Source organism: Sciurus vulgaris (genome assembly GCF_902686455.1).
Source record: "Sciurus vulgaris genome assembly, chromosome: 12".
In the NCBI taxonomy this organism is placed as follows: domain Eukaryota; kingdom Metazoa; phylum Chordata; class Mammalia; order Rodentia; family Sciuridae; genus Sciurus; species Sciurus vulgaris.
This window is the reverse complement of record NC_136473.1, coordinates 3,927,612-3,994,220: the sequence shown is the minus strand read 5'-3', so window position 1 is coordinate 3,994,220 and position 66,609 is coordinate 3,927,612. Positions and strand designations below refer to the sequence as shown.

The window sequence follows — 66,609 nt, the reverse complement described above, 5'->3', positions numbered from 1 at the left end:
ATCTTCAGAACATAGAGTTAAACCATAAGGCTTAACAAGACACCAGTTTTAGTGTTTTGGCCAGAATGTGATGTATACTTTCAATTGTAGTGTGCATTACCAGTAGGCTCGAGTGTTTGATTCCTTCTCTCCCCACCTCTCTCTCTGAATCGGAGATTTTTGGATGTCATTAGACTGATCCAGCTATTACAATGTTCCCATCGGTTTTTGCTCATCAAGTTTTGATGGTCATTGCCTAGTTCATTATTTCATTAGAAACTGAAAGATAGTGGTAACTCCATTCTAGCATTCCTCCTAAACTTACTGATAGTAACTTCTATAAGGAAATACTGTTACTTTCATCCATTTTTGGGTGATCCCAATGTGAAGTTTACTCCAGAACAGCAGGGTGAGTGCTTAATTCTTTTCCTGTACATAACAGTTTTCAGAAGGATTTGGTTCTCCCAGCCTCTGCCAAAGGAGTTACTTGTGTTAGTCAGCTTTCTGTTACTGTAACAAGAACCTGAGGTAAATCAACTTAAAGAGCCCTCAATTTTGGAGGTTTCAGACCCCGGTTGACCCTTTTGCTTTTAAGCCTGTGGCAAAGCAACACATCGTAGCAGGAGCACATAGTGGAGAACTGCTGGCCTTTTGGCCTGGAATGGAAAGGGAGGACTGCGTATGAATCCAAGCTCATTTAAATCCTCTCCCTGCTCTACTTAGGGGGAGGCCCAGGGTACTGTGGTGGCAGTGAGGCCCAAGAGACTGGAGGGAAAACTCACAGGAGATGACCAAACGCATGAGCATGGTCAGAAAGCTAAAGTCAAGGAGGACCCAGGAAGGAAACCTGGGGAAATTTGAATAGGGGCCAGGAGAAGATATGGACTCTTCTGTCCAAAAGCAGAAATGGGATAACTGGATCCCATGGCACTGAGGCTGGAGGATCGCAAGTTTGAGGCCAGCCTCAGCAACTTAGGCCCTAAGCAGCTTAATGAGACTCTGTCTCAAAAAATAAGGACTGTGGATGTAGGTCAGTGGCAATATATCCCTGGGTTCAATCCCTGGTACTGAAAGAGAGCAAGCGAGTGAGAGAGAAGAATGAATGGGACAATAATGCTAAGAGTAGGTTTGAGGTGAGTTGGGAGGAGTAGAGGTAATTACCCAGAGCAGCAGCTGCTCTTCCACATTTTTTCGTGGCTGGCTGGAACGTAAGGCAAAGCCCCAGGGTCGTTGCCTGTGTTTATATCATGCACGGGGGCAGCAGCCAGCTGAAGGAGGATGTGGGAGCTGACCCAAGTCTGTGCTTCATGTGGCATTGGGGCTGGTAATACTTCCCCTCCAGACCAAAAACTACATTTTTCTAATTTGCAGAAAAGTGCATTTTGCCTGTGACTGTGCAGAAGGGGCAAGAACTGCCCCAAACCTCTCATTTCAGTGATAATACATTTTTTCTTCTGCAATTTGGCTATAATTTTAGCCATTTTCACTTGGTTGAAACATGTTTGTTTCTCTTACACTCAACCTATCTTTTTTTTAGATATTTTTTCCTGTGGGTGACTGACTTTTTCCCCAGTGATAAACAGAATCTATACAAGAGAAAAAATTGTACTTTGGTCTCCATCTCATGGTGCTTTAGCTGATTGGATAGATCATGAGGAATGTCCGTGTGATCTGTCAGAGGGTGGAGGGACAGTTTTCAGCATTGGGTAAGTACTTCCTGGTAGCAGAAATGAACTTTTGAGTGCTCATGACAAAGCAAGAAATCATCTCGGTTTCACAATCACAAACACTGAGGAGCCCTGTGTCCCACATGTGATCTGTATATCATCACCCTCTTCATCTATGGAATAAATTTGTCAGAAAACTATTAATATAGTATGGAAAGCTGTTGGTGGCCCAGGTCAGATTGTGATCCAGCTGTTGGGGGGGGGGAGCGACACCCAGATGATTTAGTGTAAGGGCATGAAATTTGAGACCAGCAGCTCTCTTCCTGTTCTTCCTTATCTATCATTGAACGTTTATCAGGCACACATTTTATAGGCATTCAGGACAGAGGTGTACTAAGATAGCACATGTAGAATTGGAGCCACTCAACCTGTGAATATTGTCAAAACTGCCTGCCAAGGCTTTGTTCTGAGAGCGACCTTTCAAGTGGAGATTTTCAAGTAGACACTAACACTGGACCTTCCAGAAGAGGCCCTGGCCATAGGTGATCAGGAAGCCAGGCTGTTTCTAAAAACATGGCCATGTTTTGTGTAGGATCTTGGGTGAATTTTTAAGTCCAATTTGACCTTTGGTACTTCAGGTAGTCAGTGTATTAGTTGAATTCCTCTTAACAGTCTTGGAATGTGCCCCCTGGAGATGAGGGGGACTACTGTACTCTGTCATAGAAGACCCAAACTCCAGCCATTCGGCTAGGGAGGCTGTCAAGTCCAACGCTTCAGGTTATTTCTGGCTGCTTAGCTCAGAATTCCTGACTTGCCAGCTGGACACCCTGCCAGGAACTCCTTCCCTCCTTCCTTGATTCCTTCCTAGGTTTTACTAATTCACTCAAGGGAAATAGAGCTTTTGAAAAATAATGAGAGGTGAAATTATAAGCATCCCTGAAATATTTTTTTAATATATGTATATTCTTACATGTTGATGGACCTTTATTTTATTAATTTATTTTTATGTGGTGCTGATAATCAAACCCAGTGTGTCACACATACTAGACAAGTGCTCTACCACTGAACCACAACCCAGCCCCTATCCCTGAAATCTTACCACATCCTCCTGGTGTCGTTTCTGGGCGAAGCACACACATTCACCAGACTCCTGGGTTGGATTCTTTGTTCCACACCTACTAGTACTTTGACCTTAGGCAAGTGACTTAACTTTTCTGAGCCTCAGTTGTCCCATCTGTAAAGTGGGGATAAGCAGAGTGCTCACCTGGTAGGGTGTGAGGACTAACTGAGCTAACATACAGAACCTACATAAACATGTGCTAAATGCCAGGGAAGAACACGAGCACTTGTTATGGTTTGAAGAGAATTCCTTTGGTTTGCAGATAACTTTTACTCCTGGGGGACTAGGTAGAGCCACAGGAATTATGTAAGGCCGCAGTGCTTTGATCTTGACGGTACTGCTGAATACCTCCCACAGTCACAGAACATGGAATTACGCTTCACCCTGGCTTGACACTTCTCATATTTTATGTGGGTCTTTCTTTGCAAAGTAAAATAACTTCAGAAAGCATCACAGTGGGGTGTGAGCAGTGGAAATATGGCTTCTGACCCAAATCATGCTGCAGAGGAGGCCAGGGCAGCTCTGGGAGGGGGTACTGGGTTCCCCAAGTCCGAGGAGGTCTTACGCTTAACTCTTGGCATTACCACTTCTAGAAGTTCTGTGAAAGTGTTTCTTCATCCTTGTGCCAGTCATTCTATTTTGTAATATGAAGAATGAAAAAAAAACACCTTACCAGCGAGTCTCAGAATTGGTTTATTATCTAACAGTGTTATCAGCAGTGTACTCTAAACAGCATAGCTGACCATCAGCTACATAGAGCTACCATTTGGGTTTCCCAGGTTGAGTGGAGCTAAGAATAGTATCTGTGCTTTTGTTCAACTCAATGAAGTCCTTTTTTTTTTTTTCCTGATTAAAACATCTCGATTGTAGGTACTTGAAGTACAGCTTTGAAAGTTTCCTTTGAGGATCCTCTGACTGGAGGACTTCATGACTTTAAAAATATATCACAGAGCTGGTACTTCCTTAAAGACTTTTAGGTGCAGTCAAGCCTGTTGGCAAGCATTTTGAAGAGGCCTTTGCCAGCCGTGATGGGGAAATCTGGCCTGGCAGTTTGGAAGTTGTTTGGTATAACGCTTCCAGGGAGCGTCGACTTGGAGGGCAGGCAGCATAGGCCTGGGCCTCCCTTCACCGGGGCTATGCTGTGCTCCTAAGTGGACTCTAGGTAGAGAGCAGGTCACTCGGGATTGGTTCTTTGGGGGCTGGCACAGAGCTTGCGCTATAGCCTCAATTGTTACATGAATTGAGCTTTTGGAGACTTTCCAGTGAATCTGCTCCTTCTTATCTGAAATCTTTCTCATTAAATATTCAGGTGTCAACTTGGAGCAAAACATCATCTCCATGGCTACTCAGCTTGCTCTCAAATAAGTAGTTGCTGCCAAGAACAGGTAAAACAACGTCCATTATGTGTTTTCTGTCAAGTGGTGTGTAAAAGTAAAAGGACTTTTTGTTTTCGTGAATGAAAGTAAAATAAATCCATCAGGGCCCAGAGCAGAATTTTACTGCTGGCTACCAGGAGTGGGTTTGACTTGGACTGGATTTTTAAACTATTTTTACATAGAATTTTGCTTGAGTTTTTAACTGTAATTAGACTACACTGACAATGAGGCCTCATGGTTATGGCTTGAACAAAGCTGAGATATGTCTTCAGGACAAACATGTATCATGTCCCTGTGAAGTCTCCCTCACAAACAGGGACAGTTATTTTATTTGGCTGGTAGTGGGAGGGTGGGAAGATTAACCAGGGAATTTAAGCAGGTAATGACTTGATTTGTTTTTGATTTTGGATCACTCTAGCATATGCGTGATGCTGGGGGGCAGGGAAAGGGGAGCTGGGGGCAGGGACCAGTTTCCATCGTGGCAGGAGTCCAGGAAAGCAGAGATGAGGCTGTGGACTGCTTGGGGTAGAAGGGGCCGGAATGGGTCCACAGGATTGGCCAGTGGGCAGTGGTCCTGGAGAGGAGTGCAATGCCAGCTTGAATTCCCAGTTTCTTACTGGAATGGACGCTCAGCACAGAGGTAGGGAAAGAGGGAAAAAGCAGATATTCAGAAGAAACAACGCCTGTCATTTTAGACATTTGAAGCACCTGAGACTTCTGTTCAAGGGCAAGTCAGCACGTGGGTGGGCGTGGGGCTAGAGAGACTGGGTGGCAACGGAAGGGCAAGGAAGAAACATGCCACATCCAAGGCCACCATTACTTAGTGAAGCAGAGGGAGCTAGGAAGGAGGTGAGAAAGAAAAATCAGACAACTAGAAAAGAACCAGGATGTGGAGCCTGACAGGCCAAGGAAGGATGAATTTTAATGTTGAATCACTTCCACCTGCAGACACAAGGCCCCAGTGCCTGCTGAGTCCCCTCCAACCAGAAGTGGTTTTCTGGGAGTCTTTGCAGCATTGCCCTAGTGTCTCTCCCACAGGATCCTCAGGCTTCTCTGGATGAGGCACCTCTCCCATGGGCATGGTGGACTATTCTCCAGCCACGTAGCCATGGTTCCTCCCCACTCTGCCATTCCTAGTCCCAGTCTGCTGGCGCCAGAATTTCACATGGTCTGTGACAGAGTGAGGGTGTGGTTCCTTCCCTTTAAGTCACAGTGTGCTAGACAGAGGTGTGTTGTTTGTTGGAGGGATTCTCAAAGCTTGGGGCATTCATTGGGGGAAGTTTCTGGAAGCATCTGCTACACTGTTTAAAATCCTTACCTCTTTCTGGTGAGTTTGTCCTGTTTCCTGAGTAGTCTGTTTTGGTTTCTTTGCTCAGAATGTGTTCCTCCGCATGCTCTGTCAAAGTGACTTCTGAGGGAAGACGCTTCACATTGCCTCAACATGCCCAGAGCCACTGAGCAGTGGCCCCGGGTGGTCATTACCTGTCCTTCCTCCTGGCTCAGTACTTCTGGGTTTTCTTTGCCCCTTCCTGGACCACGTTTGCCCTGGTCTTTCCAGTCCTGTCTCTCCATGTCCACAGCTCCCTCATCTGTGACTCTTTGAGAGTAGGCTCGTGCTGCTTACCTCTGCATCCCTAGCCTCAGGCACAGTTTAGAAACCCACCAGGTATTCAGATGATGGATGACTGGCTGACAGGCACGTGAGTCAACGACTGGGCTGGAATCTACACGTTAGAAATAGTGGTTCACATCAATCTTTAATTTTGTAGCCTCCATTATTAGAGTTAAAACAATTGTTTAGAAGAAAGACAGAGTCATACAGGAGATCAAAATGTAGGTGGCTTTAGAAGTATAGAACAAAGGTCTATAAACAAAGCATCACAGGGTTCAGGAGTTCAGAATCATCAACTTCATTGCTGCAAATATCCTCCTTGAAGCTTTGGAGGACATGCTTCAGAGGACTGTGGTCACCTAAGAGAAGAGCACAGCTTGGCTCAGGAAGTATCAAGAAGCCATCCTCTTACATTTCCAACATGCTTACCAACTTAACCATTTAATTTCACATTGCATGGTTGATGGCTTTGACCTATTCAGTTCAACTGTGAAACAGGCTCCTGCGAGGCACCCCATCTATAGACACAGCCCCCAGATCCATGGTCCTCCATGCCACGGGGAGGAGGAGAACAGAACAGGTTTGCTTTACCATGGTCCCTCCTGACCAGCCATCCTGACCAACTGTCCCCACTTGCAGCCCAGCATCTTGACCACGATGCTCTCTAAACCCCAGGGAGACCAGACCCACCTCGCCATGTGCAACCAAATGCACAGCGTTCAGGAGGGTGCTGCCAAGTTCCCAAGGAGGAAATGGGGGAACAAATGGGGCATTTCTTTGTTACTGCTTCCAGAACATGTGGATGTGTGCTTTCAGTTACAAGAGCTGAAAATAATTTCAACATGATTAGGTCCAAAGCAGCATCTAAAAAGGAAAGGCAAAGGAGAGGAAATCTGCATGTGTTTTTGTTGCATGTATCATAGAGGAAGGGGCAAGGCTCCTGCTCCTTTGGACCCTTTGCCACCTGGCGTCACAGCCCCTTCCCCGGGTGCTAACGTGAAGAGAGACCCAACATCCACAAACAACTGACCTTCAATCTGCAAGGAGTAAAGGCCCATCTGAGCACTCACAAGTCATTCCCAGAAGCACAGGATCGCACTGAGCTGAACGAAGCCCTGAATGATAGGTCATGCCTTGCTGGGCACATCCAGGGGACAGAAACCCATCTCAGTTATGCCACCCTCGTTGCCTGTCTGCCAAGCTAAAAAGCAACTGCAGTCTCTTCTTCTTCCACAGGGCTGCCTGTAAGGCGCCTAACAGGGCCCATTCCCAGGCCCAAGGTTGGTGGGAGCTGGCATCTGAAAGAGGTGGGTGTAGATTTTGTCTCCAGCAGAGGGCAGTGCCACATCAGTTTACTGCGAAGGACCAGTAGGGGAGCAGTGTCTTTTGTCTATTGCCATGCATTCTCTGTATTATTGAATAATTATCATTTAGTGTCACAAAAATAGGTGACTCTTTCTGACACTTTATCTTTTGGCTATTGGTGGGAGGTCCTAGTGAAGTGTAAACCCCAACAAATTAAAACCTTACTATTTTATTTTTAAAATTTATTTATTTTGATTCATTGTACACGAATGGGGTACAATTGTTGTTTCTCTGGTTGTACATGAAGTAGAGAAAACCTTACTATTTTAAATACTATGTGCCTCATTTTGTCTCTTTCTTCCAGTGTGGGCCTCCCTGTGTGTAGATATGTCCCTGGCATGTGATATCCAATGTGGCCATTTCTCCTCTTCGCTGTGATACTTTGCTACTGCAATCAAACAAAGCTCATATTGCATAGATCCTTGTCATGAATGTTACAGAAGGGAGTTTTAAGAGAGTAAGTCCTGAAACAGATGGAGTCCATTAATCTAACAGCAAAAGGACTTCATTCCAAGCAGCTTAGTTTATGTGTGATCAACTTAACATAGACCCCCTAGGACAGAATGAAGAGCAAAGCTGTGACAAGTTAGTGGACTAACATTTCATGATAGGTCAATTGGTTGTCATAAAGGAACCTCCCTCCTTTCCACTCTGTGCAGTGTTGGGGGTTATGTGACCACAGTTCCTGCTTTCACGAGCTAACTTAAGTACAGTTGTTTGGGATTCCTGCACAGCTGACTTGTACCTGCATCTCAATTAAGACTTCCTGTCTGGCACTTCCCCACATGATGCAGAGCAAAGTCACCCTGCATTTTCTCAGAGTCTGAAAGAACTTTAGAAAATCTTAGGTTACATTTCTCTCTGCTGATACCACACTACTTATAATTAAAAATCCTCCTAAGGTAAATGTTAATCAAATCAGATGTCCATATGTATAAATAATAGGATAGGTAAATTATTATTAATTCTCCTATTTTAAAAATCCCTTCCACCTGGGCACTTCCCCATGGAATTGTAATAGGAATTTTAAAAAATGAAGATAGTCTTAAAAACTATCTAGCCCCCTGGCAGTGAAGTGCCGATAGATCCAGGCGTGGAGGTTATTATCTACCAGGACTCTGGACATACTGGTGCCAAGTAGAGATGGGAGGCTGCTGTGCTCCTGAGAGAGGAAGTTTTCTGCTCCTGAATTGAACATGAAGGTGCAGCCTCCACTGTCACGTCTGTCTGGCCCGAGTGCTGTGTCTTGCTTGACTTTTTTGATCCAACTCAAGGAGGGCAAGTTCAGCTGACACAGACACTAGCTGCGTTTGAGATGTTAGATGACAAGTTCAGTTTAAAGGCAGTGTGGGGACAGGGCTGGAGCAGCTGAATGTTGGAAATATGTCCCATAGAAGAGGTGGTCCTAGGGACCCATTTTCCTAGGCCAGCTGCAGAGAACTTGCCCTTCAGAACTTTGTGACTATAGAACTTGAGTTCGATAGACTCTAATCACCATGCAGCATGGGGGTCTGTAAGGAAGCTTTCACCTGATTTCCCAGATTTTACGTCTTAAGTATTAGGAACATCTTAGTTTTTAATCACGTTTGCTGCCAAGGCCCGTGGGAGGGGTGGGAAGTCCACCTCTTTAGTTGCTGTTCCAAGCCATCACATGTGGCCCTGAGGCTTTGAGTGGGGGGTGGGGGGCTTCAGAGGAGCTGGGGATTAGGGAGAGCCCAGGGAAAAGGCAGCAGAGGAGGAGGCGGGGTGGGGTGGCACTGCTTTGTCCCTCCCTTCTGCTGCATTCTGCCCTTGTTGATCTCTGGAGTAAGAGCAACCTTCCTGGTCTCCCGCCACCCTGCTGCCCTGTGTACATGATGGCTGGGTGAGGCGGGTCCCACCTGCTCTTCCCCAGGGAGGAGGAGGAAAGGGAACAGAGCGAGGTTCTCCCTCCAGCCTCCTCTCCTGCCCTCACCACAGCTTCTGTGGTGGCCAGACTGTGCTGGCTGTGGTTGGGCTGAGGGGACAAGTCGGCTGGGAGACGGGATGAGGAAGGAGCTTCCTGGAGGCATCGGCCAGGCAGTGCAGGCAGGCACTTCCGAGTCGGGGAGCACCCCTACATCAGTGTGGCAGGACACAAGGAGGGTGACCATCCACTGGAACGCAGGGAGTTGGTACCTCACGATGTGAAATAATCCCAACCTCTTTAGTTAAATTTTCCTCTGATGCGAAAAACAAACGACATGTTTTCCCACAGTCAATCCTGGGCCAAGAAGTAAGAGCTTGTCATAGGTAGCTCAACGAACATACTAACATATCAAATCAAATTCCTGGAAGACTGGAACTCTCCTAACTAATTCTGTACAGAGCCAGAATCCTGGTCAACACAGCACCCATTTAATAAGCACCTGTGGACCACCAATTTATCAGAGAATCTATTTTTAAAATCTCTACATTTTATTACTGACCATTACATTAACTACATTGGACGATAAGTGAAATTTATCTGCTGAATCCGACCAGGGAAAATGAGCCTGGTGTGTTCAGCACTGAATCAGAAGGGATGAATCAGTCTCTGTAGCAGATTTCACTACTTAAGAGTTTATATCTGGGGGAAGCTGACTGTGTATTAGCAACCTTAGTTGCTTAGAAACCATCATAGTTGTTAGGGGGGAAAGTGGTGGTTCAGAAAATAACTTTCTGCTGAGCTAATCCCAATCTTTCTGTGGTACTTTATCAGTGTTATTCACCATTTTCACTTTTTTTTTTAGTTGTCAGTGGACCTTTATTTATTTTATGTGGTGCTGAGGATTGAACCCAGTGCCTCACACATGCCAGGCAAGTGCTCCACCACTGAGCTACAGCCTCAGCCCCCATTTTCACTTATCTTAATCAGGGACTAACCTGAACAGAGTGCTTAACTTGCTAAGTTAAGAACCAAACGGCACTTCCATGGGCCTGCCAACCAAATCAAGTCTTTGCCTTTGGTCTCTCCTTCCCCCCCAAACCTAGAAAATCTGGCCTCTCCTATTACAACCCCTTCTGTCCCCACACTTGCTCTTTCCCCAGATTATCAAATCAGATCGCTGGGTATCCTTTGAGCCAAATTTTCATTTGGTTTAAGGTTCTTTAAAGGTGGATTTTCAAGCATGCCTCCTCTCCTGGCAGCCCTCAGCCCCCTCTTGGTCATCCTGTGAGGAGTCGGTGGTGCTCAGCTGTGACAGTAGGTGCTGGAGGTGGTCACACTGCCAGTGGGCCAGGGGCTTTTTATTTATTGATGAATTAAGTTCCATCTCAGGGATGAAGTACTCAGCCTTATGTAAAAGATGAAGTCAGTATTCCGTTTTTCAAGGTCATAGGTAACAAAAGGGCCCTTTGAGTACTTATTCACTTTCAAATACCATTCCCAGGGTGCACATGAACCCACCAGTTCCTCACTCTGCCCTCCCAATAACACTCAGTTTGTGTGCTTCTTTTAAAAACACCAAAGCAAACAACGTTATCGATAGTCCACATATCATAAAAATGCTTGGATAAAAATGATAGTAGCACAGGCTCACATAATACCGCATCTGTTCATAACCTAAGCACATCATAACAACACCGGCGACGAATGGCCAACAGTGGGAACGGCCCGTTGCCATTTCCTCTGAGCTTCGCATGCTGCTGCTCTGAGCCATCTGGAGCGACGACCTGTGCACGTCTAGCCCCTGGGTCTGGGGTTGGAATCTTCGGCAGCATCCACGGAGAAGAACGCTTTATTTTCATCAGGGCATGAAGCCATTCTGGCTGGAGGCTTTGACCCCTATGTGAGCCTACAAAATATTCTTTCCCAAGTCCATATTCAAATATTAAATTAAAACAGATGTGCAAAAAGAAAGAAAGATCTGCCACCAAAACAGAGCCTACCCCTCCACAAAACCACCAGCTTTTGGGAAAAAACAATGTCCACTGTTCCATGTCCTCATCCAAACTCTTAAAAAAGAACAGACACATTTCTCATGACCCACAGCTGTTCCAGCGTGCAGAGCAGCGCTAGAAGTGCGCAGGGCAGTCTGCGCGCCCCCGCCTGGGCCACTCCTCGTCCACCCACCTGCGCAGCACCTTCTCCACGTCGGCCCTGTGATAGAGCCTGCACAGCTCCACCAGCTGGCCCACTGTCCTCTGGCTGTTGCGGAACAGAAACTCCAGGGTGGGGCTCTGGGGCCTCTGCTCCAGGAAGCACAGTTCGTCATAGGACATGCCCCATTTGCTTGCAAAATTCCTCCAGTTTTTCACCGTCGGGTGACAGGGATCCAGCTTTATCCTGATCACATCTAGTAAGTCCTGATCATTGAGCAAGTCACTGATGGTGGGGGCCCGGAGCGAGCAGGAGGAGCAAGTACAGGCTTCTCTACAGGCCTGGTCCTCAGTGACACCTGCAGGAAGAAACAGAGTCACACGGAGGCCGAACCTGCACACTCATTCTCTCATCGCCTTCGCTTTCCTGCCGACCTGTCAAGAGCATCAGTCAGTCTGAGCACACGGCCTTTTCTTAGAGAGGAATAGTTCAGTGTACACATTTCTCAGTTTTCACACAGCAGTGCTCGTCACAGCCAAAGACAGGGGTACTGGAAGCAGCTGTAACATTTTATGAAGTCAGTCTCCCTTTTGGTCCCAATGCCCAACTGTGGGACCACTGGCCAGAACAAGGGCTCGGAGAAACAGGGCTCTCAGGGGCAGAGCACCAGTCCAGTCCCCACTAGAACCTGTCCACGCCTGTGAGCACCTCAACCCCTGCCCCTCGAAAGCTTCTTCACAGCAAGCCAGAGTGTCAGGGTATGACGGATTGCACATCTTTAAAAATGAAAACTGGAATATCCACTCCATATGCATATTTGAAAACAAGTGATAGCTGATAGTGCCAGAAGATTTGCTTTTTAAATTTAAGGCCACCTTATCATCCCTCCCTTTATCTATCTTTTCTTCACCATGGGGCTTCCTTTGAAGGGGAGCCAACCGCCTGGGGGCATGTGCAGTGAGTTGGATGGGCAGAGGACAGCTGGGACTCCCCATGAGAACAGGCGCCCACCAGAGGGAGGGAGGGCAGCCTCTCACACCCAGTCCTCCACCTCCACTTGAGAGCAGGAGGAAGTTGGTGGGTAAGAGGTGCTGGCAAGTCTTCTATGACAAAGCACTAAGCAGTGTCTTGCAACATGGCAAACCAAGCAGCTTAAATTCTGCCGCAGTGACTCATGAGTCCTTTGAATTTGTGTTTTAACAGCTGAGGGCTACTTAGAGATCGCTGGCTTGAAAGATTCTGGGGAAGTAATGATGTCCTTGCGTTACTCAGTGTTTTGTTGCTGTGACCAACATATCTGGTAAGAACAACTTAGAGGAGGAGAGAGTTACTTTGACTCATGGCTCAGAGATTTCAGCCCAGGGACCATTGGCTTCATTGCTCTGGGCCTGAGGTGAGGCAGAACATCATGGCGGAAGGGATGATGGAGGGAAGCTACTCAACTTGTGGAAGCTGAGAAGCAGATAGAAAAGAGGAAAGAGCAAGAGAGAAGATAACCCCCAGCAGAGCACACCCCCAGTGACCTACTCCCTCCAGGGAGTCCATTCGATCATCAACAAATTAATTCGCCGATGAAGTCAGAGCCTTCATGAACCAATCACTTCCCGAAGCTCCACCTCTGAACACTGCTGCATTTCAACCTGAGACTTTGGGGAACATTCCAGCTCCTAACCCTAACCTGTAATGCATATGATATCACATCGAACAGAGGCCTTGCCAACTTAGGAAAGTGAAGAATTCGAACAGAGGGTGTCACTTTGGTCATTAAGGTGAGAGTCAGCAATTCTAAGGCAAGTACAAATTCAAAGGCAAAAAAAAAACAAGAGCCATGACAATTATGCTCAGACCAAGGGATGTGACCTCTGGGAGTTGAGTTCAAAGAGCCTGCCCAGAACATGGACACACATGAACATTTCCACGACAGTGTTAGTTATATTATCACTTCCTTCCTTCCTTCCTTCCTTCCTTCCTTCCTTCCTTCCTTCCTTCCTTCCTTCCTTCCTTCCTTCCTTCCTTCCTTCCTTCCTCCCTCCCTCCCTCCCTCCCTCCTTCCTTCCTCCCTCCCTCCCTCCCTCCCTTCCATGTGTGGGGGCAACCAGGGATTGAACCCAGGAGTGCTTAACCACTGAGCAACATCCCCAGCCCTTTTTATTTTGAGATAGGATCTTGCTAAGTTGCTTAGGGCCTTGCTAAGTTGCTGAGGCTGGCTTTGAACTTGTGATCCTCCTGCCTCAGCCTCCCCAGCTGCTGTGATTATAGGTGGCTCAATTTTTAAAAACAAATGTATAAGGTCAGGGGACTGCTGATACATGAGTGCACTCCTGGATGGAATATCACTTAATAAAGACTACATGGCAACCTGGAAAATGCTTGTGATGTTAAGCGAGAAATGCGAGATGTTTAAAAAGCATGTACTCCATGATTAGCGTTAATTAACTTGTGGAGACATAAGTTAATATCACTATGGAAGGAGCTGGGGTTGTAGCTCAGTGGCAGAGCGCTTGCCTAGCATGTATGAGGCACTGGTTCAATTCTCAGCACCTCATATTAATAATAAGGTCCATCAACATCTAAAAAATATTTTTAAAAACCACTATGGAAGGAAATGTGCAGAAATTCAGCATGGAGAAGACTTAGCACTTAACCCTCCTCTTGGCCATAGCTCTGAGCCTATACTTCCTACTTGGACCGGAACTCATTTCATCTGGTATTCTCCTTTCTTTCTCCTCATCTGCAGCCACATTCTCTATCCTTCCTCTACAAATATGTAAAGGTGTCCTCTGTCCTAAAAAAATAAGAACCTCAAGCTACCCTCCTCTGGTCTCATAACTTGCTGAAGCCACTTTTTCTTTTTCTTTTTTTATTCCCTGTTAAACTGCTAGCACAAGTATGCAGACCTGTGGCCCCCAGGCTGCTTCATGTTCTTAATGGTCGTCTTCTCTGGCTTTGAGTGCATCTGACCCAGCCTATCTCCCACCAAACCTTGTGAAGACTGGACCCAGTCCCTGCATCCCACTTTCTGTCCAGAGACCAGTTCTGAGCAGGTGGAAAAATCCAGATTCACACTTGACTCTTCAGGTGTCCTGGGCTTCCTGCTGCTACGACCTCTGTGTCGCCAGCTCTCCGTGGAGACCAGCTCTGGAGCCAGGCCTGAGACTCCTCCTCCGTACACCACTCCTCCCTGTGGGTCCCTTCCATAAGACAGTCAAGCCCATTACATCCTCGCCTGTTCCCCTTCTGCCTGACATGCTGAGACCCCAGCCAACTTCAGTGGAGTCTGAGGAGTTTCAGGGAGGTGCTCTAGTTCCATTCTGGCCCTCAGCCGTCCTCTTCCACATTATCTCCACTTGGTGACCTCCCCTCAACAGCTGCCTGCAAGACTCTCCTACCATACAGAAGGCCTTTTCCTTCTGTGAGTCAGCAGGACACACAGCTGCGGCTTATGCCTAACCAGGCTTCACCAAAGGAAGGAGCGGATGCACCTGTGAACTCTCCCGGCTCCAGAACTGGCCACAGAGAGCTCCCCCTGGTGTCCAGATGGCGTCTCCAACTCCAAACACCAAACCAGTACTTAAATATCTCCCCAGAGCACCCAAATGCCCGGGTGCCCTGTTTACACCTCCAGTCCCCTGGAGTCCTGGCGGACTTTCCGCCACATCCTCCACTACCCGGCCCCAGCCTTCCACTCCATGGGCTCTTCCTGTCCCATCCCTGTGGTGGCCTGGAATAGGACCTGTGCTTGGCCAAACCGAATCACTCCATCCCCTATCTTTTGTTTTTTCAAAGCTTAATTTTAAAACATTTAAAGCTAATATAATCACAGTGTAGAAAAATTAGAAAATATGTACAATTATGGATTTTGAGAAACTACTGAACACTTTGGGTTTTCCAGGTTTTCACAACCGTGAGCAATGGCACAAGGCAGACCTTCCACCTAAATGTCTGACCACAGCTCCCTCTCGTCTCATGCGGTTGGCTCCCTTGCACTGTCTGGGTCTTGTGCCCCTTCCTAGCCACAGTAGCAGCGCCCCCGTCACCCTTGTTCACCTTTGGCGAGGCCCCTACCCCCATATGAAATTACCATTGGCTCCATGTATACTCTCTGTCTCAGCTAGAATGTAAGCTCCGATAGGAAAAGAACTTTGATGTCTGACGTCCCTGTTGCTTGCAGAGCACACAGCAGGTGCTCAATAAATAGCTGCTGAATAAATCAAATGAATGAAAAGCGTGACATAAAGGAAAAGTCAAATCAGAAACTTGGGGAAGTTCATAAAGCACTGTCCAGAAATTTTCAAACCCACAGACACCTATTTTTTTAGAGTTAACTGAGCATACACAGGGAGAAAACAGATTTCCGGCAGCTCTGGGGAAGGGACCACTGTGTACCCACAGACTACCAGCTCAAGCCTCCTGGGCACTGGCACACACGGGTGTGCGACTTGGACAGTGCTGAGCGTGCCGAGCCCGTGTCTCACTCTCTGAACAGGGATAACAACACCTATCTCTCACGCACTGGTTGTGAGATTAAAGGAAGTGATCCGTTAGAGCCCTGGCCCAGCACACGGCAAGCACCAATGACGATGGTAGGCGAGGGATAATAGCCCACAGCCTTTTAAAGCTGTTAGTTCTCAACCTTGGATGGGGATGAAACCCACCAACCCCCTCCACCCCCGGGGGAAATTTACAAAATCCTGATGTCTGGTCCCACTCGCCAAGATCCTTAGTTAACTATGTCGCCAGGGTTGAAAACCATTGTCTCAAAGATACTTCCAAAGTAAGTACTTGGCTGGGAGGGCCTGCCAGAATCAGATTCTGGGGTTGCAGCCACTTCTCTTTGGGAGATTCCACGTCTGGTGGAGATCAGGAGTCCTCATAGACATGTAGAGCACGGGGCGAGCACCAGTGGTCCCAGCTACTTTGGGAGGCTGAGGGAGGAGGATCACTTGATCCAGGAGTTTAAGACCAGTCTGACTAGGCTGGGGATGGAGCTCAGTGATGGAGCACTGCCTACCATGCATGATGTGCTGAGTGCAGCCCCTGGGGAGGGAGGCGACCTGAACACCATAGTGAGACCCTGTGTCTCTTGGGAAGAGAGAGAGCCAGAGTCAGTCAGTTACCAGACACCGCAGATTCCCACACCCACCAGCAGATCAACAGACGGATGGCCTTCCCCAGGGGCGTTCCCTCCCCTCCCCGGACTCTGCATCCTTTCTCATACTTACATTTTTACATCATACTTTGAAGAAGAGTTTAAGAGCCAAGCATGCTCACCCACAGGGACCTCAAGGTCATTAGAACAACAGTAAGAAACAGTTAGTGTTCAAAAGTGCCACGTGGAACTCTTTACCTTTGGGCCTGGCAGGTTGTAAATGCCAGTCAATTACCATTTAATTGTGGATTTGAACAAGATTCAAAATTCACAAAGGTCATGATTCGTTGAGCCTAGAAGTGGCTCCAGCCAGGATGCTGGCAGTGGATCACACGAGGACTTAATGCATCCCCCTGCAGGGGGGTGCCCTTTAATCACGCAGACTGGCTTCCCAGGAGCTCTTACCACACTGCTGTTTCCCTCCCGTGCTTAGGACCCCCGTCAACTCTTGGCTCCATCGTAATGATGCTCCCCAGGACAAGTAGGCATTGAATTGGTTCAACAAACAGCAAATATTTTATATGTGCAACTCTAGAGATAGCAAAGTACTGTGGTTCTGAAAGAAAATAACTCTCTCCTAGGTGTCTATAAATTATCAGTGTTGGAGTCTGAAAAATACCAAGAAGGGTCCAAGTAGAGTCTCCCACTTCTGTTGTTATGCTTACTAAGGGTGCAAAGCTAGGCCTTTTCTGAGTATGGTTTCACATGTGGTTAGGAGTAAATATGTTTAGAAAGTCAGTTCTGGCTTTGACAGTCACTGGACTGGGGTGTGCACACACTGCAGTGTTTATCGGGGTAGTGTTACAGTATGAGCTGGAAAGTGATGAGTAATTATTTTTATCTACCAAGAAATGAACCCAAGGGCTTTTGGTGGATGTTTGATCTCTTAACCAAAGGGGAAATCAACATGATTTCATTTTTCTCTCTCTTTAAGGAGACTTCAAGTTGGTGGCAGCATGGGAGAGTCTCACTGACAAATTGGGTGGATACAGGCAAATAAATTACAACTGGGCCTCAATTCCATCATCAAGCTATGTGAAAAAAAATGATCACTTCTATATTAAGGACCCAAGTTAAAATTGAGTGTAGATTTTTTATATGAATTTGAATCATGTGGTTCTGAAGTGATGAGACACAAGTCTATGTACAAGTGTTACTTTGTGGACCTAATTTGAAAAAAATCACAATCCTACTTTGCATTCAGTTCTATGGGGAGGTTAGTTTAGGGTAGGCAAGTGCCAAATTAATTGAGGTCACCAGAAAGCCATCTTTGAAAAACTGGCAACGAGTACCAAAGTGTCAGGGCACATGTCCCATCAAGCCCTCCAAGGGAGTGCACCACCAGGGCTTCTTCAGTCGTCTCTTCAGATTTCAAACCTGAGAACAAGGCTTTCGTTTGCCGGGGCGCTGGGGAAATGAGGCCTTCCGAGCTGGGGAACGTATTACCTATTATGTAACGGGGCCTTCTTCCTTTCACGCCTGAACATCTTCCTTTTGCACATTTGTGTGACAGCACTGTGAGACTCTCAGGACTCCATCGTGGGCCAGCTGAGCGGTCCCTGCCGCTGTCCTCACCAGGCAGCAGTGGGAATGTCTTACTCTGGGGCCCTGCCAGGCGCTGGCAGCTGTCTTCACTTGCTTTTCCAGTGGCAGCTGGTTCTGAACTGAATCTTCTGTCTCTCCTTGATGACCAGCTGTTGCTGTCATTTGTCACTCCTGTCTTCTCCCTCGTCCCACCTGAGTGCCCTACACCCTGCCATGTCACTTATTTTAACCCCTGTAAACTGCACTGCAGACAGTTAAGGTTTTCAGAGGGCAAGAAGACCCAAGTTAAGGCCAGGGGCCTTGTCCATGGAAAGTGGCTAGCTTTTGTGAAAACTGGCTCAGACACTGACTTTTGTGGGGCTGGGGTAGTCTTAGGCTCTGTTCAAGCTGAAAACTCTGGGAGAGCAGAAGTCTTAACCTCACCCTCTTGCAGGATGCTCAGCATTCAATGGCTGCACTACACAGGGATGCATTTTGCAGGCCCCAGAGGCAGCCTGCGCCCCATCCTTGAATCCCATTCACTCCCGGCTGACCCTGTGATGCTCCCAAACCACATCCATACAGTAAGAAAATAACGGGGTCTGTGTGCAGGGCTCTCATGCTCGTTAGTGCTGTTACATGAAAGGTGCCCAATTAATGCTGATAAGAACTACAGAATAAAATAAATCTCTCTTATGGTGCTACCCTCATTCAAACACAAAATTTGCAGATCTGCTTTTGCCAGCTTGCAGGGAAGAGCAAAGCCACTAAATCCACGTCTCCCACTTACTTGTTTTTGGAAAACAAGATTAACAAGACAGCAAGACGCTGGGTGCTCCGAAGGCCAGGCACCATGGGGAGGGCTGAGACCCCGACTTGAACTACACAATTCCTGCTCCCAAGAGCAGCACAGAGGAGTCCACGCCCTCACGTTACGCACTGTAGTGGTGAGAAGTTCAGCCTCCCCAAATGCCCTCCGTTTCATTCTGAGAGGACCACAGCTTGAGTAAGGTTAATCTACTAAGAAAGACCCTAACCCATAAAAGAACTCGATAGCTAATCCTAAACATGTTTGCTTATTTATTTTTTTTTTTTTTGTGGCACCTGGGATTGAACTCAGGGGCACTCGACCACTGAGCCGCATCCCCAGCCCTATCTTGTATTTTTTTATTTAGAGACAGGGTCTCACTGAGTTGCTTAGTGTCTCACTGTTGCTGAGGCTGGCTTTGAACTTGTGATCCTCCTGCCTCAGTCTCCCAAGCCACTGGGTATATTATAGGTGTGTGCCACCGTGCCTGGCTGCTTATTCATTTTTATTTTAGCTAACATGTCATGTTAGTGCAGAGGATGTGAATCCTTAAAAAGTTTAAGTATGAATAATTTTAATTAGAAAAGAGCTATATGCCTGGGGATCTATGGCTCAGTGGTAGTGCACTTGCTAGCGTGCTTGGTGCCCTAGGTCCACTCCCTAGCACAGGAAGAAAAGGGGGACAACCTTTAAAGTGTCTTAGGCTAAAGACACTGGAAGCAGAGAATAGGAGAAAGAGTGGGGCCAACGTGACCTAAAGCTGTTAGCGGCTCCGCTGGCTGCTCCCTGCTGGAGGAGGAGGGGGTGTGGGGACGGCTGCAGTCCAGTGGGACTTCCCACGCTGATCTCGTGGGTGAGGGAGGGCAGGTCTGCTGGGTGCTGACAGCAGCCCGATCCTAAACCTGCCCAGTTCGGAAACTGCCGTCCCCTTCCAAAGCGAAGGAGGGTAGTTCAGAGAAAATACTCTTTGAAGACTTGAGGGATTTTGTTAGGCTCTCTTTCCCTACAGTTGCCGGGCATGGAAAGTCGCTCTGCTCTGCCGTGCAGTTAAAAAAGTTCACACTGGGCTTTCCCTCTCCCCAAACCCTCGCCCTTTTCCTTTCCAACTTGGGCCCTGCAAAAGGCTCCTGTAAAGAAGGAAGGCCAAGAGGGTGGGCCCTTCTGCCACCAACAAGGTGGTGTTGAACCAAGAATTCACCAGCAACATTCACAGAGTATCCACGGCATGACCTTCCAGAAGCCAGCCTCTCAGCACTCAGAGAGACTCGGAAATTCCCTTGAAGGACGTGTGGACCCCAGGTGGGTGCACTGGTACTGGGCTCAATGGAGCTGCCTGGCCCAGAGGAACCAGGGCCGTTCCGTACTGTATCTGTGCAGCTGTCCAGAGGACAGTGAGGATGGAGCAGGACCAACAAGCCCTACCCCTTGGTCACTCGTGTGCCCATTACTGCTTTTAAACTGCCACAACTGTCAAAGTTATAAAGCCACACACACAACAGTTCATGACAGACACATTCTCAACTGAGCCACGCTAGTTGTTGCTGCAGCCCTGGTGGCTTCGTGCTGGATCATGTACCTGAAAGAGGCTCTCCAGTGCTGTCCGGAAGGCCATTTTCTTCTCCCTAAAAACCAAAAAGTGACTTCCATTAAAATCATGAGCACAATTGAACAGTGCAATCATCAATTTTCCTCTTCAGTTAAGTTTCCATGGAGACCTGGGAGGGGCTGGATCTTTGGGAGGCACTTGAATGGGGTGGGGGGCGAGGACCGAGCTGTGTGACCTCCTCTGAGTCTAAACCTTCTGGAGGGAGCCGTTTTGTTTGTTTGCTCCCTGTGCTGAGTCCCAATGCCCAGAACACAGCTGCCCCAGGGGAGGCTGTTTAAGTGTCAAACGCACTGACGTCCTGTCGAAGACAGCTCACAGACGCACGCCACAACATGCCGCCATTTTATTTTTACTTCCTGTTATGAATTATTTTCCTTCGTGCTCTGTGCTGGGCTGGTTTTCACCTAGATTACAATTCTTTTATCTATTACGCCGATTTATTAAGGTATCTACTGCAAAACAGCTGAAAGGAACTGGGAAAAAGCAGTGTCTAGCTCACTGGAGGGGTGATGGCCCTTCTGCCCATCTAACTGGAGTTCCAGCTACAACCAAGGCCACCCCGTGTGCACCTGACGGGAGGGACTTGCTGGGCTTTTCCTGGAGTGGCGCCTGTCTTCCGTGAAGAGGCCCAGGCAGCACACCTTCTTTTCTGTGACTGCCTCTTCATGTAACCTAAGCCTCCCTGGCAGTCAGTATGCCCCCCATCATGCTCTGCGGAGGCCACACTGGGGTGGCCTCCTGAGCTGGGTTTTTGCAGCTGCAGCCGTTCACCCCCAAGGCTGGCCTCCAGCCCTCCTGTGCTCAGGGGCTGCTGGATCGGCACAGCCTGAAGAGGCCTGGAATCCTCAGGTCTCTGAGAGCCCTGCTCTGAAGGAAGCGCTACCCGCACGCATCACGTGCTCTCCCTTCACCTCCCGAGAAGGCTGCCTCCCACCACACTCAGCAGTGTGGTCACATTTATCTCAGCTCTCTCTCTTTTTCCCCTCACAGAAGCATTTCCAGTCTCCCCAGCTGAGACGTCCCCCGAGGAGTCTACACATGCTCACTTTGGTGGAGGCCTCTTCCTGGCACTCTTGGTAACAATGGAAATAACAGAAGTGCTGCTCATCATAATTCGTACAATTTTTAAAATTTACTTGGGGTTGTACTTTCTTCTCACATTCCCCTTACTCAGGGAGGTATGTGAGAGAGAGAGAAAAGAGAGGACACACTACAGGAGTCCTTTGCAGGAACAGAAATGTCCTTTCCACAACCGTGGACATTTACAACCTCGGGAGGCCTGATGCCAGGGCCTGTTCATGGACCCCCAGGCCCCGGGGACCCGCCTCTCCACCTCTGTGAGCTCCAGCAGGCTGGGCAGGTCTGCGCACGCTCTGCTCAACACCAGCAGCACGCGGTTCTGCACCGGAGCCTGGGCTGCGGGAACGGGAACTTCAGGTCACACACACACACGGTTAGAACTTGACCGATTTCATGGTCTTTGAGGTCCCTGCTAAAACACCATGTTTTACAGAAGTAAAATCGACAATGCACGTTTGCCTTGAACTTCTCTGAAGTCAGTGTTCGGCCAGAGCCATCCCTGTGATACAGACAAGCAACATGGCCTAGAGGGACCGTGCAAGGTGATGAGGACAGGATTTAGATGGATATCTAGACTCCCTGTTCTCGGCTCTGATTATTAGGTTGTGTCACTTCATCAGTTAGTTGTCAAGAGCGGTGCTGGAGCTTGCCAAAACCACAGCCGTGCCTTTATTCCATCTCCTGTTAATCACGAGCACTGCTGTCAACGCTTACATGGACTCGTGTTAATCACTGAGCATCTGTATGTACAAGGCCATGTGGGAACCCATACTCCAAGGTAAAGGACCTGGGCCCTGCCCTCCAGGAGGCACAGACGATGCCAGAGGGAAGAGGTTTCTGCCAACGGAAGCGTCAGGCTGTCTCTGGGGAGCAGAGATGTCTGAGACAGGCCCTGCTGAAGGCCTGGGGCAGATACACTGAGAGGCCATGGAAAGCGTGGGCACCTCCAGGGAAGGAGGGGACAAGAGGGAGAGGAGACAGGAAATGGGCCGTGGCCCTTCCAGGAGCTGGACACGGGAGTCACAGTGGCTCTCCTCAGAGGCAGGGCATCCTCAGAGCAGTCTAGGATCAGGGCAGGACGTGCCCCCCCGGCAGCAGGACTCGGTAGGGACGGGCCAGGTGCGGGGAGGGGAAGCACGGCTGAGGCTCGGATCGATGCCCTCACCTGGGAGGGCTGGGGATACAGCCAGAGCCGCCCCAGAGACAGTCACTGGGGCACGAGCCAAGGAGGTGGAAAGAGGAGCAGGACTGGGGAGGTTGTGCACAACAAGAGGAGCCAGGCTCCCTCACGTCTGAGGTGCTGGTGGGCTTTCTGGGAGACGCCCAGACAGGAGGCGGACATAAGGTGTCGGCTGGTTACGAGAGAAAAGACTGGCAGTGGCGAGCAAGCTGGGCGGGCACAAGCCCAAGGTAGATTGAAACGCCTATGCTTGGGTAGCAGTGGCAGAAACGAGGAGCAAGAAGAGAAAGGTCAGAGAGAAGGGAAGAGAAGCAGGAGGTGCCGAACCCAGTGCAGGAGGGCCCTGGGCTCTGAGGGCCTGCAGCAGACAAGACTTGGTGGGAGGCCGGAAGCGGCGCCCATGAGGGCAGTTCAGCAGAGGGTGGAAGGGAAGGCACTTTCCCCTGGGGTGGGGGACAAGGGGACGCAGAGCTGGGGAGGCCAGAAGGTGGCTGTGTCTGCGTGGAGAGCCACCACAGCCACCCAGCCAATCAGTCTGCCCATCCTTCCCTTTCTGTGGGGCCTCAGCTTAGAGAGCACTTCCTGGGGTGCCTTCTCCAAACCCCCCATTTGGGTTCTGCACCCTGGGTGTTTCCCTGGCATCCTGTGCGTGTCACCCGGTGGGTTTGGAGTCCCTGCTCCACACGAGACTACAGACTGCAAAGGACCTCGTGCACACTGTGCTGTGGGGGTCAGGCGGGTCTGAGCCAGTGGACCCCAAGTATCTGTGGAGGGAAGGAGGAAGGGAGGGCTGGGGTCAGGGACAGATGTGGTCCGTCTGGACCAGACCAGGGTGCGGGCTATGGTTCAGCATGATGCTCTCCTTGCCCCTCATCTGCCACCCTGCTCCTTGGCCTCATCTCCACAAGCCTCTCATGGTCGCTGTGTATTCCTGTCCATCCAGTCACCGCCATACACCTGCCCACCGGTTCTGTCTGCCAGTGAGGGCCACTGGCCAATCCTCAACTCTACCATGCTTGCCCCAAATGTCTGTGGCCCTCACAGACCCCCGTTATCGGATCTCAGACAGGCCCGTCATTCCTGAGCTCCCCGACTGTCTTCCTCCAGGGCCTCTCAGGTCTGCCCCTTAGCCCCTTAGTCCCTAAGATGTCGGCTAGGCCACGATTCCTCACCTCCTTCCAGGCTGCTCTGGATTTGCCCAGGTCCCCTCCTTGGCTCCCGCGTCTGGGGAGACAGTATCTTTTCATCTTCAAAACTCAGTCCTTGCTCCTTGATTACAGACCTTTGCGGACCTTTGAGACAGCCCTGTGAGGGGCAGGGACTGCACCTTATTCATCTTTGTGCCACAGATGCTGTGTTCAAAATATGTTGGCCGAGCTCAGTATCATGGTCTCAGGAGATGGGGCACCAACAGGGTTGGCCTTAGCAGAGTGGGAAGGTTCGGAACAGAACATGAAGGAGCAGAAGGAGGACAATCAGGGGGCCCCAAGAGTGAGGGGCCCACTGGGACACATCAGTAAACAAGGGGCAGAGCACAGTACCCCCAGGGCCGGAGCAGTCCTCAGGAGGGAGGCTGACGGCAGGGACTGAGGGAGGTTGGCTTGGGCACGGAGGTCCAGCCTGGGGCATCTCGGGGACAAGGGATCCAGGAGCAAGGGAATGAATGTGTTCAGCATTGCGTGGTGATGAGCTGCAGCCTGGGCACTGGCTGCTTCCCTGAGACCTGCGTCAGGGACACAGAGGACGGAGCAGCTGTGGGCCTAGCTGTGAGCAGCCCAAAAGGGCAGAGAAAATGGGACAGGGGCTTAAAGTGCCCCTTCGCTGTGCCTTCCCACTCCTCTTGGGGGGCCTTTCCCAGGCCGTGAAGTACATTTGAGCCTCCCTTGTACACCAACCCTCGAGCCCATCGCCGAGCCCCCTTCCTCCTTCCAGGCTGCACAGTGGCTCAGGCACACGGGCAAGCTCGCCTTATCCTCCAAGTGCCCAGGAGCTAAGAACCACTCCTGAGGGAGCAGAGCAACCCCAGAGCTGAACTCCTGCAGTTCCCAGATGAGCTGGCTGCAGACGGAAGACGGGTGCGTAAGAAATCACCTGGTAAGAAGGTGGTTGCTAAGTGAACAGAGGAATTAAAGTTTCAGTTTAGTGCAACTGAGGTTGCAGCTCAGTGGTCAAGTGCTTACCGATCATGTCAAGGCCCCAGTTCCATCCTGGCATTCGGGGGGAAATCTACCTTCAGTTTGGAAGGGGAGGAGGGATTGTGGCATTTTAAGCAAATCAGCTGCATCACGTACTATCTCACTATCTTTTCCCTTCCTTTTAAAAATTCTATTCCAATGACCATATATGCTTAATAATATGCATACATAAGGATAAGATTTTTTAAACTAGGGGCTGGGGTTGTGGCTCAGTGGTAGAGTGCTTGCCTACCATATGTGAGGCACTGGGTTCGATTCTCAGTACCATATATAAATAAATGAATAAAATAAAGGTCTATCAATATCTAAAAAAATTTTAAAACTAGAAACTGAACCCAGGAGTGCTTTACCATGAGCCACAACTCCAGTTCTTTTTATTTTTTTGAGACAGGGTCTTGCTAAGTTGCTTAGGACCCTGCTCAGTTACTGGGGCTGGCCTTGAACTTGAGATCCTCCTGTCTTAGCCTGAGCTGCTGGAATTACAGGCATGCATCCAGCAGGTTGAGAATTTTAAAAAGAATATCCTTGAGGAAAGGGAACATTTCCGCAAGTCCCGGTTCTTATCAATTCTATGGCTTTACTGAGCACTCTGAGAGATTACTACTTTGAATAAAGTTAGTTTGTGGAAATCACAACTAACCTGGGAGAAAAAGGAGGCAAAACCATGTAACACACATTTAATGATTTTTTTTTTTTTAACCTGGGGGTTTATTACTTCAAAATAGTAATACAAGAAATTGGTTACACTATGGAAATTGCAAACATTCTCATATAATGAATTTAAAAACCAAAAACAAATAAACCCTGCTTAATGCTGTGTAAATCCATGGGATGCAACTTCTAGAGACAGCATCATCTGCTGGCTCCGAAGTGCCCGTCTGCCTGCCTCACACACAGTCCAACGCCTGCTATCCAAAAGCAGAAGCATTAACCAAAATCCCCAAGAGGCAGTGTTGGCGAGACCAGGGAGGAACCAGAACTCAGACTCCCACTGACGGGAAGGAAAACGGTGCAGCCACTTTGGAACGTGGACAGAGGGTCCTCAAAACTTAAAGACGACTACCAGAAATTCCACTTCCGAGTTTACGCCCCAAAGAACAGAAAGCAGGGTCTCAGGAAGATACTGGGACACCCCACTCTATTTCAAAGCAGTGACCATCACAAAAACAGCAGGGGAAGCAGACCAAGTGTCCTCAATGGAGAATGGATGTTTTAAAACGTGGCCTACCCATACAGAGGAATATCACCAGGCCTCAAAAAGAAGGAAATTCTGTCGCATGCTACCACATGGGCGAACCTGAGCACCTTAGCTAAAGGAAACAAGCCACCACAGAAGGACAGAAGGCATGCAGCTCCGACACCCTGAGGGACTTAGAGTTGTCAGGCTTACGGAGACAGAGCAGAATGGAGGTGGCCGGGCTGCGGGAGGGGATGAGGCGCTGTCGCCTCAGGGGAGCGGGTTTGCGTCTGCACGAGGAGAACCTCTGTGGGTGGCTGCTGGTGGTGACGACTGCACCACTAGGGGAGAGTACTTAATGCCATCAACAGACATCAGAGACAGCGTAGAACATAGGCACCATGGAGTTCCGCTCAGCCGCAAAGAAAGAAATCACGGCCTTTCCAAATGGATGGAACTGGAGAACATCACGCTAAGTGAAGGAAGCCAGACCCAGAAAGTGAGAGAAATGAGGAATTAAAAAAAAAAAAAAATGCAGGGGAGGATAGAAGGGGCTCAGGGGAGGGAGGAGGATGAGCAGGGGGAGGAACAGCAGAACGAGGTTGGCCAGATTCCACGAATTCCACTTGACGGATAATTATGATGCACCTACTAACAATAATAAATAAATAGAAGAAAAACCTGTAAATGGTTAAAATGGTAAATTTGGGGTTATATGTATTTTGCCACAATTAAAAAGAAAAAAGAAGAAAAAGTACTCTGGAGCCACGCAGGCCCTGGGGAAGGTGTGTGCTCAGCAGGGCCAGTGGCCTGGGTGAGACCCTCGGACACCACCCAGGACGGCGGAGGGACCCTGTGAGCGGCATCCACAGCCGGAGAGAAGGGGAGAGCCACATTTGCAAATGACAGTAATCTGTGATCTTAAATGTGTGAAAATTAATAATTTAAACCAGATAGGCATTGCCATGGGTCGAATATACTTTGTCCCCGAGGGTTCATGTACTAGAAACTTGGTCCCCAGGGTGGCAATATTGGCTGAGAGGTGGTGGGATCGTTAAGGGGGGGGCGAGTGGAGGGCGTTAGGGCACTAGGGCACTGGGGACCCTGCTCTCAGCAGGGGGTAAGTTAGTTCTGAGGCCCCGGTTACAGTCTCTTGAGAGGGTTGTTATAAAAGAGCCCCCCCAGCTCTCTGGCTTTCTGTCTTGCCATGTGATCTCCCCTTTCTCTTGCACTCTGCCATGACACTATGAGACCCTCCTCAAATCGAGAAACAAAGGGACCATCCAACCTTGGATTTTTGGCCTCCAAAACTATTGGCTATATAGACCTCCTTTCTTCATAAAGTACCCAGCCTCAGGTATTTGTTATAGCCACTGAAAACATACTAATACCCATACACATTTGGAAAGTTTGTCTGCGACCCTGAAACGTGTTTACTTTTCTCCACTCTGCCTGGGAAGAGATTCTCATTTAACTGGTATGTTGTGGGGCCCAGGTAAGGGTTTAATTTTAAAAATCTTGAGAACTGTTAATGAACTGCAGGGTTGAACACCAATGTTTTATATATTCAAATAGGCTAAGATAAACCCCATTTGATAAAACCTTCTCATTGTGGATATGATGGAATTATCTTAGTATTGGGCAAAATGTGTTAACTGCTGCCAAGAATTCTTTCAACAGAGAGAAAACTGGCAAAATTTCAGGAATTTTGTCCTCTGTTTGTTTGATAAGCTGATAGATCCCAATTCTGCTCAGAGAACTCTGGGTGCTGTACAACAGCTGCCTGTGAAGAGTCACATGAAGATTGCACACCAGGTTCTGAGCAGAGAAAGTCTGGGGCCCAGAACACGGTTTGGGAAAGACTCTGAACTCAGAGCTCAGCATGTGGTGCATGTGGGGATGGAATGACATGATTGGCTACTGACGGTGATGGGGAGTCCTATTAGATAAGATTTATGGGAGGCACCGCACTCCTGCACCAGGCCCTACCCAACCAACCCACACTCCTGCCGGGGACCCACATCACCACCAGAGTAAAACCTAAGTGGACTTTCTCCAGAACAAGGAGAGAGATGCCGCATCTCCAAACAGGCCAGTTAAAAAAAAAAAAAAGATAGGAGATTTGTAAGACCCAATCCAAAGGGGCCCAGTCCACCTGAGCTGGCAGAATAAGGGAGTCCGTTCTGCTCCAATCCCAACCAAGGAAGTGACCTGAGGCAATCTCATGTTAACCATCCACCCTCTGCACTCTGATGTTTCCTGGTTCCTGCTCAAGCTGCCTTTGAAAAACAGAATTCTATGCCATGTCCACTGCAGCTCCTGTTTTGTAGACTGATTGTTGCCCAGTTCATGAACCAATAATAAAGGTCAACTGGTGCCTGGGGCTGTCGCTCAGTGGCAGAGCGATTCCCTTGCATGTGTGAGGGGCAAGGTTCTAGGTTTGATCCCCAGCACACCAAAAAAAAAATAAAAAGAAAAGAAAGGTTATAGATCTTTAAAACAAAACATTGAAATCTTGATCTTTGATAGTCCCCATGGGTACTCAGTAACTAGTTTCTACAAAACATATATTTTGGGACTGTCTAGTTTGGTCTTTAAAAATGCCTTGGCATTTTTGCTTTGGGTTTTTTTTTTTTTTTTTTTTTTTTTTTTTAATCTTAACCTCTTTAAATAAGGAACCCTTCAGGGATTTGTACTCATCCTTGGGCGTGGGCCATGCTAATCTTCTCTGTATCATTCCGATGTTGGCATATGTGCTGCCGAAGCCAGCACTCCAGAGTCCGTCTTTATTATGTTTCAATCTAAGGGAAAAGAACTGAACGGGAAAGCATTCCCTAGGTTGCTTAACCTGACCCAACCAAGGCCTGGCTGGAATCACCAGGGAGATCAAAATCCGGTTGCCACTGCCTGTCTGCCTGTTGCCACTAGGGCTCAAGAACCTGAGATTTTAAATGCCTGGGTGCAACGGGCAGGGCTTCTCTAACAAGGATTGAGACTGTGCAAAACCTTCTTATGTCACCTGGTCAGCAAAAGCCAAGTAGCTTTTGACACCTCCCAAGACAGACCCATTATCTCTGTGACTCTGCCATAAAAAGTTGCCAACTCCACCTCTAAACACTCCTACTAGATGGTGGACCTCCTGCTGAACCTGTCTAAGAAAACCAATTATACTCAGTTATTTTTCTACAACTTAATTGCTACCATTGCAACAACAGCATTCATTTTTACTTTTTGTTGAAATATACCTATAGAAAAATGGGCATGTGTTCATTTATTTGAAAGTATATTCAGGAAACTGGCTTCCAGAAATGTACTTAATTCAGGATACATTTACTGAGCACCTACTCAGTGTAAGAGGCCTTTCTAGGGTCTCTGGCAAGGAGAGCCCATGCCTGCTGCCTCAAGATTAAAATCCAGGAATGGACACGCATGGACACCGATGTCTTGGGAACCAAGCATCAAAAGGCAGAGACAGAATGAAGACAGCACAGTGGTGGGCAGGGAGACCTCAGGGAGACCTCGGTCGCATCAGGTTAGGCAACCTGATGGAAAGGTGTGCTTTCCCCTTCAGTTCCCCTGAGGATGAAGAGCTCCATGGGGAAGGACACACTCCTGAGAGAAAGGCCCCGGTGCCCCTGGAGGACGGAACGCACCTGCAGGTTTGTGCACATTGGCTCTTCCCTCCCGCAGGAGCTGAAGTGGGGGTCAAGGACCACAGCAGAGCGACTGTTCGGCCCTCAGGCCGGGCATGGTCAGGTGTAACTTCACACCTCTGCCCTGGTTTCAAAGATGAAAGACAAATGGGGTTTCCTTCTGTATGTGAGCATAGTTGACTATTGTTCAGAAATATCACAAAGGATTGTACGGGAGAGGCTGGGCCATACATGAAAATGTCAGTAGACCAGGAGATATGGTATTACAGAGGCGGGAGCTTTGGCGGGCATCTGTTCCATATCCAATCCCAGGAGACGGGAGCTCGTGATACCAGGCACAGGGACTGATGGAAGGCAGCATTAACACCCGCCCTGCTCTCTAATTTTCCTGAGGTGCATTATCATGTTCTAGCTGAAGAGAGCTACCTGGTACCATGTGTCACTCTATGAAATGTGTACTAAGCCTAAAGGCCAAGGATGATTTATTCTAACACTTAATTTTTAAAAAACCCAAAATACACAAAAAAGCAAAAATTACTCAAAATCATGCTTTAAAAAAAAAAAAAAACCAAAAGCAAAAAAAGATGTAAAAATTGTTTTCTGTCAATGTCTCATCCCATCTTGCAATTCCATCTCAGCCCCCAGGGGTCACTGGTGACAGTCTGCACACATCCTTTCTGATCCCTTTGTCACCATAGTGACATATGGCCATAGTCACCACCTGTACAGAGACGTTTTGAAGTCCTAAACCATATTGGTCTACAAATGGCTTCATCTATTTAATAACATATCACACACAATTTTCAAAGTCAGCTATCTCTCTCCTTTTTAATGTTTAATGACATTACATAATGTCCACTCGTTCAACCAGCTGCTGCCCACAGCCAGGAAGAGACCCACAGCTCCAGTCTTGAGGGTGCAGCGTGTCTTGACCTCCGTTTGATTACTGTAATTGCATCCTCACTGGGAGATTGCTAGATCAATAAGCTATAGGTGCTGCCAAATCATTTTCTAAAAAGTGTGCCAGTTCAGACTCTCGACGTGTGAGGGCGGCCACACCTCAAACCTCAGGGACACCTGCAAACTGAAGTCTGAGTGACACTCTAACCCGCCATGAGCTCCAAAGCCGTCAGTCAACTCAGCCCTAAAGGAAAGTGAGGAGAAGCAGCTGTGTCAAGGCAGCGGGGCGGGTCAGATGGAGAGCTGGCAATGTCACCAGGAGCCCTGAAAGTCTCTGTGTGTCCTTGGGAAGCAACGAGGTGCCAACAACACAGCATGGCCCTGGGCTTCTCCGTGTCTTACCTCTGATATTTCATCTTGATCTGGTCCAAAAGCAGAACTAAGTCAAAGCCTTTAGCATTAATAGGCTACATCAACCAAGAATGGTGTGATTTTTTTCTTTTAGAATTTCATTTCTGGGGAACTTTATTATAGAAAAACGTCCTCGTGGCCTGAAATGGTGACTGAGGTTTGGCAGCAGGGACTTGTCTTGGGACCAAAGGCAACAGCAGTTTACATTCATGATTTTCTCCAGTTATGGGAAGCCGAGGAAGCAGGTGGTCCTGGTCCACCCACGCCCAGTAGTTGGCAAGGCAGGTTTGCAGAGAACCGGCAAGAGCAGCACCTGAATGCCTGGCCAGAGCATCAGGCAGGAGGCCAGAGGAGGGCTGGGGCAGGGACACAAGGACAAGAACAGCAGGAGCCTCCCCACAGGGCATGAGTGAAGCCAGGAGAGCTGACACTTGAACACGGGATGCGTGGAGAGAGCTGAAGGCTGAACACACTGCAGAGGAGGGAAGGACTGGAAGACAGGGGGCGAGGACGGGGGGGAGGCTGGGGTCGGAGTCCGGGCTGGAGGGTTTGTTCCTGGTGACAGCATGATCCAAGAGATCACAGCCATGCAGGAGGAGGAGAAGGGTCACAGCAAGGTGACAAACACGGTTAGGAAGGTAAGACAGCACACCCTGAGGAAGTGAAGTGCCAACGAGAGGAGACAGGCAGGTTCTTATCTGCTTTGGGCAAAACCATCCAGGGTTCCCAAAAGATGGAAGAAGTTCTATGGCTTTTAAAGATGGAGCCACGTTCACTGGTATGACTCATTTGTTTTCAACAGCTAGTGGTCAGTGCCTGTCCTAATGTAGCACCCTGATCCCCTTCTTAGAGGAGGGATGGCCAGCTCTGTAGGCTGATGTGGAAGGTCAGTCCACAAAGAACAGAGGGGACAGGGTTCCAGGCCAAGTTCACAGCACGGAACAGGTAATCTCCACCCTGTAAAACCAACCCCTTGAGAGGCCTTCTCTCCTCCCCAGGCATCCAGAGAACGCCATGTCAAGGGCCTTTCATGGCCTGGCTTAAGAAGGGCCATCTGTTTGGACTGGCAGACTAGCTGAATGGCTGAAGTAAGTCCCTCTCATCAGCATTAAGAATACCAAGTACAAGTCCCAGGCCCAGCTTAGAGCTTGACCTGGTCGCACTGGCTCCTCAGTGTGTAAACCTTATATCAGAGGTAAAGTAAGGAATTACCAAACAAACCAGAGCTATCTGATTTTCCCTTGGAGAAAAAAGCTAAAGGACTCACCAATCTGCTAAACAGATCCTGTTAGAGCTTGAAAGGGTTGCTGAAAATCAAGAGGAGCAGGTAGAGGCCTGCCAGGCTGACTCGCGTCAGATACCATCTACACAAGTGCTGCTTTGGCCCGTGCCCTGTTATTATCACACACATAATTGCTTCTGGCTTGCTGAGTCTGGTGGCACTGCTCTGCTGAGGCAAGGAGGCTGGTGGATGGGATTCTGCCCACTGTAAAGAAAGGCACAACCCCTCCGTTGACCAATTCCGCCCTAAAACCATTCACGCCTGCTATTCTGAAGTCTGATTGTAACCCCCAGAAGGCTGGGAAAGCCTACGATCTTCTTAGATTTAGGCAAGGTGACACTGATAGCACCAACCGTCACCAACTCAGAAATGCTGGGCCTCTGGGGCGATGGGGTGGTGCTGTCTGTGTTCTGTGGCTATATCTGAATACCACAGACCGGGTCATTCATGAAGAAGTCTGGCTTACAGTTTTGGAGGCTGGGAAGTTCAAGGTGGAGGGCCACACCTGGCGAGGGCCCCATGCTGTGTGCACCATACCATGGCAGAAAGGGGCGTGAGTACATGGTAGAGCGAGAAACGGGGCAGCCGTGCTTTACAAGACTTGTTCTTGCAATCATTAACTCACTCGAGAGAGAGAATAGCACTAAGCCATTCACATGGACGCTGCCTCCATGACCTGATCACCTTTTATAGACCCACCTACCTCTTTTTTTACTCTTTTTTAAAATTTTTATTTATTTATTTAAAAAAAAAATTTTTTGGTACTGGAAATTGAAACCAGGGGCACTCAACCACTGAGCCATATACCCGACCTATTTTTATTATTTTATTTTGAGACAGGGTCTTGTTAAGTTGCTTAGGGCCTCTCTAAATTACTGAGGCTGACTTTGAACTTGTAATTCTCCTGCCTCAGTCTCTTGAGCCTTTGGGATTACAATAGTGTGCCACCGTGCCTGTCCCCCTACCTCTTAATACTGCCACACTGGGGACTAAGTTTCCAACACATGAATTCCAGGACGCATTCAAACCAAAGCAAACTCTAAAGAAGTCAACTTGTCAGGCTGGGTGTGTGGACCCAGACCCACTTTCTACACTGTCAGTTAGCCATGCTTAGCCATCCTGACCACTGGGTAGCACTGAGCTTAGGGTAAGGTTCAACAGAGAGGGCTCTGCCTCTTTATGGCAGGGTGTGCAGAGAGCCAAGAAGAGGTGGGGGAAATCTAGAATCCCAAAGAAAGGCATGGGGTCAAAGCCACAGGCAAATCCCACTTAAGATACCAAATGAGTCCTTGGAAATATAAGACTTATGGATTTTTTTTTTGTGAATAAACAAGATATAAAATATATAAAATTAGTTCCAATTTCTTAGCTACTTTAGCATCAATTATTGATTAAGACAGTTTTCTGGCAAACAAAAGACTATAAACTTTTGCGTTGACCACCATGCTGTAATACCATCAACAGACTAACCAGCTTGGGCTTCTGTGGTCCCTAACCCTCCACTTATTTGGGTAACAATGTAGAACTTTATTTTAGAAAGACTTATTTAACTTCAAAGAAATCAATTACTTACTGCTGGGCTTTCAACAAATACAACAGTCGTGTGGTTTTCCTATTTGGTAACTTTTTTTTTTTTTTAAATGAGTTATGGACCTAGGGCCCTTTTACTTGCTTTGCAGAAGAAGAAACCACAGTCTGGGCCTGGGTCTTTTCTGTAAATACAGACATCCCTGTGGTCTAAGGAAGTACAGAGCCTTACTCGGGGCTGACCAGCAGGGACTGAGACTCCAACGTTCACATAAGCAGTATTCATGACAGTAAAACAAAAACTTGAGATAATCTCAAAGTCCATATTAGGGAAATTCTTCAGTAACTCAGTGGCACAGGCTGCCAACAGAATATGCTAGAAGATGTTCTCCTGGTGTCTTAGGAGTTCTGAATGGACCCAAGCTGAGGACCACGGTGTGTCCCATTCTACTGAGATGCCGGCTAAGAGGGGCAAAGCGGCGGCGTGACCCTTGCCCCCAGCCCCACCTTCAGCTCGCTAAGAGGAAAAGGTTGTGTTAAAGGGATTCGTGGGAGAAGCGAGAGTTGGGGGCTGCTCCCAGCCCCACCCCAGGGCCTCTTGAGGGGTGTCTGCCAGCAGAGGGAGACAGCTCTCTCTCCCCTCTGGGTGACAGCTGCCTGTGGGCACCCCGGGCCCATCCTTTCTCCCAAGGCGTGTGTGAGTGGGCGAGATGCTGGCTGGGGCTGTCCTGATGGTGTAATGCTTCGGTGGACAAGGGGACCCTGGGTAGATTTACCCCACGGCAGAGATTTATCCTCCTGTTCCATTATGTTATTGGGGGGCGGGGGGAGAGAATCAACTAGGAGGCTCCCTGAGAACGACAACTGGGGGCAGGGCAGGAGAAGGAGGGCTGGTGGCCCTGCTCTGGCCGCTCTGGAGCTGGGGGGTCCTGCACCCGGCCCACTTCCTCCCCCGCCTCTCCGCCTCTGTTCTCAATGGCCACCAGCTTACCAGCAGTGTGTGGCAGCTGAGGTCTTCCACTGCCTAGGTAACGGGACTGACCCACTGCAGGAGAGTCCCAGAACACCTGCAGTGTGCCAGTCCTGGGGGGGTGTGTGTCGGGAGAAGCCCTGCAGCCAGCTCTTGATCTGGCCTGTGCCCCTGCGCCAGCTCAGCTCCACCATGGGTTTCTGGAGGGAGGAAGCCGCGAACCTCTGCTCACACCACCCAGAGACAGCAGAGCCCCAGCTGGCGCAGCCTGTGACTTCGCCTGTCCACCGCTACCTCTGCTTTCTTTAAGGCTTTCTAGGAGGTCCGAACACAGCCCAGTTGAAACCGCACTCCCCACGCCCTTCCCTGCTCCATCTTCTCCGCAGCGCCTGTTACCACTGGAAAGGCTCCTGGTTAGTCTCCTCTACTGGCTGCATCACACATCGATGATGTACTTGATCAAGAGCTCAAAAAAGTTTTGGTTCACGGCATCACCGCCACACTACAAGCAGGCACTGCTGTCGTGCCCTGTCGTCACTAGGCCCCATTGTTTTACAGACGGTGAGGTGAAGGCACTGAGAGGCTTGGGGGGCAGTGCAAGGCCACAGGGCTGGACAGAATGTCCCCTCTGCGTGCACTAGAATGGCAGATCCAGATGGCAGGGAACCTGTCCTTTTCACCACAATGACCCCAGTGCTGTGAGCAGGACCCAGCACAACCTGGGAACATGTCATCCGCCCACCATGCTGCATGCCCACTGTGCAGGCAGGACAGGCGCATGGCCTCCACAAACAGGAGGTTGGCGCCTCGGTTCCCCTAACAGCCGAGGGGGCAGTCACGGCCGATAGTGCTGTCCAGATGCCGTCTGGCCAGTAGGAGCTCGGAGTCAACACAATCCCAATGAAAATCCCAGCGAGTGAAGCTCTGGGTGTTGGGAAGCTGATTCGGAAGTTCACAGGGAGAGTGAAAGACCCAGGCAGCTGCCTGAAGGACCGCAAGGCCGCGACTCACGACACCTGACTTTCAGAAACCGCGAAGCGGAGTGGTCATGATAGAGCGGTGCTGGCAAAGGACACGCAGATGCGGCACAGGAACAGAGGGAGTCCAGAGGTGAGCCATACCGCCACGGGCCCATGGTCGCTGACAAAGGGGCATGGTGTGGCAAGAGAGCCCTGCTAGTGTTAAACAAACAAAGGTGCTGGGTCATGGCTCAGTGGTGGACCACTGGCCTAGCATGTGTGAGGCACTGGGTTCCGGTCTCAGCACCACATATAACTAAGTGAATAAAATAAAGATCCATCGACAACTAAAAAAAAAAAAAAAAAAAAAAAAAACCAGGTGCTGAGACAACTGGACATCCATGCAGAGAGAGAGAGACACAGACTTTACACCCTTCACAAAAATCAACTCCAGGGTCACAGACCTGAAGGTGTAATGCGAAACTACAAAACTCTTAGAAGAGAACAGGAGGAAGTCTGGCTGACCTCGGCAATGACTCCTGAGGGACAGCAGCAGCACCCACAGGAGAAAGAACTGCTAAGGCAGACTTGGACAAAATGAGAATGTTCTGCTTTGCCAAGGACACTGTCAGAAGAACAGGAAGGCAAGGCAGACTGGGAAAAAATGTCTACAAACGACACATCTGAAAATGGACTGTCGTCCAAATATTCAAAGAAACCTCAAAACTCAATAAGAACAACACCAATAACCAACTAAAACTGAACCAAAAGCCTGAGCAGACACCCCACTGAAGAAGACACACAGGTGGAAAATTCACTTATTGAAAGATGCTCCACATCCTGTGTCTTCGTGGAAATGAAATGACACAAGAGAGTGGCAGGCAGCTGCTACCATGGCCAGGACCCAGACCAGAGGCGGAGGAAAGGCAGCCGCAGGGGCTCCTGCTCACCTCCTGCAGGAAGACAGAAGAGTCTGGGAGGACGGCGGCTGCTTCTTATGAAAGTCAGCGCCCTCTTACCCTGGAGCTGGCATTTACTCAAAGCAATTAACACGTGCACACAAAGGCCCGCACACGGGTGTGTGGCAGCTCTGTTCACAACGGACGAGAGTTCTGGGAGCCCAGACGTCCTTGAACAGGTGAGTGATGAGCGTACTGTGCTCCACCCAGACAGTGGATGTCACTGCTCCCGGGAAAGCAGTGAGCGAGGCCAGGAAGAGACCAACAGGAACCCAGGTATGTGTTAGGAGGGAAAGCAGCCCATTTGGAAAGGCCACCGCTGTGACTCCACCCCCCAGGACATTCTGGAAAAGGCAAGACTAGGGGGCCAGTGACAAGCTGAGATGTGGCCAGGGGCTGGGGGAGGGCAGGAGGAAGAGGCAGATGGGGCATCGTCAGGGCAGCAGAATTACTCTGTACACTAGAATCATCACGTGTCCAAAGCCACAGAAGACACACGCGTGTCCCTCGTGGACACTATAAACTTTTGGAGGTAAAGACTGTCACTGTGAGTTCACTGACCATAACCTGTGTGGCCATGCTGTAGGGGATATTGATGGAGGAGGAGGTTGGAGCGGTGGGCAGGTGGCAAATGGGAAATCTCTGTACTTTCCACTCCATTTTGCTGTCAATCTAAAACTGCACTGAATTCTAAAAAAATGGATAATCCACCGGCTAGACCACGGGTTCCCTGGTGTGGGAGAGACACACTGGCATCGGTTCCTGTTGCTCCAACTATGCCTTTGCTTTTCCGCTGCCCAGACAAGCCACCTTCCCGGTCTTGGCCCCAACATGGTCCTGGCCACCAGCCGGTCCCAGGGCTCCCTAGGTCCCGTGGGCCGCCGGGCACGAGCCTGCTCATCCTCGCTCAGGTGTTGCTGCTGCGTGGGTCTCTTGTGTGTGACTCGCACAGCCGTGGACTGAGTGCTGTCCCCACAGAGGTGCACTGCGCCCCGAGCCTTTGTGCCTCAGAAGTGTCATTTGGAGTGGAGAACGAGTCACAACGAGGTCACCGGGTGAGCCCTAACCCGAAATGACTGGTGTGCGATGGCGAGGGGGATGGGGACACTGAGACAGACACGTGGGAGGGAGGTGACTGCCGGGGAGTGAGACCTGGAGTAGCGCGTCCCTGGTTTCCTTGGCCGGCCCGCATGAGGGGTGCTGTCACAGCACCCCTGTCACAAGCAGCCCTAGCTCCCCAACCGGGGGTTCAAATCATGCGCTTTCCTCCTGATTCTCCCTGCCCAGCCCAGACCCAGGCCCTCCAGACCACTTCCCCACATGACCACAACAACGGCCGGGGTCTCACAGCCTTAGCGTTTCTTCCTGTCTACCCCGAACACGCCGCCGCTGGGAGAATGTTCGCTGAACTCTCGGAGACTCTCACGGAGACTTCACCTCCTCTGTCCCACACCCAGACCTGACCTCCCTGAATTTGCTATTTACACTGTTACTAGCAACTTTCTTCAGCCTGCCTCATCTTTCCTGTCTCCCTGGGTCCTGGCTGTGGTCAAGGGACCATCGCTTAAGCCCCAACACCTTCCACCCACCCGCTCTGACACTCACGGCCCCAGGGCCCTGGCCTCGACTCTCCTTCCAGTCCACTGCCCAGGGTCTTCAAGGACAGCTGCAGCTCCTGGCCATGCTCACTGTCCAGAGACCCCCAGGCGTGCTCATACCATCCCACCACCAGAGGACTCTGGCCCTGGCCCATGGCCCCGTTTCCATGTCACACGTGATCATATCTTGCTGCCACTGACTAGGACAGTGGAGCCACGTGGAGCCACGGGGTGGAAGGTACCCTGGGTGAAGCGTGCATGACACATCAAACAACAAAACCAGCAACGAGATGACCAGCAGTTATTTGCAATTTTCTATAACTGTGCCCATAAAAATGTAGAAGGGAATTTATCAAGGTGACAAACAGTTCGTACTGAATGGTGGAATTGCGGGTGAGTTCTTCCACTTTTCTAGAATCTACATTTTATTTATTGTTATTTTTAAAGTAAACTTTTTATTTCAGAACAGTTTCAGATTTACAGAAAATTGGAGAAGACGGCCTGAAGGGCTCCTGTTATACTACATTTGCTTTTTCTTATTACTAACTTCTCACATTAGGATGGTAACTACAGGGGCCAGTAACCAATGTGGTTTCTAAAACTTAAAATCCTTAGTTTTGTAAAGCCAAGAAAACAATGTAGAAGAAAGTGTCAGTCTTTCCATAACCCCTCAGTTCCAAATTAGCATCCTAAATATTGACTATTTCCCTCATGTTAGTATCACTTCAGACGCCCCTTGGCACAGGTTCTTGCATGCAAAGTGGAATAAATTGTGCTCTACCCCATTAGCCATGTGCTTGTGTGTGTAGAAGAGTTAAGAATGGCATGGCTGCTGAATGAAGGTCACAGGAAATGTCCTCTGGAGACTTTAAACAGCAAGCCCGCCTCCTGGGAGCTCACCTGTGTGCAGCCCTCTCCAGCAAGTCTGTAAGTTCTGCCTGGGCTTCTGCCTCCCTTCGCCCCTCCCACCTCTTCATGTCCAAGAGTGCTCGGTCCCCCGGGTGACACGGCTAGGAGGTAGAGAGCTTGCCTGGCAATGCAGGAGGCCCCAGGTTCCCTCCCCAACACCACACATAGAGAACAAAAAACCTGAGACCAGATGGTCTCAGATTATATAGTCAATAATCAATTATTGCAGGGGCAGGGCAGCTCCAGTAATCAGGGCATCTAGTAAATGACTGAAAGGGGAGGGTTATTCCCAAGGCCATCTTAGACATCAGGTGCTGCAGGATTCAAAGAAAGGCGGCTGAAATTAAGGGAGAGGATTTTTTGTGTTCAAACCAAGAATCATTTCCAGCTTGCTTTTAATGTCTGAACTATAGAAAATGGAGGGTAGGTTGCCTTTCTTTTTTCTTTATTCCCCCCACTCCCTTTAAATGTTTCTTCCCTAGTGAGTTTTCTTTGTTCTAAGTGCCAAGTTGGTTTCAAAGAATCTTTCTGTCTCTAGCAGTTAGAACAAATCCTATAGATTATAAAAATGAACAGCCAACTGAAGCAGCTAGCTTTACATTCCCACTTTTATAGGAAGAGAAGATATTTGGTTTTAAAACAGAACTTCAGAAATCTCAAATAGGTCTTTCCTCCTTTTTTTAGTTGATAAATACATTTTCATCTTTTAGGACAGTCCCTAATGATACAGCCAGAACTCTAACACTAACGTTAGGGAACCTTAGTCTTCCCTAACACTGATCACCTTGTCACATACATTCTATACCTAATCTGAAGCGGTTCTGGAAAACCCCTAAAAATAAACTAAAAACACATCATTCTTTTCAGCTTCAAGGAAAAAAGGTGAGGGGAGAAACTGTCAAAGGTACTGACGGCGGCTAGGAAGGAAGAATGTTTACTTTGGGTTTAGTGAAATTGTGCAAATTCAGCCAGTCAGTGGGTTGTCATTTCAAGAAAAGTGCTGACTATAAGGACAGAAAAGTCCCAACTTCACAGTCCACGGCTGAACCCCTGTCCCACCCCCCAATGAAAAGCACCCTTGGCAGTTTCCAGGAGAGCTGTGCTTTGCAATTAACATTACTTATAAAAGAAATGATGTACCCCCATTTGTGTACAATGAATCGAAATGCAGTTTGTAAAAAAATTTTAAAAAAATAAATAAATTTAAATAAATACCAAAAAAATTACTTATTCTACCAAATACTGTGTGACTTTGCTTTCTTACAGAGGTGATCTGCCTGCCTAAGAATAACATTACTGAAGATTTATTACAGACTGATGTTTTTAGAGCAAGACCAAACAAAACTTACTAAAAATCAACTTAGTTTATGAAAGGAACAGGTACGAACCAGCCTGTCTTGAGCCAAGACATGCTTCTGAGACATTTAATGCCTCACCCAGAGTTTAGCAGATTTCAGGTGTGATGCTACTTTGCTGCTGTGCTTTGAGTGAACAGAGGTGGACCAGACAGGGCGAGAAAAAACCAAAGCTCCGGGTGACCCAAGGAAGCCTCTGGAAGGGTGTACAGCCAAAGGGGAGCAGGGGACTTACAAGCAACCCTCCCTGGGTTCTGCTGCTGTCGTCATTGTTTTGGTTATTATGATGTTTTGCACAATCTGAACTTTAAAATAATAAATCTTCTCTCGTGATCAGAACACAACAAACATCTGCTTTTGGGAAAAAGACATTGTGTGAAAGTCTGACTTCTGAAGGGAGGTCAGTAGGGTAGACCGAGCAGATCCTGGGAGGGTGGTGGGCAGGGTAGGGAGGTTAGGGGACTGGGATTGACCAAAAGATGTCACGCCCATGTCTGAAAACTGCAGAACAGGTCCCACCGTTATGTATAATTATAATGCACCAATTAAACAATTTTTAACAAAGGAATTTAAAAATAAAAACTAAAAAGTTTGACTTCTGAAATCTGAAAAAAGATTTTACGAACCATTATAAAAATGTCGTGTTACGCTATCCAGTTTTGTGATGTCTTAAAAAAATTTCACACCCACTCACACCCACAAGAAGGAAAGTTACTCCCCTTTCTAACTCACTAAATGTCAATCTTCTGTTCTCATCAAGTTGGTAAATACTTATTTCAAAGACTGGGCTGAAGCCATATGGTTATTAGAAGTAACAGAGGTTGCTGGAAATATTGCCTGAGTGGACACTGAAAGACCATTTTCGATCTTACTTTCTCACCTAGAAACCATTATTCATTCTTTATTTTTAAGGCTCTATTTGGTCATCCTTGAAATCCTTTTAGGTGGATTACCACGTAGCTAGGGGGTGACAGGATACAGCTGAGGGGCTGGGGTTGTGGCTCAGTGGTGGAGGGCTTGTCTCGCAGGTATGAGGCGCTGGGTTCAAATTTCAGCACCACATTAAAGTAAATAAATAAAATAAAGGTATTGTGTCCATCTACAACTAAAAAGAATACCAAAAATTTATTGAAAATTAATAAATAAAAGGAAACAGTTGAAATTATTCTTACCTGGTCTTGCTCATCAGGATTTGGTGGGCTGTTCAAAGTAACCGCGTCACACTCTTCAACTGGTGGGGAGGGAAGAAAAGACTCAAAGCTTGAAGAAATCACCCGCTGCAGTGTAAGACCCCAAGGGAAGGCCTGACGCCACACGCTGCTCTGACGCCTCGTGGAACTCTGTGGCCGTGAGTGGCCACCTGCACCTTCTCCTTCCTGCTCTTCCCAAGGTCAGTCCCTGCCACACATGCTCCTCCTCCAGGGCTGAGGCCCACTTCCACTCATGTCTGCACAGCTGGGTCCAGTTCCCTGCCAGCCTGTGGGGTCATCAAACCAAGCCACCACGTTCTCCTGTGGGAGCCAGAGGCACCCCGTCCTGCAGACTCTACGAAGCCTGCCCCCCACCCCTGGCCACCCGTTCCCCAGAGCAGCCTGGTAGGATCCAGCATGGTGCAGGGTCCTTCTCCTCCAGCTTTATGTGTGGCCCGTAAGTGACCGTCTGTGTCATCTGTCCAGGGCCAAATGTCATGTGTTTGGCTGTCCCCAGAACCCCAGGACGGGATCCCTCCCTCACCACAGGGCAAAGAAGAGGCAGTCAGGCCAAATGTCACAACTAACATGATGGCCCAGCCTCGGCGACCCTGGAGGGCATTTGGTCAGAGTTGATGAACTTCTCTGATAACTGTCTTCCAGGACGTGCGGAAGGCTGCCTGGGGCGGCCACCAGTGCCGAGGGATTGAACTGTGGCCTGGGTGCCGCATTGTCTTATCCTGGGGGTTTTCCTCCTCTTCTCGTCTAAAGTGCTCCCTCAGCCCAGAGGAAAACTGCTACGAACAAGACCTCAGTGTGGAGCACCGTGGACCCCGGCCGGTGTCGGGCGGGGGTCTCTGAGCCCCACCTGCTCAGGCAGCGGCAGCAGAGCCCCCACCTGACTGCTGCTGAGGTTCTACTGCTCAGGCGGGAGCTTCCGGGCACTGCGTTAGCCCGGTGACCCCACTGGCCGCCTGTGCCATGCATGGTTCTGGACACTGATCACGCACCAGTGTGGGGGTTCCTCAGCAAGGTCTGCAGAAGGAAGGGTGCTCACCACCCAGGCAGAACTCCACATGGCTCCCAGCTTGATGATGTCCAGGCAAGGGCAGTGACCCCGTCTGTCCCTGGGCCGCTCTCCCCTGGCTGCTGTCTTTGTGTTCCCCTGACCACTAGGGGCACCGGGGTATAACGCCAAGGCAGGCTGCACCCAGGTCTGGTGACAAAGGGAGGGGGTATTGGGTACACCATGTGCTCCTGGGGCACAGAACCTGGCCAAGAACCTGGCCAAGAACCTGCGCTTGACTTAGCGCTGCCCTACCAGCACTCCGAAGGGCCAAGTTTGCCTTCAGGACTCCATGGCCGGATCCAGACCACAGACAAAACCCCCAAATCAGATGTGGACCCAGCCCCAGGGAGATCCATGGGCATTCCCTGGAGGAAGCATCACAACAGGGAACTTGTTTGTCATGCAGATTCAGGGCCCCTAAGACAACACCAAATTCAAATTCCACAAAGCTGTTAGCAATGGAGTCTACTTCTTTCTACCTTTTCAATTCACTATATGACTTTTTGAGAAATACAGGAAAGGACAGAGGTGGCCCACCAGAGAAAAGGAAATGCCAAATCTTGACTGACTTCTGTGAACACCTGTCTACGTGCCAGTTCTCGCCCTGGGAAGAGTGGTTCAGATATGGGAATTCTTTGGAAGGAGAGCCACACTGGCTTCAGAACACTCTAGCTAGCAATTTCTAGGCAGAATCAGGAACTACGGGTAAAAGAAGCCCCAGTCTCACTCGAGTCCTGAGTCCCGCACCTGCACACTCCCAGCAGAGCCACCAGAAAAGAGCCTCCCCAGAGTACACCCCAGAAGCCCCTGAGGCCTGGGGGGTGATGGAAAGGAAGCTCTGCATTTGACCCTAGTGATGAGACAGGTTAAGTGGTAACTCAGATGCAGATGCACTAGGCTCCCCCGGGTGACCTGCGGTAAAACCCCTCCAGTTGGGCCTGCGTTGCAGAACCGCTGTGTGCTGTTGGTGAAGACTGTGAAGCCTGCTCAACCAGCTGAGGAAAATGAACTTTGAGGACTTTTAAACCATATGGAAATTGTCCTCTACTAAACCAAGTGCCCCCCAAATCACTCGAATGTTGGAATCCTAGTGGGTACTTAATTAGATTACACTTAACTTGCAGGTCTACAACTTAGTCTCTACTAATTCATATGGATTTTCTTTCCCTAAAAACAACTTTAGACACCAGAAATATCTAATGATGATACTGTCCCCATCTGTGAAATTGAAGAAAAATACGAGCAGACATTAAATTGTTTTATTACTAAATACCAATGTTGGAGTACGACTTTCAACTTCCAACCATGGTTCATTTACCTACAAAAGGATGTATTTATCTGAAGAGAACAATTATGCATTGAATATTTTTCACCGTGAATAAGGACAAAGGAAAGGCCTAAGGTATGGCTTCCAAAGTCGTATTTCTCAGCACTCATGATGGATTTCAGCTGAGATTCTGTGAAATTCAAATTCTAGGAGAAACCCAGCAGTACTGCCAGCATGGGATGGGCTGCTAAGCAATAGTCCTTTCCTTTCAAAACAGGAAATCGCATTCAAGGCTGATAAAGAGAGTTTGAGACAGATGCGCCATGATGCTGTACCAAGGCAGCCCCCCTGGCCACTCTGCTCGGACCCTTTGGGAGTCCTCTGTTCCCATCTCCCACCATTCTGTGGCCAGCTTTCCTGCCACACCTGGCCATGCGCACCAGGCAGCCTCTGCACTGCCCTCACTGAGTTCTCACGAGCACCCCGGGAGGCGGATGCTCACCTTGTCCTGCCAGCACCCTGAGACCTGCAGTCCAGGCCCTCTGCGCAGCCCCAGCGCGTTCTCTCTTCTTTGGCAGGCTCTCAAGTGGCTCTGTCCCCAGCCACACAGGCGTGAGCTCAAGGGCAGTTCTGGGTCCCATTCCAGACCCACAAAACCAGGGTCTCAGGATCTGCATTTCAAACAAGCTCCCCAATAAGTCTGAGAACCAAGCACTTTCCACTTCCTGCCAAGATAGGTCCCCCATCTGGGACCCAGAGACTCTGAGGTCATCCACGGAGAGGGCCAAGGGGAGGGAGTGTGCCAGAAACCTCCCCCGCACAGCCGGGGTCTGGACCACACCACTCCAGGGCGAAGAGAAGAGAAGATTGGCACTAATGGAGTCCCTTCAAGGGCCAGGGGAAGAACCTGGGGGTAGGGAGAGGAGAGCTCTGGCCGAACCCTGGACTTAGCAAGGACTGCCCAGGTGGGAAGTTCCCTGTGTCCCCACAACCACAAGAACTGCTGGGGAAACCCACGAGGGCAGGGGCTAGGCAGGCCACCCTCTGCAGTGACCAGAAGCCAGGTGTCCCTGCCGTCCCTGAAGCTGGGCACGTTTGATGGTCCCCACCCCATATCATCTCTGAGTGTTAACAGAGTGCAAGGTAAGGGCTCCAGAGTGACAACCAGCAATTTAGCCTCCATAACACGTGACTTTGAAAACCATATTGCAGACCTTTCCTTTGTCCTCATTCAGTATGGAAAATGTTAGGTGCATAGTTTCTCATCTCCAAATAAGAATGAAAAGCTGGGGACTGGCCCCTGGACGGACTGCGCGAACCTACGCCTGAGACTCAGGTTATAAAAGAGCTTTACTGGTTTGTTTTTGTTCCTGGCCAGCCTCGCTTGTCCCTTGCTGGCCCCAGAATGCTCTTCTGATTTGCGTGGGACCCACCCATGCCCACCCCCATCTGACCTTGAGACTCAGACTTGGCCAACCTCCCCCATCTTCCTGATGGCAGTAAGTGACCCAGGGATGGATAGGAGTCCAACCTGCCTCCTCACAGTCACCCCTACACAGTGCTGGGAGGCTGCCTCCTCCCTCTCTGCCCTCTGGCACAGCGCGGCCTGAACCTGGCAGCACCCGGGACTGCCCTTCCCTCCACACGGGGACTCCTGCCGAGAACCAAACCATCCCGGAAGGGAAAGAGACTGAGCCTGGGCGCATCAGGAAGTCTCGGGATCCAGCCGCACCCAGGGGCCCCTGAGCCAGTAGGCCCCTCCCCCACTTCTGAAACCAATTTGAGTTAGATCTGTCGCTCAGGATAGAGACCTGGCTATCTACACTTTTATTCTTGTAAAAACCCCCTTAGAAATCATATTATAAAACTGGCATTAGATAATTTACGTATTTTAATAGAAAGTCATTTGTGAACTTTTTAGTCATGTAACAGGTGAGCTAAATTGTCGTTATGTTTCTGTTTGAGAACTTTAAACAGTGAAAAATTACTTAGACGAGTGCTTTGTTCACGATAGGAAAGCATCGCAAGTTCGAGGGTTTATATTAACCGTACGTACCTTTAGGGAGTCCCGTATCTTGAATGGGATATTTGTCTGACTGTAGAAACCAACAGAAGAGGAGAGTTATTTTTAAATGTCAGTTATAAGATCAAAGTGAAAAGAAAGCTTTGTCTTTCAATTTAAAACATGATTTCCATTTAAAACCTTGGAAATGTTTAGCCTTAGACCTATTAGTCCTCACCCATTGATGTTTTTTCTTCTCAGTTTGTAGAAATGAAATCAAGGTTGAAAACAAGTCAGTGCTGGAACACGAAACAGAAAGAGGCTCTCTCTAACTTCCTCGGCTCTGACCACTAAACCACACTTCCTCTCTTCTACAGGGCTATCCTCCCTATCTATTTCCTGCAGCTTGAAGCATTTGTTTCCAGGCACCGTTGGGGCGGACCCATTTCTGCTCCTCATTTCTGTGGCAGTCATTCGGGCCAAGAAGGGTGTGTTCTGGGCAGTGCTCCCCATCGCATGCTCTGCCCTGGGTTCAAATCCTAGGAGACTCCAAGGTGACCTGTGTCGCCTGCACAGAGAGCTAAAGCTCAGCCACTGACTCGTGCAGCTCTGCACAGGCTTCGAGGCACCAGTGCAAGGCAGCCCTGCCACAGGAAGTTCAAATGGCGCATCTCTTAAGGCTGCTCTTTTTAATTCCTTCACCCCTATCTGGAGGTAGCTAATGTTCCAGAAACTTGTTTTAGATTAAACAATGCAGCCATTCTCTGAAGACCTCCTGAGAGGGGTCCCTGTCCTGTCCCCAAGCCCTGCTCACTGCAGGCCTCACCGTGCCCTTAGACAGGAGGCATGTTTCATGCCTCCCCGTGGAGTTAGTCCTCTGAGCTGGGCAGTTGACTTTCAGGACCTCCAGAAGCATCCAACTGTCTCCCAAGGCAACTGAAGTAAGTCAGAATCGATCGCAGGTGACAGGGGAGACCAAGGGCTCTGCCCCGGGGAAGTCAGCTCTTCTCCCTCTGCATGGCCTGGCTCTGACTGGAAAGCACTCATCCATGTCCTCAGACAGGTGGTGAGTTTTTCCACAGAAGGACTACAGTGGCCGCACCCCCAGATTTGGACTCAGAGTTAAGTGGAGATCTAGAGAAAGGGTCTGTGCTCGAGCACACAGGCTGGAGTGAGCGCCGGTCTCCTGGAGGAAGCGATGCTGGAGAGCCCAAGCCCAGCACTTGGGTGAACCCGAGGAGGGAGCAAGGTTGCTACAAACAGCAGATGCAGCAGGAACAAGGGGACCTGTCAGCTGGAGCAGAGAGGAAGACGGCGCTGAGCATGAGCTGAGGGAGCCAGTTTCCTAGGAGGATCATGATGTGAAGCCCAGGGATTTAGATACAGGTTCTCAGGAAGCTGCTTCATGGAACGTCAGGTGCCATCTGTCCTGTGCCCAGCTCTGCACATGGGGAGATGGACAGCATGGTGTTTGGGAAGTCAGACAACCAAGAGATCACACTTCAGTGAGAAAAAAAGTAGGGGCTAGGTGACTAAGGAGGGACAACCAGAAGGTCCCAAGCAGGGAAGATGCACAGGAGCTGGGTAGGTGAGGAGGCAGATTTCCTCCCAGAGGGAACAGCGTGAACAGTGTCCCAGGAAGGTGAGAGGATGTGCCGTGGCCAATCAGCAGCAGAGAGCTGCACACACCCTGCTCAGCAGGTGAGCTGTGGACCTGAGATAAAGCCATAGAGGACTCACCTGCCAGGCCAGGGAGGAGGCCCCGCATCCTGCACGCAGCAAGGATGTCATGGACTGAACCGCATCTCCCAGAACAAGGACATTCTGAAGTCCCAACCCCTCATCTCTCAGAGTGTGATCTTATTTGGAAATAGGGTTGTTATGATGTCATCTGCTAAGATGAGGTCATACTAAATTAGGGGGAACGCAGTAGGGGGTGTCCTCCTAAGACTAGAGGGCTGGGGGCGTGGCTCAGTGGTGGACAGCTTGCCCAGCATGTGCAAGGTCCTGGGTTCCATCCCCAGCACTGAGAAAAAGAAGAAAAAGAGAAGAGACAGAGGCGAACACAGGAGAAGAGGCCACGTGTGTGAGAAGCAAGTGAGGCGCCCACGAGCCCAGGAGGCCCGACGGCCTAGAACCGCCAGCAGCCAGAGCAAGCCAAGGGGGATTCTTCCCAGCAGGATGCAGAAGCAGCAGGGTGCCACCAACACCCCAACCTTGGACTTGAACCTCTGGACTCGTGACAGAACGCACACTGTCCTCCCAAGCTGCCGGGTATGTGGTGTGTTGTTCCCACAGCCCTGGGAGACTCCTAATGGAAGCTTTGAAGAGATCACTCTGTCCCCAGTGTGGAGAGGTGACCAGAGGGCCCACGTAAGTGGTGGAGAGAGGGGCTCTGAGGGAGGGTGAAGCCGTCACCAGGATGTGAATGGGAGACAACCAAGGGATTACTCTTCAATGAGTAAACAAGTAGGGGTAGGGAGAGGGAAAGGACAGGAGGACCGAGGAATACTTTAGAGTCACAGACCCCAGCTGAAAGGATCCTGGCCACAAGCCAGGGCTGTCCTGCGTTCCACTTGTACGAGGCTAAGAAAGATTTTTTTCTTAATCCCACTGTGTGTCAAAGTTTGATTCCTGCACCATCCACGCTTGCCAAACTGCAGTGATGAAAAGAATAGGAAAATCAGACCGTAGGTCCTCGCACACCCAAGATGGGAGACACTGATGACATTAAGTGCATCTTAGGTTATCGGCACTTTCAGGTCTCAGTGAGCCTGTCTTCAGAACTGTGGAACAAGAGGAATGTGTCCTTCTCTGCACACACAGTGACAACTGCTGGTGTCCAGGGCCCCTGACGGGGTCCTGAACAAGAAGCACAGGAGAGTAGGACCCCAGCTGTACACATCAGCTAACTGCCACTTTTCACCTGTGGAATGGGGACCAACACCTGCCCCACCATCTCACAGGATATTTGGAGGATGAAAAACAATGCCTGGGGCGTATTTGGCAACTTAAAGCAGGACAGAGTGGTTGTGGGGGGGTGAGGGAAGGTGGGCCCAGAGCCAGCTCTAGGATTAACGGTGATACCAGAGGCAAATCAAATAGTACTTGCCCATCTCTACTCAGCTGCTGCAAAAGAGTCCTGTTTTTTTCCTTCAATCTCACATTAGATATTTTGAGTTTTGAAGATGGGTTAGTAAAGAGTAGACCAATATGGGCTGGGAGTGTAGCAGTGGCAGAACACTTGCCTGGCATTTGCAAGGACCTAGTTTTGATCCCTAGCAACACACACACACACACACATACACAATAGTATTAAGGTAGATAAAGACCTTGCAAAATCTAAAAAGGTCACTTCTGGTATGCACAAAACAAGAACACCGTTTTTAGAGAAACCCAAAGTTCAATATGTCATATAGATAAGGAAGTTTATCTTGGGAGAATCTCATTTTTGGGTTTCTAGGCCTCACACAAATACTCCAATGAAAATGTAAAATAACACAGGGAGAAATGCACAACAAGGGGTGTGGCTATGAAGGTAAAATGTGTGACCTACCTCGTGAAAAGATAAAGTGCTGGGGTCCGTGTCTTCCACTGGCTCCTTCGCCATGTGATCTGCAAAGAAAACAAAAAAGAGCATTTTCCCTCACGAGAAACACATGTGATGCCTTTGGGGTTGTTGTCCTACCAATGTGATCTAGGTGGGGGGCAGGGGCTGGAGAAATGCTCCTCTCCATCCCCCACAGGCCAAGTGAGGGGTTGAATCAGACCATGCTGAGAATAAGAAAGGAAAAAAAAAAAAAAAAACCTTGCAAAACAGAAAAACAAAAAACTATACTACTTTGGAAAATTAAAACTATCTCCAAATATTTAAATTATGCAGATGTGTTATTGACAATTCTTTTACATGTTGGATTGGACATAAATTTGGGTAGGAAAGATTTAACTCTGGATTCTACTTATTTCCTTACTTCCTACTCTTGGTAACTTTTTAATTGTTTAATATCATTTTTAAGTATAAGGCTTCCTTAGAGCACTTAACCTAGCATGAGCAAGGCTGCAGGTCCAATCCCCACACCAGAAAATATAAAATAATAAGCTGTTATGATTTGAATCTTAAATATCCCCCAAGGCTAAAACCCAGCAGAGCCTTGGGAGATATTGGGAATTGGAGGAAGTATATTGCTGGGGATGTGTTCTTGAAGGATATGTCTTGTCCCTGGCCTCTTCCTCTCTCTTTTTGCCTCCTGCACTTTGAGGTGAGCAACTCTGCTCTCCTACACTCCCTCTCCTACTGCCAAAAGGCCCAAAGCAATGGAACCAAATGACCATGGACTAAACCCTCTGAAATTATGAGCCAAAATAAATCCTTCTCCCTTTAAGTTGAGTTTCTCAGGTATTTTGTTAAAGCAATGGACAGCTGACACACACATAAATAAGGCTTCTTGATGTGGTTCATAATAAAGTAAAATATACTTCACAATATTTTTGTCAAAAATTGATCTTGATTTCTCAATATTTTTCTTCCTATACTTTATCAGTGCTTTTTTGCATTTAAGGAATCTAATGAAGTACAGAAAAAAATCAAATGTGGAAATATAGAAAAAGGTATGGGCCTTGATCAGGCTACTGCCAGATCATATGAATTTTTACACATTAGAAATAGCTCCTGGGGCTGAAGAGATAGCTCAGTCGGTAGAGTGCTTGCCTCGCAAGCACAAGGCCCTGGGTTCAATCCCCAGCACCACAAAAAAAAAAAAAAAAAAAAAAGAAATAGCTCCCCTTTTCTAAGATGCTTTATAATACACCTGCCAGAAAACCTTAACAATAATCAAATCTGCTTATGTGAGGTCTTCTAGATTTGTGCAATACACAACCCACACCTATGCACCAGTCATGTTTCAACAGCCAAAACATTCACTTTTATCCAAATCCTCATTAAGTATATACTGTAGATTAGGCTCTAGGTCTGGGAATACCTCTGGGGATCCAGGTGAGTCTCATAAGACACTTTTTAAAATTGATTTACTTTTTAATTGCTGTATTGTGGTTTTATGAATAAAAGTGGGATCATTGTGATACATTCACACATGCACATGATATAGCTTGGTTGGTCTCATTCTGCTCTTCCTCCCCTCCCCCATCCCTTATTCCTCTCTCATTCCTTCCCTCCACTCCACTGTTCAATGGAACCATTTCTTGAGACAGTAACCTGTGTTTGTTCTCCCTGGATGTTACCTGCAGAGAGAGGGACTGGGTTTTGCATCTTTCTTTGGCCCAAGGGTTCACAATGTCCAAAGGGGATGCTGGTGGAGGCAACACCTCTATTTGTTTTATGACACCAACAGTCATTGGAGAGAAGTGGGGACAAATGGGGAGAGCTCTGGCCAGTGTCCTCCTGCAAGAAGGGACCATGCCCTGGTCCCAGCAGAGCACAGAGTGGTAAGAGAAATGGAGAAAGCACGGAGATCAGGCCCCAGGCTCAGGATCCACCCTGGCAAAGAGGCCTGTGCTTGGTGCCCAGAAGATACAGATGTCCTCTGGGTTTCGTGTGGACAGGACTCGATGCTTACCTGAAGCACTGCAAACCCAAGGTCCTTCCTAGAGTCCAAGCGCCATGTTAGCCTCACTAGCCTCACATTCCTCTGTGACCCTACAGAGTCCCAGTTCTGTCTGAAATGGAATTTCCTGCTGGCCTAATGCAACACAGACTCAGACTTGAAATTAAATTGACATAAAGAAAATAGAAAACAAATTGTGTTGAAATTCCGCCCTGAGTTGGAAGAACTCGTGCTGCCCAAGCACCTGAGAGTGGAAGAGAAAGCTGGGAGGGACACACAGGCAGGCTGCATGCAACCTGGGGACGGGGCAGTGGGGCCGAGACCCGAGTCCTCAAGGGCCAGCTGACCAGAAGAAGCTGACAGGAAGGGAGCAGACCGAGGGACTAGGCAGCCTGTATGTGCCCTGAGGACAGGGCAGCTGACCCCAGGGATGAGGCTGGCCGAGGCCAGGGGAGGAAAGAGAGTACGCTTCAGGTGGACCCTCCTGCTGGACAGCCTGCATCCCATTTCGTGGCGTTTCGATCCCATGTTTCTCACAGTCTCGCTCCTGGTTGGGGCAGGGGTGGGAGAAGCCACCAGAACAGCCTCGAGTCCCTTCTCTGCCTCTCCTATCACAGCCTCTTCTCTTCTTCATCTTCACCCAAGGGGTCCTGGAGGCAGGTACTTTAAATTGCCACACACCAGCGGCATGGGATTCCAGGAGGGGTCAGCACAAGGGGCTCTCAGGTGCGCGGCTACGCAGAACTTGGGGTGCGGGGGTTTAACGCCCCCGACAGCTTCCTGTGCAGACACTGTGACTAGTCTTGTTCCCTACCCAAGAACGAGTATGAGAGGGAGGAAAAATAACTAGACCTGGAGCAAGATGGAGGAGACAGCAGGGAAAGGCAGCAGAGGGAAGCGAACAGGACAGCTAGCAGGAAGGAGCGCCGGGGGCCGGTGTGGAGGTCTGGCCGCTCCAGCACACCCCGAGCCAGGGGCTGGCCCTGAGCGCCTGGTGCAGTGGCCTCGGCCAGGTCTCTAGCCTGGGACCACCCAGTGCTGCACCCGGGAGAGCCATCAGCTTTCTCAGCCTCAGGCTCCTCCACTGCCCAGGCAGGCCCAGGTCTCCGCCACACACAACTGGTGGCAGTTACCCGGTCAGACCAGGCCTGGGCAGCACAGGGGTGGCACCCTGCTGCTGCTCAGGACCTGAGCGACTTCTGGAGCCACCTGGAGGGCTATGAGGCTGGCCGGGAGATACAGGCAGAAGACAAGGGTCTCTTGCTTTGGTCTGACACCTCTCGGAACTAACGGAAGCTGAGAAGGGAAGACAGGTGGAGTCCAGGGTTCGCTTTTCTTCAGTACAGTAATGGGGGCAGGGGCTGAGGAGGGTGAGTGGTGAGGACTCACCCCAGAGGCACTTTCAGGTCTTCCTGTTTCACCCCAAAGGCTCGGACTGGGTCCGCCCTTGCCGCACAGGGCTGTGGAGGCAGCTCCAGGCTTCCCAGTGGGCCCCCGACTCGGGCCGCCTCCAGCGCCCACGTTCTGAATCTGATTAGACCTTCTCCTGGCAGCTGCTATAGGTCAAGCTGAAGGACTTTTATTCTCAGATTTTCTGTGCTAAGGAAATCACTGAGCCAGGTGGGGAGGCTGCCCCGTTATTTGAGACTGATCTAGGAGAGAAAGTTTTCCTAAGATCTTACCTACAGGCCTTGGCATTGCATGTTTACAATACTATTAAGTATGAAATCAAATCGTTTATTTAAAGCTTTAAAATGTTTGTCTCCACAAGCCTCAGGTAACAGCAGGCTGAGCCTGCCAGGCAAGCTCTGGTAGTGCGTGGGACATGGGGAACCAAGGGGCAGGAACGGCAGCACTGCCAGGCCTAGGGCCTCCCCTGCTCCTGACTGCCATTCACCATCTGGCCAAGCCTCCCTCCCAAAGCTGCCTGGGCTCCCCTGGATCATGCCTCTGACCAAGCTCAGGTTGACATGGCTCCCAGGCTGCCTAGCAGGCAGCTGGCCTACTGGTTCCTGGTGAGAGGTGAAGTGGTGGCCCTGGCGGGGGTTGGTGACAAGGCAGCCATGGCAGGCCTGAGGTGTGATGGTCAGTACCAGGTGAGCCGAGGCAAGCGTATCTGTCACCCAGCAGAAGCAAGCGCACTCCAGAGCCAGACACCCCACTGAGCATGTGCAAGCAATAACTTCACCCTCCAGCTTCAAGCAGGGAGAACGTGGAAGGCAAACCTGAATGGCACCCAGAGCTGACCAGCAGAGTTGGTGAGCTTCCGAGCCCTAATCAGCATGAGCATGGGCCAATAAGCGAGCCCTGCTCTTCACGAAATCCTGAGGCTACCCTCGCCCATCCTGGTCTGTGGATTTTATTTTTTGAACTCCTAAGACAAGAACCTGGAGAAGAGAAACTGAACAGGAGGTGCTGGGTGCTCCAGCACTGGTGGGGTGGCCGCCATGGAGAGCGCCACAGCTCTGCGCTCCAGGCCTGCCATTTATGCAGACCCCACCAGCAGAAGTGGCAAATGTCGTTCGACCTTGAAACTCCAATTTCAGGGTCACTGTCATTAACTAGCCGTGGGTGGGTGGGACACCTAGTACAGACGTGAGAGCCCCCCCCAGTGCAGGAGACACCTGTGAGCCCACGCGGGGGGCCCTGGGTTCTCTGCCACCCTGGGGAAGCAGCCTGGGTAGGCCGCACAGTCATCTGGTCTCTGTGGACTTCACGTGCCTACCCCGTGATGTCAGGGTGTAAGAACCTCTCTCACCTCCCAGGTTTAAGTCTGTGAGTGGTGTCCAGCAGGGCCACGGGTGAGGGGCAACCCTAGGCCACGGGTCCAGCCTGAAGAAAGGGTTGGAGCACTCTCTTCCCGTGTCTGTGCTGGGCTGCTGTGCCAGTCTCTGGTGTCAGGATACCCTGCTTTGGTCCCGTGCCACCTTCCCTGGCTCTTAAGTCCCTCCCCAAGGTGGGAGGCCACAGCAGCCCCAACCTCCCTGCCTGCCTGCTCTGCAGCTGGCCACGAGGAACTCCTGGCTCAGGACCTGGCAGCCAGGAAGCAGAGAGTTCTGCTTACGTAGCAGAGGCAAAAACAGAAACCCCCCGAATCACACCCCAATGACCTGCTTCTTCTGGTCACTCTGCCTATGGTTACCGCCCAGTTAATCCATATGGGTGGATTAGTCCATTGATTAGGTTAAGGCTCTCATAACCTGATTTCACCTTTACATTTTCTTGCATTGTCTCACACACCTCATATCTACACTGTAACACAGACCCTCCTTGTCTGACCCCATCTCTAAATGGTTGTCCATGCTTCAGTTATGCCTTGAACAATCAACTTTCCACAACAACCCAAAGGACAGGGTCAGAGCTTTGACAGCTGACCATGCCACATGCAGATTCCGGAGGGCAGCATCCAGAGAGGGTGCAGAAGCTCTGGGCCCCTTAGACCCCTGCATCCCTTCACCTGTGGCCTCTGTAATATCCTTTATCAATCTGCAAATGTGTCCCCTGCGATCTGTGAGCTGCTTGTAGGAAACCCCAGGTCAGAGCCACTCAGTCAGAAGCACAGGTAAAGTGACCTGGGGTTTGTGATTGGCATCCTAAAGGGGCCACCTCGGGGACGGAGTCCACCTCTCAACCTGTGGGACCTGGTGCCATCTCCAGGCGGGTCAGAATTAAATTGGGTCAGAGGACGCCTAGCTGGTGGAGACAAACTCCCATGCCTTTGGGGGTCACGGAAGCCTTCTGGGCAGGTTGTTGCAATGTGACTGCATCTCGGTGAAGCCTGGCAGGACCCTGAGGAAGGTGCTAGAGGCCCCTCTGCACACATCCAGTGCCAGGCTCACAGGGAGGGGGCAGACCCAGACTTCCCTCCCGGACTCTCTGGCTTCAGAGTCCACCTGTTCTGCAGCACCACCCACTTCTAGAAGCGGTTCATGCACTGACCACCTGACAGACTCCTGGGGCATCACCATTCACATTGGCCCTTTTCAAAAGGACGCCAGCCATACTGCCTTAGAACCCACTCTGATGAGCTCACTTTAACTCGATCACCTCAGTGAAAACTGTTTCCAAACAAGGTTACTTTCTGAGGTCCTGGGGGGCGAGGACTTCAACGCATTTCTGAGCGACACGATTCAAACCTTTAACAGTCCGCTGTCTGTCCCCCAGAGTCACATCCTTGCCACGTGCAGAAAGCGTTCACCCATCAGGACCTCCCCAAAGCCTCCATCATTCCAGCATCAGCTCTAAATCCAACACCTCGTCCACCCGACTTCAAGCCCCAGACCAGCAGCCTGGGTGAGGTGGGAGGGCTGCCCTGTCACAGGCTGACGTCTCCCTAGTTTGCCCCACCAGGGAGGGGCCACAGTTCCTAGAAGCACCTTCTCACAGGAAGTTCAAACATCTTCTCCAAAGATGTCCTTTGAGAAAACAAAGAGGGAAGCTTGTCAGAGCTTCCGGCTTTCTGAGCCACAGAGTGGGGTCCTTTGTGTTTCTGGGCAGAATTAAAGGCAGCTCTTTGAACCGGTGGTTTTAGAGGGTTTTTCTTTTTTTTTTCCATCCCATAGCTTTCCAACCCAGGGCGGTTTCCATGGACGGCTGTGAAGGAGCCTGGCGGCCCACACCAGCTGGAGCCAGGAGAGGCTGAGGTGCTGATAAACAGCTGGGGAAGGGACAGGGGTCAGGCTCACACATTCCTGCAGGGAGAACTAGAGCGGCCTCACCAGTGACAAGGACCAGACTGCAGAGGGACAAGGGAGGAGGCGGAGGATGAAACAAAGGGGCGTGAGAAGGTCCGGACAGTGAGGAGAACTCAGGAAGCAGAGGCATCCATCGCAGGAAAGTGTAAGACAGGAAGGTGCCTCAGCAGACCCACAGGGAGGGGAGGAACAGAGGAGAGGGGACAGAGAGCCCTCTCCTCCTGGCTTTGGAAACAGGACAGGCTGGTCTGTCATGGCGAACGTGGGTGCTCCTGGAAGCAGTTCACCCCTCAGTCCTGGGGACTGTCCCTGGCCCACTGTGGACCCACACACCCCGGGAGGGCTGGGAAGGGCCAGTGACAGGTGCGATGCCTTCAAGGGCTGTCCTGAGCCGGGGTCAGGGCCAGGGCTCAGGGAGCAGCGGGCTGCTGGTGCACCTGGGAGCCCGGGACGGGGGGAGCTGCACTGCCGCTCTGTGGCACGATGCTCAGCTCACTGCAACTCGGCAGAGGCTGCACAGCCTCAGCCAGACTCGGGCGCCCCGCTTTCTCCCGACCGTAACATCCCCACAACATGAACAGGCCAGATGTGATCCACATGTGACTGAGAGTCCTGGCTCACCCAGTGTTAGCTCGTTACCAGTGGCAGAGACAGAGACAGCTGCCCTCTAGCCAGCTGACCGTTCTCCTTCCCCATGACTTCAACTATCTTGAGATTTTCTTAGTGTCAAAGCTGCTTTTTAAATTAACTTCATCATATATGTGTATGCACAGCAATATGCGCCTTTGTTATATACATATAGAAATACATCTTTTTTCCTTTTTAAGCTTTACGAGGTAAACTTAGTTAATACACCTAAACTATGAATAAGTGACAAAGATGTCATTAGGGAAGAGCACCTTTTCACCCAGAGTCTGAGGCATATTTGGTTAAATTCACTGAACTGGTAAGATTTCGTGCTGCGCGCTAGGCCAGATGTTAGAGACAGGCTCAGTGAAACACGGACTCTTCTCAAGGAGCTTACGCTCCAACGGGAGAGAGTGACATTGCCAGTCACACCTAGACAGAGCGGAGGGCCAGGAAGGGAAGCACGAGCTGGGCCTGCGTCAACTCTGAGCTGAAGTCTAGAGAAGTAGGTAACAGCATGTGTGTAGGGAACCCTCCAGGCAGCAGGAATGACCTGTGCAAAGGCCCCGAGACACAAGCGTATTATGGTTTCCGAGGCAGGCGGTGTGGCAGCAGGGGCCAAACACAGTCATAGGTGAGGTGACTGAAGAGAGCCAGGGATCGACAGCACAGACTTGAAACCAGCAAGGACTGGGGATTTGCTGGACAGTGGCTCTAAGGAGAGTTAGGACAGGCTGTGACTTGTTTTTAGGAGATGACTCTGATCATCTTTTGGAAAGTGGGTGGGCAGAGGGAAAGAGTGAGTATGAACACCAGCCGGGAGGTGAGCGTAGGAAACTTGGTGAAGTCTGGTGACAAGGTCGGGGGAGGAGAGGTTAAAATCCTGCAACTAGTTCCACACGCCCGCATCACCTGTGGTTTCCTTACAGAAAAGGAAGGGCAGGTGGGTGTGTCTGTGGGCTGCAAAACTGAACGAGACGTTCAAAAGGGGAAAGGGCATGTGTGTCTACAGGGAGGAACCTGACGTGGCTGAAAGAACCCCGGGGGGCAGGGGCATCCAGATCATCTTCCAGAGGCCTGGCCACCTTCTTCAACATCCTCAGCCAGGTGGCAGATTTCAACGTCCCCAGGCCTCCCTCCTCTTTGTGGGGAGCCAGAGTCCTTCACCTGCAGGTTTGGGCTCCACCCCTTGAAGCTGGAGACAGAGTCCCATGTGCCATGTTCTCTTACCACCCCACAGATGCTGGGGTTCCCAAGTCCCTTTGCTCCAGGCTGTATGCACCCTGTTTTGGCTGGGACAAGCAGAGGCAAGGTACCACTGCTGGAATTCCACATCCTGTGTGCCATTACTGGCTCCTAAGATCACACTGGTCTCATTACTACACTGTCACACTGAGTCTTTATATCACCTGTGTCACTTCTGAGTTGGTTCCCAGCCCCATCTTCTTGGTTGCTGTTGAATGTAATTCCCATTCAGTGAATCCTTCCCAAGAGCTTTTGAAATCCCCCACCAGTATCATTTAGTTACATCTGAGACCCCTATTACTGAAAACCAGCCAGAAACACCCAGTGGCACCTTGTCAGGTTCTCCCCAGAGGTGGTTGTGGGGTGAGAGGGGGAGGATTTATCCCTTTATTTCCCATTCAGTTTTCCAAACAAGGGGTGTAGGGGGAGGGGAAGGATGGCTGGACTATTTATTTTCCATTTCCAATCAATGAAATGTTCACCTCTCCGACTCTGAAGAATCCAAACCTTTCTTTGAAGGCTCACGGGAAACTCCCTCCCAACTAGCACTTCAGTCTCAACTAGCCGTTGGGTGCAATCTTCTGACCACCTCTAGACACACTCTACCTCCTCCTAACTGCTCAAGCCACAGATCAGCACTGCTGGAACAGTCCAGCTCCGTCCCTGCCCAAGCTTAAAAAAAAAACCAAACATGAAACACATCAACGGGAGCAGTCGCATCCGGTTCTGTGTGGCTCTCTCCAGGGCTTCCCTTTTATCCAAAACCTGATAAGGCCCAGTGTACCCGAGACGGACTCTGTGTTCGAAAACGCCCGTTTGCAGCCCAGGTTGTGGTGGACCAGGGAGAAGGAATTTCTGGAAGGGGAATTAAATCCAGTGAGACATTTGAAAAACTAGATGCAGACCATAGGTACAAATGTGCAACGTTTTAAAATAGGACGGGGCTAGAGGCCATTCTAATCGGAGTCCTGCACAGGTGGGGGATTCCATGGCTGGGATCCATCTCTCCATTCTGCCGGTACTGGTTTACGAAACAGCTCCAGGGCCGATATGTAGAAAAGCAAAACCGTTTCATAAAAGCGTAAAGAGAAGAGAGGAAGAGAAGCGAGAAGGCACGTGAGTGGGTTGAAAAGGGAGAATCCAGGAGGAGAAAATGAAATCCACCCCCTTACCCTCTCTTCTTGCCAGAGGTTTGCGGGACTTGTTTCAACCTGGCGTCCCGGCCCAGAACAAAAGCGGCCGGGGCCACAGCGTGGGGAGGGGACGCGCGTCCCAGGCGCGCGCGGGCTGCGCGGGAGGCGAGCTCGCCGCGCGGAGTCAGCAGTGGCTCTCAAGGGCGCCCCGGGGGGCGCCGCCGCTGTCCCCACCAGCCACGGTCCCGATGTCCCATGGCGCCCTCGGGGGTCGCCTCCAGATCTCCGGGCCCGCGGTCCCGGCTCCAGGTGAGGGCGCGGCGGCGCGGTGTCAATTTACCTGCGCGCAGAGGGTCGTTCGCAGAAGACATGGGGGCGGCGAGAGGGCGGACCAGCGCCCCAGCAGGGTCGGGCGGCCTCCGGGGCCCGGAGGAGAGCGGCACCGAAGGGTCGGGACGTCCGGCTGCCCCACGCGCCCGGAGCAGACTCCGCGCTCCGCGCCCCGCGCCCCGCTCCAGCGCCCGCGCCGCCTCCTCCCGGCCTCCGCGGTCCTTCCTCGCGCTCACTTCCTGCTCTGGCAATTCGCAAAGCCCCTTCTCCGCGGTCGCGCCCGCCCTCCCCGCCGAGGCGCGGGGCGGGAGCCGGGCAGCCCGCGGGGGCGCGGGGAGGGGCCTCGGCGCCCGGAGCGCGCGTCCTGCGCCGCGGCCACCGCTCCCGGGCCAGGTCCGCTGCCGGGCTCCGGCGGTCGCGGCCCCCGCCCCGGACCGACCGCGGGGGAACGGCTGGCCTTGGAGGCGTCCCTGGCCCTCTTATCGCGCCTCCGCTGGGACAGCAGAACGCTCCGCACACAGGCCCGGGCGGAGACGCCTGCCGGCGATCAGATACTCGGGCAGTTTCCTAAGCTGCAGCAGACTGTGCCGCTGCATGATGGCACTTGCCAACGCTTCCGTTTTGATGTTTCTTTGGCGTTAGATTTTGCCTGACCTCCTGGGCGAGTGCTGCACGAAGGAGCAGAGGACAACGCCAGCCGCGCTCCCTGGGCCTCTCCAGGCAAAATAAAACAAGAGCTTCCGGTGCTCTTGGAAATACGGAATCAATCGGTCCCTTTAAAAATCAGGGTTTAATTCAAATCGAATTGTATGCCAATTAAGTGATCACAGATTGGGATCGTTTAAAATGACTGTATTTCAACTCAACTGATCGAACAAGTCCATTACACGAAGGTTACAGGCGATTTAAATTTAATGGGAACCGCCGGAGTGTATTAAATAATCTATATCTCCCTTCACTTATAAGGTCAGAACTACAAAAGCTGTTTTAAAAGCGACGAGAGTTTTTAGTATACAATGTCATAAGCAAATCGTCACAGATAAGCAACTCTAGCTAAAAATCTGGGTCTGAAACTGTAGAACAGCAGGTGGACATACCCTTGTGACCAGGAGGTTGCTTTGTGCCTCTCCCCATCTGTTTCGTTGTCCTGAGGCCCATGAATAAAGAGTGGCTCCTTAGTCTCTGGAATGTGCCATGGAAGGCACAAGAGTTTCAGAGAAGAGGGTGCTGGCTGTGTGTCCACCGTAGTAAATGAAACCTCTCTGGGAAGTTTGCTGGTGGGAGGGTAAACTTCCTCTTGCTCTGCCTTCTGATAGGAAGGGAAATTTTTTCAAAGGCTATTTTCTCTTGGAATCCATTTTGAGGTTTGGTTTGTGGTTCTTTCTGTACTTCACATGAAGACGGAATTATTTTTGTGGTTTGATCGTCAGGAACCACATATCAAGTTAGGCTGTCTTGTTGGCACAACGTCAAGTGTGGGTCTAATGCTGGCTTGCTTTTCAAAACTCTGCACCAGAAATTATTTTTTTATCACGCCATTCTTCATCACAGCAAATAGAAGATGGTATTAGAAATGTATCTTCAGGTTAATGTTTTAGAGGAAACTTGATTAGGTATGTCACTTATCACATCATTCCCTTGTTTCCTTGTGCCTTCTTTCTTCTTCTTTTTTTCTCTTTTTCTCTTTTCTTTCTTTTTCTTTTTTTCTTTCTTTTTTTGAACCCAGGGGTGCTTAGCCACTGAACCTCATTCCCAGTCCTTTTTACTTTTTATTTTGAGACAGGGTCTCATTGAGTTGCCGAGGCTGGCTTTGAACTTGCGATCCTCTTGCCTCAGACTTTGGAGCTGCTGCGATCACAGGCGTGCACCACCACCCCGGCTGTGCCTTCTGTCTCATGGACCACACACCAGCCCGTGATCTTTGTTTTCCCCTGTGCTTCGTAAACCATGAAGTGTGATGCAAATGAGACCTATTTATTTTTGCACATTACCAAAAAATTAATTTAAAAGTAACTGTCCTTCACTAAACTTCCCAAAGGGTTCCCTTATAATCCATTTGTTGTCACATTGTGGCCTTTGGCTTCTACTCCTGTCACTGCCAAAAAGTGTTTTAAAACACTCTCTTGAAAATTGACCTTTTTGACATTTCTAATAGCATCCCAAATCTCACAAATCTTGGAGTCCTGTGTTAAGTTTCGTATTTCTATTGCCTCCCTGCTTTTTGAGGAACTTCCCATTTTCCTTTCTGGCAAGCGTGACAGTCAGACCTGGTAGTCCTGGAGTCCCTACTGCCAGATTTGACTCAGGCCTGTCACCACAAGGCTGTGTCAGCTTCAGTGAGAAACCCAAACTCTGAGTCGGACGCGTCTGCAGGATTGTGAAAAATCACTGAAATAGTATATATGTAAAAAGACCTAAGCCAGTGCCTGTCACATAGTAGGTACAGACAAACGAGTTTCATTATTTCCTTACTAACTTTTTTTTACAAGAAATGTTAAAGTATTAACTACTATGCTCACACATCGCGTGGACCAGGGGGTTTATTGCTGCATTGTTTTTAAACCCCCCCCCCCAAACAAAACACCAGGCCCTGGTGAAACCAAAGTGGGAAGTCACTTCTTTCTCTTAGGCTTATGGTCCAGAGGGATTCGCAAATACTGCTTCAGGATAGAATTGGAAACTTCCAAACCAGAAGGGGTGTGTGGCAGGGAGGCCGAGGAGACCTGGGAGTCAGTGTGACTGGGTGGTGATGGCCCCCTACCTCAGACCCACTGTGAGCTGGAGACATACCAGGAAAGTTCTAAGGCTACGAGGCTGCAGCCTGAGGGTGGGAAAACCGCCTCCTGTCTTTCCACAGATACTGACAACTATCAGAAGAGTTACCTTTCAACATGGAGAAGAGCAGCTTGAAAGATGTTTTATTTAATTCACTGTAGAATATATTGTTTTGTTCATTTCACACCATTTTTGGGTGATAATTAAATCCCTGCAGTCTAAAAGCCCCATGATAGAACCTCATGTTTCCTTATTTAAAGGAGTTTGTACATTGTGTATCGATGAATCCCAGCACATTGGACCTTGGCTGTCCAACAGGGTCTGATTCAAAAGAAAGTGGCTGGAATTGCAAATGGTATCTGTGAGTGCAGGAATATAGATGACTCCCTATGCCACAGGATGTGACAGCCATGACAGTTGGATTTGCTTGGAATACCCTCATGGAATCAGTATGATGGAAGATGCCCCAAGGAGAGTCCCCAAGTTCACGTGCCTCGTCGTTTTGGGGAGAGATGTTTGTTAAATCTTGTCGCGCCATCTTCTGGAGAATCATGGTTCCTTCCACTCATCCCAGGAGAGTAGGTGGTGGGCAGCATTCCCCCACCCTACTCTAGGAGGGTGACTCAGTCATGGCCTTTCAGAGGGTTGCCACAGTGAACAATGAGCCACGGAGATGCAGGGGAGCTCTGCAGGGACCTGGGGGGTGGATCTTAAATTACTAGCACAAGAGCGCCCTGTTGGAGGTGGGAGAGAGGAGTGAAGGGGGAGAGCCCCGAACACCAGGCGAAGGCATTGGAAACTAGGTCTTAGCAGGAAGCCGAGAAGCTAGGTTTTGAGAAGTGGCATGAGAAAACTGATGTTTTGGGAAGATTAGTCTGGCAGCTGTGTGTAGGATGGAGCAGAAGAAGGAGAACATGCAGGATGGGAGACTGATCTTTACTGTACACTGTGCTGTGTTAGAGCAAACTGACATTCTCATTCAGATGTGCAGGAAACTCGCATCGGAAAAACGTAAATGTTTCTGTTGCCTTTTAAAGTTCATTGTTACACTCCAGTCTGCTGCCTTGTCGATTGGCATATATGCATTAAATGATCTGGAAAGGTGTATTCCAAAATGTTAACAGAGGGACTGAATCTTAAGTAAGTAAAATACTACCTGTTTCGCTGGTTCGATTTGTTTGTCAGAGGCACAACGTTCCGTGCATGTATTTAAGCATGAATGATTCTTAAGGCTCCTGTCCTTGCTATGCATCCCCCAGACACGTGAGGTGAAACCTCTCCTGCCTGTTCGCTTGCCCACTTGGAATTGCTTACCCATCAGAGAATGAGAGTGCAGGCCATTCCCAGTAGAGTGTTGCTGAGCACTCTTAGGATGCGGGGGGTGGAGAGTGGGAGAGGAGTGCGGAGATGGGAGACGGTGGGCAGCGGCTCAGCGCTGTGAGGGACACCTTCATGCTTTCTCTCTGCCTGCAGCCCAGGGCCCTTTTCACCACCTGGCAGGTAATCCCGTACCTCCATGTGCCTTCCCAGTGAATGCCTCTGTACACGGCACTGTAGTGTTTAGTCCAGATTTTGCGAGGAAATTCATTCAAAGAAGTAAACTTTCTATGTTAAAGCCCAAGGAGTTGAGGTGCAGCTCAGTGGCTGAGCGCTTGTCTAACACTTACGAGGCCCAGAATGTGATTCCCAGCACCACCGCAAAACAACAAAACCCCTCCACACCAAACAACTCAAGTCGGCTAGGGGAGTTTTTACTTCACCTTTGCTTTTGTTATACTGTGAGGAGGAAGAGAGAACCAAAAAGAAAGTCCAGGGTTGTCAGTGACCGCGTCTTACAGGAGGACCTCGTTTCCTGTGCTATGTACCCACAGGATGCAGAGCACGAGCTCAGGGGGGTGACTCAGGGAGTGACATGGTAAGTCATTAAAAAACAGAACTTTTAGATATTAAAACAATAGACCTGAGAGGACAAATATACTGGAGGGAATTCATGGCAGAAAAGACATCACAGAAGAAAAGATTAGTGACTTGAAGACGTGGCAATTGAAGGTATTGAAAATGAAATTCAGAAGAACTAGTTTTAGAACATGAAAGGACTGTGAAACGATCCTATTATTTATGTAATTCGAATCCTAGGAAAGGAGAGAGGCAAACCAAATGTGGTTTTGAAGAAATAACAGGCAGAAGGTTTCCAAGTTTGATGAAAACTTAAACCCACAGATCAAAAAAGCTCAATGAACCCCAAGCATAAGAAACACAGGGAAGGTCTGGGGAGATAGTTCAGTTGGTAGAGTGCTCGCCTTGCAAGCACAAGTCCCTGGGTTCGATCCCCAGCACCGCAAAAAAAAAAAAAAAAAAAAAAAAAAAAACCAGCATTGCTCACGGCATGGTGAAGATAAAAACTTAGAGCAGCCATGGCGAGAGGGCTTCTCTCAGAGGGACAAAAGCCAAGGTGGCAGCTGAGTCTCCATCAGAAACCCCACGAGGCTGGAGGTAGTGGGGCAGGATCTTCAGAAAATGGAAAGAAAGGTCTGAAACCCTGAGTTGTATGCCCACTGGAAATATCTTCCAGAAATGAAAATCAGATACTTTTTCAGCCACACAAAAGTTGAGAGTCATCTCCAGCAGACCTGCATTAACCAGGCACCTGTATGGAAATCGTTCATAACTTCACTATTAAAATTTGCCTGTAATGTTCTAATTTTATATATGGATATTGATTTATGTATATTTGATTTAATTAAAAAGGTAATTGCAGGGCTGGGGTTGTGGCTCAATGGCAGAGCACTTTCCTAGTATGTGTGAGTCCCTGGGTTCAATTCTCAGCACTGCATATAAATAAATAAATAAAAATAAATGTCCTTCAACAACTTAAAAAATAATTTTCAAAAAGTTGATTGCAAATTTATGAAAGGTACCTGCTTAACAATATCAACTTTGACCTGCCCTGCCCCCCAGCACCCACGAGGTTTCACACAGTGATCTGCTTGTGAGGATGTAATCACCTGAAGGTTTTTCCTTCTTTCCTCTCATTTTCCATTAGGTGAATTGTCCAAATGGAAGTGAAAGTAATAATTGACTTTTACCCATTTTACAGGAAAAGCAACGGGTAGCATTTTTGGAGTGAGTTGAGCTTACACTTTTAGCATTTCATTCCTTTGTGTCGCCCCACGTTGGTCCCTTTTAAAATGCAAATAGCCTTATACTCATATCAGTAATCTGGATCTAACCTGGTTTTCTCTCGGGAACAGAGGTGCTTAGCATAATGAGGTAAGGGAAGGAGGAGGTGGACGTTCCGGAGAGGGAAGGTAGGGGGCGCCAGAGGCAAGCGGCAGAGTGGAGGACCTCGCCACGCCCGCCGCGCAGTTGCCAATCAAGGTCGCAGAGCAGTTTTGTTGGGGGAAGCTTACACTTCATCAGCAAGTTACCCTGGCGCTTGAATATAATAATTTCTCAAAGGTTAGCAGAAATTAATTGGCCTTTGTCTCGCAATCTTTAAGAACTTTCATTTTAGAAATGCCCAATAGTGTTTCAGAGAAGCTCTCTCAGTTGCAGGATTATTTGTAGAGGGAAGGGATTTGATTTTAGTTGTTTAAATAGGCATCTTCCAAGTGCTGAGTGTTTCTCAGAAATTTTGTTTCAATCAGAAACACTTTCTTTCCACTTGCTGTGGAAAGAAGCCCCATCTCTTCCCTCAACCTTTTGTTTTTATTTTGTTTTTGTGTTTTGAGCTGCTGAGGTTCTAGCCTTGGGCCTCAAGGGTTAGAGTTTGATTAGAGTTTGATTTTTTATTAGAGTTGGAATTGAGGATTATGGATCTGAATTACGAATATAAGAAGAAAATAATTAAAAGAAGACTAATTTTAGAGGCGTAAAGATGATCATTTGGCTGAAGCATAAATAAGAAATAGGTAAGGAAAAAGTTGTAGGTCCCTAATTGTCCAGGGATGTGAAGTGGTTAAATTACGGAACACTGATGATCACAGCGAACCTCAGGATAGTAGTAAAATAGCTGTTTTTCTCTCAAATACTTAAACTTTATCCTGGCAAGCATGTAGGGAACTTGGAAGTCGTGACTGTTCTAACAAGTACGATTTCAACAAACTGGAAAAGCAGCAACTCTTGCTAGATTCATCCTACAAGCTGGGTCACAGGGCCAGCTGCTGCCGGCAAAGTGGAGACACAGGTGAGTACAGAGAACCACCAACACAGGAGCAAAAACCTCCTGGGAACCACCTCTGGCTCAGGAACACCTGGCCTGTAATTAAGCTGTTGAATTGCCAGAGGCTCAGTGAGGGATAAAAATTCCAGAGACC

At 49.5% G+C, this 66,609-nt stretch overlaps 1 protein-coding gene across 2 annotated transcripts; it reads right to left on the bottom strand.

Annotated features, from left to right (window-relative positions):
• Window positions 1-9,850: 9,850 nt before the first annotated feature.
• On the bottom strand, window positions 9,851-61,147 carry EDARADD (EDAR associated via death domain). 2 transcript variants are annotated; one of them, XM_079106893.1, is made up of 6 exons: window positions 60,616-61,147; window positions 49,485-49,543; window positions 45,983-46,022; window positions 41,573-41,631; window positions 20,216-20,261; window positions 9,851-11,516 (listed from the first exon to the last, which is right to left on the bottom strand). In XM_079106893.1, the coding sequence occupies exons 1-6, from the start codon at window positions 60,674-60,676 to the stop codon at window positions 11,134-11,136; spliced, it is 648 nt and encodes a 215-aa protein (XP_078963019.1). In that variant the 5' UTR covers window positions 60,677-61,147; the 3' UTR covers window positions 9,851-11,133. The 2 variants fall into 2 exon arrangements, with proteins under 2 accessions (XP_078963019.1, XP_078963020.1); XM_079106894.1 differs by lacking the exon at window positions 60,616-61,147 and adding an exon at window positions 59,529-59,978.
• Between the last annotated feature and the right edge of the window lie 5,462 nt (window positions 61,148-66,609).

Excerpts from the sequence above, each read along its gene's own strand:
- EDARADD (XM_079106893.1), bottom strand. The coding sequence starts at position 60,676 with ATGGGCCTCAGGACAACGAAACAGATGGGGAGAGGCACAAAGCAACCT. Across the intron at positions 20,262-41,572 it reads ATCCTGATGAGCAAGACCAG|GGAGAAGAAAATGGCCTTCC; the intron begins GTAAGAATAATT and ends TTTGGTTTTTAG. Across the intron at positions 11,517-20,215 it reads CACTGGAGAGCCTCTTTCAG|GTGTCACTGAGGACCAGGCC; the intron begins GTACATGATCCA and ends TTCTTCCTGCAG.